Consider the following 72,089-nt stretch of genomic DNA (forward strand, 5'->3'; position numbering starts at 1 on the left):
TTGGTGGTTGTTTGGTTGGGAAAAACAAGAGAAGTAAACAACTCCATCCAGAAACCACACACTGTCAACTGTAAATCACTGGAATCTACTGCACTAATATGAGTACAGCACTATGGAATATGTTGCCGCTATATAAACAACAGAAAATAAATAATAGTAAAAAAAAAATCAAGACAGATCTGATCTAAATCTGCTAAACATTTAGCAAGAATGTCATTTACACAAGTCTATAGTCCTGTGTAGGAATCAGTTGTATACAGCAGCTTTACTAAATGAGCTCAGTGAGTTCTGACCTTACTGTTGGAAGACATTGAATGACATTGATACGTGATTCACCATCTCCTGTACCCCTTACCATAAATCTAATTGCTCAATAATATTATGCAGGGACAAGTCACCACGCTGTGAATGATGCTTCAGGGGACATAACTCAAATTATTGATCGAAATAGAATATTTATCAACAGCAATCTTCTTCTCCTTATTTATGGCAGATCAGGGTTTCAGTATTTGCTCAATTACTATAATTCAGCCTGAAATTCTGCATAACAGTAGGGGTGCTCATTACATATAGTGTAAATGAAATGTAGATAGATGCAAAAGAGTGCGGGCTAACAATCAGCATAATTGTAAATGCTGATTCATATTTCATGTGATGCCAACACTTTTTATTTATTTATTTGAATACAAATGTGAAATACAGTACATGGAAAATATTCTCTATTTATAGGCTTCAGTACGATTCTTATACCTTCCATTCTGATTATAGTCTAATTAAACAGTTGGGAGTTTCATCTGGAGCCACCAAATCTCACATTTAATCAATTCTTATGATAATTATATAGTGTAGGACAAATGGACCCTTTATTCGCACGTCATCAGAGACTATAGCTTATTCTGTCTGTTAAGTAAACAGAAATTAGCATGATTGCTTGTTTGTTTTTTACATTTTCTTTTATGGTGATTTAAGAGCGTGACAGAAAGATAACTTACTTTCTTACAAGGACCCTATCTGGGAAGGGTTTATTTATTGCTTAAACACTGTTGCCTACTCGGCTGTCTAACCACTCTTGTCCCAGACTACTAAAACGTAACTTTTACTTAATCTTGTTTAAAAAACAACCAAAATATTAAATTGTGAGGGTTAAAAACACTGTACCCCATGTGGCTTACTGTATATAAAGACTCACTGGGTGCATGAGTTGGCGGGAGTGCACTAACACCGCTCAGTCATGCAACATATTCCCAGTTGTATAAACAGATTCAAAAAATGCCTGATATCTGCTTAGCCCCCATGTCTGGGGAGTGACACACCAAAGTTGGATGAACTGAGAAGTATCATGTATTATGGTATCAGGCACACGATGCACACTGTAAGATCACAATAGGGTCAGCAAGTTAAAAAACCTAACATCCACCCCCCAACATGTTTCGCCAGCTAATCTGGCTTCATCAGGGGTATCGGGCAGACTTGAGTATCTGACGCTGGTGGAGGAATTTAACCTCTCAGCTCTCAGTTCCTGTGTGGGTAATGCACCAATCCGCAAACTGTTTGAATCATGTTAGTTACTTCTAACCTATCCTTGCACACATTGTTGCAAAGGCAGGTTTTGTGGCGTCACTTAGGAGGAGGGACCAGGATGACCCGATGTGCAGAGAAGACCGCCGCACACACTTACCCTTCCTGCAGGTCCCATCTGTCGTGCTGCGCATGCGTTAGAACTTAGGCAGAAAAACAGACAACTTCTCTGTACGCTGTGCCGTTCCCCGCATTAGCCTCTCTTGCGATCGTGCTGGTTTCTTGCGCATGCGCCAGAACTTGAGAAAAAAGAGGCACAGAATTCCTTAGATGCCTCTATCCTCGTAGCTATATTTGCGCAAAAGATAAATAAAAAACCAGGGAAGGGGATATAAATAGCAAACTTATACTCTGGGGACCTGGGTTGAATAGGGTACTACAGCTGCTCAGATACTACATTCCTATTGCCACAACATCATATCTATTTTCATTCAAAAAGGCCGGGACAAGATACTACCCTACCATAAATATTTATATTACCAGTGCACATATATATATTGCGAATACCGCTAAATACCCAGTATATAGAAATCCTGCTAAAAGAAGAAACAAGGTGGATTTACCGCCTGAATAGCCTTAGCCCAAATGGCTTAAACGAAGGCTTCACCTATACATCTTTTTTGTAAAATGAAGACAGCATACAAGCTAATATTATATCTTTTTTGAAATGAATAGACGTTTATGTGAGCAGATACAGACGCTGGTCTATTAAATCTGATAACAACAGTTCCAAAATTGGATACTAAACTTATGTGTAACATATAATCCCTCTCTTGTGATAAGTGGGAAACAGAGCCGGATATAGCCATTCCCAGATGGGCTAATGCCTTCTCACACCAATGGTCTGATAACAGTGACAATAGGAGCTACTAGTTATATAGCTAATAAACCTTACATTATATGGAGGTCACTCTTGAAAGTGATAAGCTGACTGTCAGGATGTTAGAATAAACAATATAACTAAAAGTAGCAGTGGAATAACCATCACCATAGGATAAAAAGTGTGGGATTTCTATATACTGGGTATTTAGCGGTATTCGCAATATATATATGTGCACTGGTAATATAAATATTTATGGTAGGGTAGTATCTTGTCCCGGCCTTTTTGAATGAAAATAGATATGATGTTGTGGCAATAGGAATGTAGTATCTGAGCAGCTGTAGTACCCTATTCAACCCAGGTCCCCAGAGTATAAGTTTGCTATTTATATCCCCTTCCCTGGTTTTTTATTTATCTTTTGCGCAAATATAGCTACGAGGATAGAGGCATCTAAGGAATTCTGTGCCTCTTTTTTCTCAAGTTCTGGCGCATGCGCAAGAAACCAGCACGATCGCAAGAGAGGCTAATGCGGGGAACGGCACAGCGTACAGAGAAGTTGTCTGTTTTTCTGCCTAAGTTCTAACGCATGCGCAGCACGACAGATGGGACCTGCAGGAAGGGTAAGTGTGTGCGGCGGTCTTCTCTGCACATCGGGTCATCCTGGTCCCTCCTCCTAAGTGACGCCACAAAACCTGCCTTTGCAACAATGTGTGCAAGGATAGGTTAGAAGTAACTAACATGATTCAAACAGTTTGCGGATTGGTGCATTACCCACACAGGAACTGAGAGCTGAGAGGTTAAATTCCTCCACCAGCGTCAGATACTCAAGTCTGCCCGATACCCCTGATGAAGCCAGATTAGCTGGCGAAACATGTTGGGGGGTGGATGTTAGGTTTTTTAACTTGCTGACCCTATTGTGATCTTACAGTGTGCATCGTGTGCCTGATACCATAATACATGATACTTCTCAGTTCATCCAACTTTGGTGTGTCACTCCCCAGACATGGGGGCTAAGCAGATATCAGGCATTTTTTGAATCTGTTTATACAACTGGGAATATGTTGCATGACTGAGCGGTGTTAGTGCACTCCCGCCAACTCATGCACCCAGTGAGTCTTTATATACAGTAAGCCACATGGGGTACAGTGTTTTTAACCCTATAGGTAGCTCACAATTTAATATTTTGGTTGTTTTTTAAACAAGATTAAGTAAAAGTTACGTTTTAGTAGTCTGGGACAAGAGTGGTTAGACAGCCGAGTAGGCAACAGTGTTTAAGAAAGATAACTTAAGGCACCTTCACACTGCTCAATTTAGGGTTCGTCACCTGCTCGTCAGTGAAGGAGACCTCTGCATTTACATGTAGCTATCTCCTCCACGGTATGGGGAGGAGGGATCGCTATGCCAGCACTCATCCCCATACAGAATCATTGTTTGCAAATGATGATTTAGGTGACCGCATAAAAGATCCAATTACCTGGATCAACGACCATTTTGGGTCATTGGCAGCATCTTTACACGGACAGTTTATCGTCCGCACACTCCAAATTACACGCTGCTGCCACCCATTGTTACAGCCAACAAGATGCTGATCCACAAGTACTGTACATACACACACTGCTTACAGGAATCAAAGTCTCTTTAAAAAGACTATGGATTATTAGAGCTACAATGACTAAGCATCAATGTGTTAATATAAAAAGGTAAAGTAATTCTAAAATATAAAACAATAATATGATATCTGGCCTCAGTTGTGTGAACTGATTTATGTTCCAGTCACGTTTTATACATTTGGACTTGCACTTAGTTCAGGTTTCAGAGCCACCTTTTGGATTAATTATCCAAACCCATGGTATGCGACTAGACAGTTAGTTAATAACTGGACAAGAATCATGAATATGGGGGAGTTCAGTGTACACCAGCAGAAGTCCATTTCCCAATCCTTTGAAGCTTGTACAAACAGGGCTTAAGTGTCACATCTATAGTACCACTTTGTACTGGCCAAAAGACAACCCCCCTCCTCCAGCTCTGGCCACATGGTCTAGCACACACAAAGGTTTATTGCCTTTCTCCAGAAATTAACCATTTGTTGCCAGTCATATACAGTAATGTCATCATTTCATTATAAAGTATATAGACTGAAAGTCACTATACACATAAAAAAAAATGCCAATTTGGACCATTGGCTTCATTTGAAGCTGGTGTAAAATATGATCCCACATGACACTGCACTCCTCACATGAGCCAGTGGCTAACATATAAACAGAGATGTCTATCCTGACTTCTGTGCGTTGAACTGTGTAATGTTCCAAGAACTGTACCAGTTTTGTGCCATTGTGAAATGACATCCGCTGCACTTATGACTTCAGAGGACACTGGAGGGCAAAAGCTTCCTTCCATACCCTGCGATAACCTATGTTGCTGTAAAATAGATGGACATGCATAGAGAGTGGGCAAGTCAAGTAAAATAGTATAATAGAAAAGTAGCATACAGTCTACCCTAATAAACAGTCTCTCATCTGTAATTATGCAGTGCATAAGTATGTTTCCAACTAAGCAAATACTCCCTCTATTGCCATTATGCCCCCCACAGTTATTATTGCTTACCACAACATAGAAGTGCGTCAATTCTTACAAGAAAAAAACATACTTAATGACATCAGTAATATCTCCATGGCAGCATAAGTTAAAGAAAAGTAAGAAGGAAAACAAGACAGATGTGATGGGCCCTCAATAATCAGAGATCTACAGACTGCAGAACATTGAGAGCATTGGAAATGCTCTAGCACTGAAGTTTAAAGGAGTTGTCAGAGATTTAAATATTTTTGACCTCTCCTTAGAATAGGTCATCAATATCCGACCGGTGGAGGTCTGACTCCCTGCCGATTAGCTATTGGAATGGGCTGTGACACTCTGTAGAGCACTGCAGACATGGTGGTAATATAACCTTCTAGTCATCTGCCTTCGGTTTTATAACAGTAAAGTAGTGATGTGGTGGTAAATACTGTTATATTGAGTAATACAGGGAGTGCAGAATTATTAGGCAAGTTGTATTTTTGAGGATTAATTTTATTATTGAACAACAACCATGTTCTCAATGAACCCAAAAAACTCATTAATATCAAAGCTGAATATTTTTGGAAGTAGTTTTTAGTTTGTTTTTCGTTTTAGCTATTTTAGGGGGATATCTGTGTGTGCAGGTGACTATTACTGTGCATAATTATTAGGCAACTTAACAAAGAACAAATATATACCCATTTCAATTATTTATTTTTACCAGTGAAACCAATATAACATCTCAACATTCACAAATATACATTTCTGACATTCAAAAACAAAACAAAAACAAATCAGTGACCAATATAGCCACCTTTCTTTGCAAGGACACTCAAAAGCCTGCCATCCATGGATTCTGTCAGTGTTTTGATCTGTTCACCATCAACATTGCGTGCAGCAGCAACCACAGCCTCCCAGACACTGTTCAGAGAGGTGTACTGTTTTCCCTCCTTGTAAATCTCACATTTGATGATGGACCACAGGTTCTCAATGGGGTTCAGATCAGGTGAACAAGGAGGCCATGTCATTAGATTTTCTTCTTTTATACCCTTTCTTGCCAGCCACGCTGTGGAGTACTTGGACGCGTGTGATGGAGCATTGTCCTGCATGAAAATCATGTTTTTCTTGAAGGATGCAGACTTCTTCCTGTACCACTGCTTGAAGAAGGTGTCTTCCAGAAACTGGCAGTAGGACTGGGAGTTGAGCTTGACTCCATCCTCAACCCGAAAAGGCCCCACAAGCTCATCTTTGATGATACCAGCCCAAACCAGTACTCCACCTCCACCTTGCTGGCGTCTGAGTCGGACTGGAGCTCTCTGCCCTTTACCAATCCAGCCACGGGCCCATCCATCTGGCCCATCAAGACTCACTCTCATTTCATCAGTCCATAAAACCTTAGAAAAATCAGTCTTGACGTTTCAGCTTGTGTGTCTTGTTCAGTGGTGGTCGTCTTTCAGCCTTTCTTACCTTGGCCATGTCTCTGAGTATTGCACACCTTGTGCTTTTGGGCACTCCAGTGATGTTGCAGCTCTGAAATATGGCCAAACTGGTGGCAAGTGGCATCTTGGCAGCTGCACGCTTGACTTTTCTCAGTTCATGGGCAGTTATTTTGCGCCTTGGTTTTTCCACACGCTTCTTGCGACCCTGTTGACTATTTTGAATGAAACGCTTGATTGTTCGATGATCACGCTTCTGAAGCTTTGCAATTTTAAGAGTGCTGCATCCCTCTGCAAGATATCTCACTATTTTTGACTTTTCTGAGCCTGTCAAGTCCTTCTTTTGACCCATTTTGCCAAAGGAAAGGAAGTTGCCTAATAATTATGCACACCTAATATAGGGTGTTGATGTCATTAGACCACACCCCTTCTCATTACAGAGATGCACATCACCTAATATGCTTAATTGGTAGTAGCCTTTCGAGCCTATACAGCTTGGAGTAAGACAACATGCATAAAGAGGATGATGTGGTCAAAATACTCATTTGCCTAATAATTCTGCACGCAGTGTATGATGTTCTAGCCAACTGTTTTGGGTATTTTAACAGTAAAGCAGTATGACCAGTTGGTATGGAACCACTTTGTCAACTAACCGGGTTGACTTTGGGTTAAACATAAGGGTGTTGTCCTGGCAGTCACCTGGTATTCAGCCTTTAACCTCTATATAGGATTTTGGACTTCACTGCAGAGGAGCCACCAGGCCCTTACCTCCTGGAGTAGTTGACAACTGACCTACGGGGGTAATAGACAACGATGCAGGGTACCGAGGGGTCAGGCAAACTTGTAGTCAGTAACAGGATGAGTTCAGGGCAGGCAGCATTCGTGCAAATCTGTGAAACAAGTCTAAAGGTCAGGGCAGAAATCACAGGGTCAGTAGGATGATTAGGCATGAGTCAGGTCAGGTAGCAGGCATTCAGAATCTCGGATTCAGGCAGAAGTCGGTACACAGGCAGACAAGCAGATTATGGTGCACCTTTTCAGGATCTTACAAGCTAGTAAACCTATTGCTAAAGAACCTTCTCACAGGGGAAAGTGCCTTAAATACCCTGGAGTAGCCATCTATAGGCTGGAGAAAAATTAGGGTGCATGCTGGCCCTTCAAGAGCCAGCAAACACACGTGTGCAGAGGCAGAGAGAGAGCAGGCAGGGCAAAGGAGCACAGGCTGTATCTGCAGCTAAAGAAGAAGGGCAAGACTACAACAATTGGGCCCACTGTGGAAGGGCAGAAGCGGGGCAGTGGGTCTGGACCGCTGGATCAGAGACAACACCAGTAGGGCGAGTGGAGTGGCACCCATGTTCACTCAGGAGAGCGTGATAGGGTCAGACACAAGCTGCTGTTGTAACAACTGCTATATTGAGTAATATGATATAGTAGCTATCCGTTTCAGATTTTATAACAGTAAAGTAGTGACGTGGTGGTAAATACTGTTGGCGTGCAGCACTCAGATCTTTGGCTCAACTCTGACCATTGCAACATCTACATGGAATTTGAAGAAACATGCTCAGATTGAGAGCATTAGATCGTGAGCCCTCTGAGGACAGGAACTGATGGGAGTCTTGATTTGTACTTTGTTGAGGAATAAGATGGCACTATGTCATTAAAGGATAATGGGGGATCATGTTACATCCTCCTTCCCACATGCCCTATCAGAACATATGGCTGTAGTAGAAGGGGAATAGCTCTCGTTCTGGAGTTTAATATGTTACGCAGATGGCCTGTTGCTCTCCATCACAATGCCTTTTACGCGCAGGAAAAGAACAAGGGTTTAATGCTACATTTAAAAAGTTAATCACAGGGCAGATTGTACAATATAATTTTAAGATATAAGGAATTTAAGAGGAAGAGATTCATGAGCAAGCATGATCCCATAGACCAAGAACAGTAAGTAAAGTGTAATAAGTGATACCTGGAAAAGGTCCAGACACCTGCCTGCAATGTTCAGAGCCAGGCTCACACACAAACACTGAAATCCTGGGGGGACTTTTGCTGTGGATTTTCTTGAAAGCATTGCATCCTTTCACTCTAATCAGCGCACTAGTCATAGCTTGTGATTACAGGGATGGCTGTTTACTATGTTATTTGCGATGTAATGACATAGTACAATGTAAATTAGTGTAATGGGTACATCATAATAAGTATATGTCAGTGATCCAGAACTGGAAATTTCCTACCATTCATCTGCATCCCATAAACATTAACATAAAGAATCATTTAGGGTTTTTTTTTTCCCAAGGAGAGTACATTGCATTGTATGGGGCACAAAGCTCCACCAAGCTTGTATGGCATAAGGAAAACTGTTCATAATCATCAAATAAATCATCAGTCATCAATAAGGAATCAATAAGGATCAAGGAATATCATTAACCATCTATTTATGATCTCAATCATGAACACTGATTATTGAAAATGTGGAAAAACTATATAATATATTAATAAAATTTATTCCAAAGGAATTTTCAAAGAAATGAGAAAAATATGCACAGCCCAATAAGGATAATCATGGACATTGATTTTTAATGAAATAATTTGAATCAAGTGACACCACCAACTTTTTATTGCATGATAATTATGAACATTGATCATTGCATGAATTATGAACAAACATTTACTAAATATCAGGATCAACTAGCATGATTATTATTACTTTTTCTGCTATTTTGCTTTGATATTTTTCTCAGATATTTTCAATCAATGAACAATTGGTATAGATATTAATTTTGTACATTTTTGTTTTTTTATTTTCCATTTTTATTCAATTATATTTTTTTACCTTTGGTATATTTCATAGTAAAAATCATGTTGCCATGGATTCGACTGCGGTATATGTTTAGATAAGACACCATCTAGATTGGGAAATCTGCTTAGATATATGATAACTGAATAATCATTCTTGCTGTGAGAACGCCCTGTTTTAAATTTTTTTTCCTTTTTATTGTTAAGGTATTGATTATTAAATGCATAAATTCCTAATACAGTTCCGGGTGATTGAGTGCCTGTTAACTCTCTTATTCTTGACATTTATTATATGAAGGCTGTGGGGTAAGCCTATAACAGTGCACCTGTAACCAGAAATCAAGACGGTTGAGCCGCTATATTACTTTCTTTATACATAGCATTTAGAGATATGCTTTACAGCAGCCACATGGGACATAGACACAATGGTCAGGAGGGGACCTCATTGACTTCTATGGCATGCTCTGACCTGTGCAGCGGTCAGGAGGGAGAAGATAAGCTGTGATATCACCTACTGTTAATGATGGATCCTGTGTTATCTGTCATTTTCTTTAAGCGGTTTTGCCATATTCGCCATATTCCTGCTGTTCTGCCCCTAGTCCACAGGATTATACGTGCAATCTGCATTCTTGGATAAAGTTAAGTCTGTCACCTCTTCTGAGATGATATGAAGAGAGATGGATATATATGGAAATATTACTAAATGCTAAAGAATAAACATTTTTAGGTGGTGTTTCAACTGCTTATTTTTCAGCTTTTAGGGTACGGCCATGTGTAGAGGGTCCACCGGGGAGTTAACATAAGCAGAAAATCCTCCGAATATCTTGCCAATATCCTCAGAAGCAAAATCTGCAGAAAATCATGTGGATTAGGGTGCCTTCACACGTGGCAGATTTTGTGGAAGAAGATTCCGCGACTGAAAATCAGTTACATTCATTTAAATGGGGCAGCAAACACATGGATTAAGGTGAATGGAATTGATTTTCAGTCTCTTTTCTGCCACAAAATCTTCCGTGTGTGAAGGCACCCTTATGGTGTGGAAATCTCTGCATCTCTCCCATATGTGCGGTCCAATGGTTTAGGTAGGTTTAGCGTAGGACCCGCCTGATCTGAGACAACCTTGGCGCTTGGTAGGTAGAGATGTCGCGAACATAAAATTTTCCTTTCGCGAACGGCGAACGCGAATTTACGCAAATGTTCGCGAACGAGCGAACCGCCATAGACTTCAATAGACAGGCGAATTTTAAAACCCACAGGGACTCTTTCTGGCCACAATAGTGATGAAAAAGTTGTTTCAAGGGGACTAACACCTGGACTGTGGCATGCCGGAGGGGGATCCATGGCAAAACTCCCATGGAGAATTACGTAATTGATGCAGAGTGTGGTAAGTTGAATTCGCAATGCAATTAATATAACCTGCATTAATCGCATTGCGAATTCAACTTAGAGCCAAGTTCCTAATGGTTGTATTGCTAGAATTGACGAATATAACGAGTATAGCACTATATTCTCAATCTTCGTTATATTCTAGCAATGCAACCATTAGGAACTCAGATCTCAGTTGTAATCGCAATGCGATTAATATAACCTGTATTAATCGCATTGCGATTACAACTTAGTCAAATTTGTGACACTGCAGCTTCAGAATGAATCTAAGATGGATGCTGTCCAGGAGGTGGGAGGGTCTGGGAGGGAGGGTATGCTGATTGGCTGGAATGTGTCTGCTGACTGTGAGGTACAGGGTCAAAGTTTGCTCAGTGATGATGTATAGGGGGTGGACCGAACATCGCATATGTTCACCCGCCGCGGCGAACAAGCTATGTTCGCCGGGAACTGTTCGCCGGCGAATAGTTCGGGACATCTCTATTGGTAGGCAGGCTCAGATGTGTTTTGATCAAAATATATTGGCTTAGTGTCTCAGATTTTATCATATCAGAGTGAGGACTTTGTCCATATATACCGTATTTTTCGCCCTATAAGACGCACCAGCCCATAAGACGCACCTAGGTTTTTGGGGAGGAAAATAAGAAAAATATATTTTTAACCAAAAGGTGTGCTTTTGGTGGGTTTGGAACTAATGGTGGTCTGTGGATGGCACTATTACTGGGGATCTGTGGATGGCACTGTTATGGGGGGATCTGTGAAGGACACTGTTATGGGGGGATCTGTGGATGACGGACACTGTTATGGGGGGATCTGTGGATGACGGACACTGTTATGGGGGGATCTGTGGATGACGGACACTGTTATGGGGGATCTGTGACGGACACTGTAATGGGGGATCTGTGGCTTGCACTGTTACAGGGAGGATCTGTGGCTGGCACTGTTACAGGAGGGGATCTGTGGCTGGCACTGTTATATATGTGCCATCCACAGACCCCCCACCCCATAACAGTGCCATCCACAGACCCCCCAGCCCATAACAGTGCATCCATAGACCCCCCACCCCTTTACTGTGCCATCCACGGATGTTCCCCATAAAACTGTCATCCACAGATCCCCCCCCCCCCCCCCCCGCCGCTCCAGTATACAAATATAAAATGTCTTATTCAATTAAAAGTGATTAAACATGCCCCCTCACTCCTAATATTACCGTACATCCTAACAGCTTCTGTACAATGCAGGCAGGCCGGGTGGCCAGCGCGTCACTCACTGACGTCACTTGCCTGCGCCGCCTGCTTCATTCATAAAGTAGGCGGCGCAGGCACGTGACATCAGGGAGTTACGCTACCGCCCGCCCGGCTTGCCTGCCTGCATTCTGCAGAAGCGGTTAGGATGTACGGTAATATTAGGAGTGGGGGGGCATGTTTAATCACTTTTAATTGAATAAGACATTTTATATTTGTATAGTGCAGCACTGGAGCTATTGCCAGCCGCCAGCGTCTTATGGGGTGAAAAATACGGTAATGCTTGCATCTACTTTACAAAGCGCATTATTCATTCTGGGGATCCATTGTACAGCTACATGCAAATATTATCTGCTTACACAGGCAGGCAGCAACAAGACACTACAGGATAATTGATTATGGGGTCCCCGCAGCGACATCAAAAAGGGGAGTCCCTGAAGAAAGAGGATCAGCCACTTGATGCATCTATATTAATAAACTGGGTAGTTAGTTAATTTTCTAAGTTTTATATGAGCATAGGCTGTTTGATATGCTGTATGTTACCTATTTGTATGTAGAGAAGTCAATCTACTGTATCATGTGCCACTTTTGCCCGGGGACTAGGGGCCCACTTGCTTAAGGGCCTACTGGGGATTCACCTGTACCCCTGTGGGCCAGTCCAAGCCTGCATGTAGTGCATTCAAAAACAGCTCTGTATGAACATAAAGGGGGACATTTATTACGACTGGTGTTTTCCGCCGCCCTTAAGCCACTCTGTTCTGGTGAATGAAGCACCAAAGTTATGGCGCATCTATATAATATCTACATAGGTTTGGCGCTTCCTCCAGCAGGCCGTGTGGCAGGCTTAAATCTACACCTTGCTTCCTTGCTGGTGTTGATTTAATACATTTTCTGGAGTGGAAAATGATAAATGAGCGATGCCTTCCCGGCCCGCCCACTTCCCCATTCACACCATGCCCCCTTTTTTTGGCACTCTAAAAAAGTGGTGTGAGTGGGGAAAATTCGCAGATTTTGCCGCACAAATTTTGCTGTGCAACAAAATCTGCGACTTTAATACGATAAAAAGTAAAGTAAAACTGATAATAAATGTCCCCCACAGTGTCTTGTGGATGTACGGAGGCCTCTTTAGATTAACATTACAGGTCTATTATGGCACCATACCACACATAACCATGGTCGTCTGTCTATGCCTTTTGTATTACAGAAATCAGCACCAGCTTAGGAACCATATAACTGACTGGTGACACCAGGTTATATTCATGTACTACCAGTGTGACAGGCGTGTGAAACTACAGACAGACCAGTCTACTTGTATCAGTCTAATATCAATATTTTCATATAAAATTTGCAGTTTGTACCTGAATGTAACATTTATCTGATCCGTGTTTTACAATATCTGTGACACATTTTCCCTTTCTCTAATATGTATGTGACTCGGTGCCACCAGTTATATAGTCGATTCGCATAAAACTAAGTTCTAATACTGTACGGAGCAGGAGCTCTGTAAAGTACTAGAATGTATTGGCTCAGATGAGCTAAAGTTATTGCTACGCGAAGTCTCACGAGACTTCGCGCAATAAATTCATAAATTAATTTATACTGTAAAAAAAACATTTCCCGTACTCGGGTTCGGTTCCAAGTGGTACTTTAGAACTGAACCCGAGTTCAGAAAATGTTTTTTTACAGTACAAATTAATTCATGAAGTTATTGTGCGAAGCTCCTGCTCCGTACAGTATTAGAACGAAGTTTTATGCGAATCGACTTCGGATGTTTTATCCGAAGACGATTTGCTCATCCCTAGAAAGCATCTTAAAATGCCCATATACAGCCCAATGTCCATTGATACTTACAGTATAAGACCTCATTAAGGGTGGGTTCACACATAGGTTTTTGTGCACTTTTGTGTTTTTAGAGGCGTTATTTGCACCTGCATTTTTTGGTTCATTTTCTCAGTAAAAACACCACCTCCAGATGTTAGGGCTTTGGTAAGTATGGAACGCAGGACACACAAGCATTTTTTTGCTATGGTCTTTTTTTGCTACGGTCATTGTTACTAATTAGATGGTGTATTTTAGTGTCTCTGTTGTCAAAGCTCTGGTATTTTTTTCTGCTATGGCATTTTGCACAAACATTCTGTGAGGTTTTATAGTTTACGGTAGGCATCCTCAAACTGCGGCCCTCCAGCTGTTGCAAAACTACAACTCCCAGAATGCCTGAACAGCCTACAGGTATCAGCCTACAGCAGGGCATTGTGGGAGTTGTAGTTTTACAACAGCTGGAGGGCCGCAGTTTGAGGATGCCTGGTTTACGCTGTTCTCGACACTTGTTTAAAAAGTGGGTACAGCTTAGGAGAAAGAGATGCACCATCACAGCATGACACATTTAATATAATTTATGCTGGAAAAGCTGACTTGAATCACAACTGGGACCTACACTAGCTCCTAGCTTGTTAGATTTCCTTTCCTGGCTCCTGGACATCAGAGCAGGGCCTCTTCTGCCATTAAACAAGATGAACATCTCACCTCAGGCAGCGGCCGAACTGCTTCTGATGGGGCAGCACTTTGCGGCGGGGCATGGGAACCTATGGTTCCTGTCCATGGTTCCTATCCCTACCATTCATCCTCATAGGCCTCAGGTAACTAGGTCTGAAGCTTATGAGGCAGCAGAACGGCAGAGGTCGCGATGACACCATCACAACCTCCTGTGCCAGATCTCGGGTGGCGCCATCACATGGGCATGAACACCTGCATCCTGACGCAGGCGTTCATGTCTAAATCATTGTGGCACCCAAGACCCAGTGAAGGGGGCGCAGAGATGTCATTACGACCGCCTGCGCAGGGAGATGGCAACTCAGGCCACAGCAGGGTTTTATCTATAAAACCCTTCAAAAAGTGGTCAGTATACTAACTGGGGGATTTATACTACAGGGGGTGAGAGCATTATACATACTAATACTATAGGGGAGGGCATAATAGTACAGGGTGACAACAGGGGTGTTGAGAGCATTATACATACTAGCACTAGAAGAGGGCATTATAAAAACGGTGGCACTACAGGGGGGAACATTATACATACTGGCACTACACGGGGGAAGTGGGGCATTATAACACAGGCGGAATCACCACAGCATTAAAATACAGGGGGCACTACAGGGAGTCATAACTACAGGGAACACTGCAGCTGGGCTTTATAAATACTGGGGCTACTGAAGGGGGCCTTATTAATACTGTGAGTTCTATAGGGGTGCCTTATAAATCGGCTTTATTACTACTGTGCGCTGTAAAGGGGTGCCTTATAGAGTGGCCTTGTTACCGCTGGGGCCACTATAGGTGGACCTTATTTCTACTGGGGGCATTATTACTACTAGTAGTACTGTGGGGGCAGTATTATTATAGGGCACAATATTGAGGGCATTACTACTAAAGGGAGCCGTTCTAGGGAGTATTCTTTCTTTTGGGGCACTGCAGGGGCACTATTACTAATGAAGACACTTTGGGAGAAATTACCATTGGTTGGACTTTATGGAGCACCTATTATGGGGAATTATCTGTATGGCACTATTAGTTTTGCAGTATAGTATTTGGTGCATTGGGGAGCACAGCGTGCACAGTATTGGGGTTAGCAGCAGGATAACAACTTGCGTGAAGAGAATGATACAAAAATGATGAATCTAAGCTTGTTTGGTAAACTCTGCAGCTACGAGATGTGGGTGAAAGAAGGCATCAAGGCGTTCTGCTCCAAAGGGAGGAGAAGAGGAAAGAGAATGTCTACATCAGAAAAGACATCACTGGATGTAAGAGCTATGTAGGTATAACAGTACATATGTATAACAGTAGGGTTGGGTGAAGAGGTTGAATTGAAAATTGAACACAGGGGCCACACAGTTTATGCCTCAGGCAGCTGAAAGGCTAGGTCCAGACACACTTATTAAGTGGTCTGCACCTCCTAATATATTGTTCAGATCCTTCACTAGGGGGCTTTTTACTAAGGTTGTGAAGCATATGAAAGAACAGTCTTTACTAAGTGACCCACAATGTGGGGGGGGGGGGGGGGGGGCTTAATGTATACTACAAAGGTTTCCTGCAGCAGGAAATACACTTTACAGAAAAATATACTTATTGACAAAAAATAATGCACCAAGGAGATGTTGGAATCAGATGAAATTTTCTATATGTGAATGTAATGATGATATATGGAAGTGGTTATTAGAGCAAAGGGATATGTTTATTGGGGAAAACTGTACAACTGAAAGGAGACTCTAGTCCCTGTTGGGCCACCTCTAGCCTGGATACAAGATGAAATATGGTTTGGCATGGAGGCATACAGGTTCCATATGGTTTCCACTGATGTTGCGGGTGGGCCTGTAGATCCTGCATACTCGTAGGTTGCCAAGCTGATCTCATAAATTTGTGATAAATCTGGTGACTAGGCAGGCCAAGGGAGTGTTGTAATCTGGTAGAGACATTCCAGGGAAACTCTTGATGTGTGTGGTAGAGCATTATCCTGCTGAAAAATGCCAGTTGGAAGCCCTACCATGACAGGCAACACATGTGGACGCTGGATGTCCTGCACATATCACTGAGCTATAGTGTTCCTGGTGTCACTACTAGGGGTGACCGTCGTATGTTAATAGTTTCCCACATAATCTCATCTGCAGTTGGAGCAGTGTGTTGCTCCATACCAAAGGCAGGATTGAAGCACTCACTAAGAGATCTCAACCTGGCCATCACCGGATCCCAGACAGAACCTAGTTTAGTTTCTATAGACAATGCAGTTTCAGACCATAGCAGCCCAGGTTTCTCGTTCACAACACCACTGTAAATCAAGGCATCAGTGGCTGGCAGTCAATGGCAGAACACATAATGGGTGCCATGACACCAAATTTCCTTGTGCTATGTGCCAAGAAATGGTCCAAGCAAAGACAAAGGTGTGTAATGAAGGTTGCAGCTGTGTCTGGATGGTGAACAACAAAACTGTGGGAGCTGCTTGTGCTTGTTGGTTGACAATCCTCTTGTCACCGCCAGTTCTGTGAGAAGGTCTGACAGACGTTCTTCTCTACCTCTTGTATGACGTTCTTTGTTTTGGTTTCACTTTGTCATCTCCTTTCCTTCTGTCAGGTGTCACTTATTTAGACTAATTGTCTTCCTTTATATTCCCTCCCATACTGCCTCACTTCACGGTTTATACTACTTCCTGGATGAAGGGTTCACTGCTGGAGGCTGCTGCTGCTGTTTGCTCAGATAAGTCTTTTCCTTTATTGTGTTTCCTTGCTGGCTTGATTCTAGGTGACCCTGACTCCGTCCGTATTAAGTGCAGGGAGCCGGTGGTCGTGTCCCCTCACTATTATAGGGTTTTCAGGTGTCACACAGTCTTAGGTACGTGGGCATGCAATCGTCTACCATTGAGACCCTTGCATGTGCTTAGCAGTCAGGGAGAGCTCTTAGGGTTTTATAGGGCTCACCTATATGCTCCTTAGTTTGGGATCAAGCCAGTCGGTCGTTTATTTATAAGTTCCAGCTATTTGCAACTTCACCCGTGACACCTCTCTACTGGTGGTCTGTCTGGGCTGTATGGATCCTGTTTGCTGTGTGTGTGCCCTAACATAACCACTACTCCCAACATCTAACAGCTAGGTCAGAATGGTCTAGAAGGTGAGCAATTCGTCAAAATGATCATTCTGCTTCTCTCAGTCCAGTGATGCGCACCCCCCTCCTCAAAGTCTGTCAACTGGGTAAAATATCTTTGAGTGCATTGTAGAGGCACGTGTAGCAGTCAACAATCTGTCACCAAGAGGTACAATAAGGAAAGGGAAGACATTGCTAATGGCATGTGCACTAATACCATAGTCTATAAGACCTCTTTGACACGAATGATACGGATTGTGTCAGGATGCGTTCAGTAAAATTCACACCATTTCACAAGCAAGTTCAGTTTTGTCTGCAATTGCGTTCAGTGTTTCAGATTTTTCCACACGGGTGCAATCAGTCTTGATGCGTTTTTCACACACATGAAAAAAAAACCTGAACATTTACAAACATCATCTCTTAGCAACCATTACTAAAAAAAAGGCATTGCATCCAGATTACAACCGGATGCAATGCGTTTTTCACTGAAGCCCCATTAACTTCTATGGGACCAGGGCTGCGTTAAAAACGCAGAATATAGATATGCTGCTATTCTCACGCAGAGCAGAAATGATGTGTGAAAAACAATGCTCATGTGCATAGACCCATTGAAATGAATGGGTCAGGATTCAGTGCGGGTGCTATGCGTTCACTTCACACATTGCACCCGCGCAGAAAAACTCGCTCATGTGAAAAAGGTCTTAGGCTGATAAGAACTGGGAACCAGTAATAGGCCACAGCAGACATTAGATATAACTCATATAGGTCATGAAATGTTATAAACTGTCACCAGCTTTTTGTACACTAAACCAGCAGCATGTGTTTACACTGCTGGAGAATAGCTTTCTCAACATGACCCTGTCAAAATGTTCTATAAGGCATAAAAACAATATTAAATTACAGGAGGAGAAGAGTCCAGAGAAGAGTCCAGCAGCATCCAGCCTATGTCCAGGGCTGCACCTAGCATTTCTGCTGCCTGAGGTGAAAACTGAAATGGCACCCCCCCCCCCCCCCCCCAATGCCAATTTCTTAACCTAACCCCTTTGCCACAATAAAAGCACTCATTGCCCATCACCCTTCTGCTGCCCCCCTCTTGCCCCTAATTGGTGCTGCCTGAGGCGATTGCCTCACCTGGCCTCATAGGTGGCGCACCCCTGCCTATACTCAGTATGCAGATGAAGCTGAGATTGGTATAAACCCCTTTACTGCTCATGCATCAGATGCCTCTGGTCTCTAGTAACTTACATACAGCATCTGCTTTGTTTTTATATCATATGCTACAATGGACACTTTTTGACTACAGTATGTCCAGTATACTAAACCCCAACAGTATAACATGCTAGTGGTTTAATGTACAATGTAATCCAACACAAACCAGAGTCTCCCAATGTATTTACAGTTAGGTCCATATATATTTGGACACTGACACAATTTTTATTTTTTTTACCTGTTTACTAAAACATATTCAAGTTATAGTTATACAATGGACATGGAAATAAAATCCAGACTTTTAGCTTTCATTTGAGGGTATCACATTAAAATTGGATGAAGGGTTTAGGAGTTTCAGCTCCTTTACATGTGGCATCCGGTTTTTAAAGGGACCGAAAGTAATTGGACAATCGACTCAAAGACTGTTTCATGGGCAGGTGTGGGCAATTCCTTCATTATTTAATTCTCAATTAAGCACATAAAAGGCCTGGAGTTGATTTAAGGTGTGGTGCTTGCATTTTAAAGTTTTTGCTGAGAAGTAAACATGCGGTCAAAAGAGCACTCCATGCAGGTGAAACAAGCCATCCTTCATCTGGGAAAACAGAAAAAACACATCCTGAAAAATTGCTACACTAGTAGGAGTGGCAAAATCTACAGTTTTGTATATCCTGAGAAAGAAAGAAAGAAAGAAAGAAAGAAAGAAAGAAAGAAAGAAAGAAAGAAAGAAAGAAAGAAAGCACTGGTGACCTCAACAATGCAAAAAGACCTGGATGCCCACGGAAGACAACAGTGGTGGATGATCGCAGAATAATTACCATGGTGAACAGAAACCCCTTCACAACAGCCAACCAAGTGAAAAACACTCTCCAGGATATAGGCGTATCACTATCCAAATCTACCATAAAGAGAAGACTGCATGAAAGTAAATACAGAGGGTTCACTGCACGGTGCAAGCCACTCATAAGCCTCAAGAATAAGAAGGCTAAAAAAACAACTTAAAAAAACAGCACACTTCTGGAAGAACATTTTTTGGACAGATGAAACCTAGATCAACCTCTACTAGAATGATGGAAAGAAAAAAGTACGGCAAAAGTATGGTACAGCTTATGATCCAAAGCATTCCACATCATCTGTAAAACACGGCGGAGGCAGTGTGATGGCTTGGGCAGGCATGGCTGCAAGTGGCACTGGCTCCCTAGTGTTTATTGATGACAGAAGCAACCGGATGAATTCTGGGATTTTCAGACAGAAAGGCCCACAAACAAACAGCAACTGAAAACCGCTTCAGTAAAGGCCTGGCATTAAAAAGGAGGAAACACAGCATCTGGTGATGTCTATGAGTTCAAGACTTCAGGCAGTCATTGCCAACAAAGGGTTTTCAACCAAGTATTAGAAATAATTTTTTTATTTACAATTATTAGTGTGCTATGTTCGGCACATCGCGGAATTCAGCCGAACACCACGTGTGCTCGAGCACGATGCTCGAGTCAGTGTATTTAAATCTAATTTAGCCTCTATCTCTATGCAGAAGATCGCTGTACAGTGAGGGAATCCCTCAGTGTGAGTCTGCGGCTTAGGAGTCCCTGCTCTGACTTCATATATAGCTATGTCCATATATGGAGTCAGTGCTTGGGGACACCCCAGTGTATTTAAATATAATTTAGCCTGTATTTCAGAAAAGTTTCTGCCAGGATTTAAACTCACAACCTTTTGCATTAGAGGCAAGGCACTTAACCACTCAGCTATAATAGCTGCACAGGCAACAAAAAACAAAATGAGACTTCTACTGTACTGTACTTCTACTGAAACCTATACAGTAGAAGTCTCATATTTTATTTTTTGTTGCAGTGGTGGATATACATAGATGACGTCTTCCTCATATGGACTGCGGGTGAGGTTGAACTTCAGGATTTTCTAACTTTTCTGAATGGTATTTACAGTGCACTGCAATTTCCAATACAGAAGTGCAATTCCTAGACACCAGGGTGTTTTTTTCTGATGGTAAACTCCATACTCAATTATACACTAAACCTACTGATAGGAATACCATCCTATCCTACAATAGTTGCCATCCAAGTAAGATGGTAAAACATCTTTCGTACTCGCAATTCCTTAGGGCAAGACGTATAGTGTCTGAGCATAGCAGGCTGGACAGCACATTAAACATCATGGTAGAATTTTTTTTAGAAAGGGGCTACCCACATGAGTTCCTTCAGGAACACAAAAACGCAGTTTGCAAATTAGATAGAAAAACTATCTTGGCTAATCAGAAATCTAAATTGAAACATGCCAGAATCCCATTCATCTCTACTTACACTGAACGTAGTAATGAAATTAGTAAAATCATTTGGCGGCATTGGAACATCTTGGGTGGATGTCTCAGGGATGTACCTGAGTTCAGGTCACCTCCACTATTTTCGTATCGGAAATCCAAATGTCTGCATGAACAATTGGTTAGGGCAGACATAGGGCCTAGGATAGCCATCAGACAGTCCACACTGACGCAACCAGGACTGGGTTGTTTTCCCTGCCTTAGTTGCATGAATTGCCGGAATATTCGTAAGGGCAGTCTTTTTGTACATCCAGTCTCAGGGATTTCAGATCATATTCATTTCCATTTAACATGCGACTCTGATTATGTCATTTATGTTTTATCATGCCCATGCAATTTGCTGTATGTGAGTGAAACATCAACAGATTTAAAAACTCGTCTTAACAACCATTGTAATACTATTAGAAAAAACTTCTTGACTTACCTGTCTCTAAACATTTCTCTGACTTCAAACACACGGAGAGGGATCTAAGGTGCTGGATTATTGACCACATCCCCATGTCCAGAAGAGGAGGGAATAGATTAAATCTTCTTAAGAAGAAAGAATTACAATGGATACATACCCTTAATTTAGGCCATATGGCCTGAATGTGGATTATAAAATTTGGAATGTATTGTGATATGGTGGTTTGCCCTCGGTCCCTGCAGGTGCGATAGCGACTTCTCTTGCTTATTTGGTAGTTATTTTAGGGCAAAAATATATATTCAATATTATATATATTTTATTATTATTATTTCACCAACACAATTTCTTTTCTTTTTTATAGATTATATACTGATGGAGGACAAGAGGAAGGATGGATGTGTGCTGCACTGGCCGGAGACATCTGCGACCCCTTAGTTTTTATAACTTTTATTTTCTATGATACCCAGGTTGCGCCATTACAAAAAGAAATGTTTATATTTTTGTGATGTTACGTTTTGAGGAGAACCCTCGTGGACTTATGGATTGGATCCACAGGGATGATGGAGGTGAAGCCCGCAGTGATATGTGGAATTCCGCCTGTTATTTCCCTGGTGAAGAAAGGCTGATGCCCGCTTGACAGGTGGACATTCATCCAACTCTGTGGTCTGTTCTTCCTATTGCCCTGGTATTTAGTTACATTGTACCATTACTATGGCTGCCCGGCCGGTGTGGAATTAGACATTTGGATATCCATGGTGTTCGGCGCATGCGCAAGGACTCATGTGATCCTTTGCCTTTTCCAATATGGCCGTGGGAGGCGAGAAGTATACAGTGCGCAAACTCCACAGACGCTCATGCGTCTTGACAAACATGTACACAACCTTAGGCATGTGCAGTGTAGTTATAGACACACCGTTTGGCGTCCATTATGCATGAGGTCGCGAAGCTCCTGGTTGGTGTATCCACGTTCACCCCTAACTGTTCCCCTTTAGTTAATTTTTTGCACATGGCACTTTATTAATTACTTATCTGCTCATCATATGTATATTAACTTGTCATGATTACATTTGGAATTTTCTACACAATTGTTTTGCACATCATCCACTTGTATTTATTCATACATCTTAATCATGGTTGATATGTCGTTTTTATGCACTGTTTTAATCAGGTTTTACAGGAATAATAAAATATTTTGGTTTGATATTGATTGATTAATTGATCACATGATGTAAGTATTTAATTGCACAGTTGCTGGTTTCCTGATGTATATATACTGGTCACTTTGTCCTGTATCTTTGCTTGAGAAAGGCTCAGGAATTGAGCCGAAACATTGCCTTACCACATGGGTGAATAAAGTTTGAGTTCACTATTTTACAAACTGGAGTGCTGCCCACTTTTTGTCTTTATTTATATATATATATATATATATATACCTATATATATATATATATATATATATATATATATATGGAGAGAGAGAGAGAGATAAAATCATACTTCTGAATTATATGAATGCATAATATGTGGAAAACTACTACTGATGTTTAAGCCATAATATATTATATATTCTAAATATATAATAATATGTGTAAATATATTATGGCTAAAAAAAAAAAAATATATATATATATATATATATATGTTTAAATTACGTTTAACCTCTATTTCTAAAAAAGTTTATGACAGCATTTGAACTCACAGCTTCTGCATCACAGCCCAGAACTTTAACCACTACACTTTATAGCGGCACAGCCAGTCATTAAAAAAAATAAAATATGAAACTTCTACTGTATAGGAATACTTACTAGTAGTAAGTATTCCTCTACAGTAGAAGTCTCATACATTTTTTATCCTTTTTAGCAAAAGGTTATTCAGCTATATAGTGTAGTGGTTAAAGTTCTAGGCTGTGATGCAAAAGCTGTGAGTTCAAATCCTGTCACAAACTTTTTCAGAAATAGAGGTTAAATTAGATTTATATATTTTATATATTTTTTTATTAATTGTAAAAAATGTATGGCACAAAATAAATGTGTAATTACTAATATATATATATACAGGGAGTGCAGAATTATTAGGCAAGTTGTATTTTTGAGGATTCATTTTATTATTGAACAACAACCATGTTCTCAATGAACCCAAAAAACTCATTAATATCAAAGCTGAATATTTTTGGAAGTAGTTTTTAGTTTGTTTTTAGTTTTAGCTATTTTAGGGGGATATCTGTGTGTGCAGGTGACTATTACTGTGCAAAATTATTAGGCAACTTAACAAAAAACAAATATATACCCATTTCACTTATTTATTTTTACCAGTGAAACCAATATAACATCTCAACATTCACAAATATACATTTCTGACATTCAAAAACAAAACAAAAACAAATCAGTGACCAATATAGCCACCTTTCTTTGCAAGGACACTCAAAAGCCTGCCATCCATGGATTCTGTCAGTGTTTTGATCTGTTCACCATCAACATTGCGTGCAGCAGCAACCACAGCCTCCCAGACACTGTTCAGAGAGGTGTACTGTTTTCCCTCACATTTGATGATGGACCACAGGTTCTCAATGGGGTTCAGATCAGGTGAACAAGGAGGCCATGTCATTAGATTTTCTTCTTTTATACCCTTTCTTGCCAGCCACGCTGTGGAGTACTTGGACGCGTGTGATGGAGCATTGTCCTGCATGAAAATCATGTTTTTCTTGAAGGATGCAGACTTCTTCCTGTACCACTGCTTGAGGAAGGTGTCTTCCAGAAACTGGCAGTAGGACTGGGAGTTGAGCTTGACTCCATCCTCAACCCGAAAAGGCCCCACAAGCTCATCTTTGATGATACCAGCCCAAACCAGTACTCCACCTCCACCTTGCTGGCGTCTGAGTAGGACTGGAGCTCTCTGCCCTTTACCAATCCAGCCACGGGCCCATCCATCTGGCCCATCAAGACTCACTCTCATTTCATCAGTCCATAAAACCTTAGAAAAATCAGTCTTGAGATATTTCTTGGCCCAGTCTTGACGTTTCAGCTTGTGTGTCTTGTTCAGTGGTGGTCGTCTTTCAGCCTTTCTTACCTTGGCCATGTCTCTGAGTATTGCACACCTTGTGCTTTTGGGCACTCCAGTGATGTTGCAGCTCTGAAATATGGCCAAACTGGTGGCAAGTGGCATCTTGGCAGCTGCACGCTTGACTTTTCTCAGTTCATGGGCAGTTACTTTGCGCCTTGGTTTTTCCACACGCTTCTTGCGACCCTGTTGACTATTTTGAATGAAACGCTTGATTGTTCGATGATCACGCTTCAGAAACTTTGCAATTTTAAGAGTGCTGCATCCCTCTGCAAGATATCTCACTATTTTTGACTTTTCTGAGCCTGTCAAGTCCTTCTTTTGACCCATTTTGCCAAAGGAAAGGAAGTTGCCTAATAATTATGCACACCTAATATAGGGTGTTGATGTCATTAGACCACACCCCTTCTCATTACAGAGATGCACATCACCTAATATGCTTAATTGGTAGTAGGCTTTCGAGCCTATACAGCTTGGAGTAAGACAACATGCATAAAGAGGATGATGTGGTCAAAATACTCATTTGCCTAATAATTCTGCACTCACTGTATATATATATATATATATATATATATAATCATACTTCTGATATATATGAATGCATAATATGTGGAAAACTACTACTGATGTTTAAGCCAAAATATATTATAATATATTATATATTCTAAATCTATAATAATATGTGTAAATATATTATGGCTAAAAACTATATATATGTTTAAATTAAGTTTAGCCTCTATTTCTGAAAAAGCTTGTGACAGGATTTGAACTCACAGCTTCTGCATCACAGCCAGAACTTCAACCACAACACCATATAGCTGCATAGCCAGTCACTTAAAAAAAAATTAAAAAAAATGAGACTTCTACTGTATAGGTCTCAGTAGAAGTACAGTACAGTAGAAATCTTATTTATTTCTTTAAGTAACTGGCTATAAAGCTTTTCTGAAATACAGGCTAAAGTAGATTTAAATACACTTGGGTGTGTCCCCCCCTCCCCCACTGACTCCATATATGGACATAGCAATATTGTCACGCCGGTGACAGGTTTGAGAAGGTCTGAAAGAATATCTGCACATTAGTTATCTGACAGCCTCTTTTGGTTTCACTTTGTCTGTGTGTTGCTGGTATGTCCACACCCCCTGTTCAGGTGTGGATCATGTGACCTTCACCTCCCCCTATTTAGTCTGACTTTACCCATCACTCCTTGCTCTGGATAGCTTAAATAGGTTTTTGGAAGAGCTGGAGTGTGGTTCGTGGTCAAGTCCTGTTCGTCCATCATCCATCAGCCTCAGAAGTTAAGTGTTCCGCTTGTTGTGTTTTGTATTCCCCCCACCTTTGTTGTTTACTAGGCCTCAGCGAGACGCTGGTTCCTTCACCAGGGAAGGAGCGGGTTGTCTCTGCCCGGTCATTACTATTAGGGCAACTGAGGGCCACCAGGGTTTTCTAGGTTCCTGTGTATGGGCATCTCTACCATCGAGAGGTGCCCATACGGATAGGAGTTAGGGCCAGGAGCAGGGTTTTATAGGTGGTGACTCTTTTCCTTCCCTAGCCGTGAGGCCTAGTGTCTTTTCCCTTCCTTCTTGTTGCCCTTTGGTGTTCTCCCCTACAACATCCTTGACATTATCCAGAGCCCATCCTGATAAGGTTGGTCCTGGGTGCCCGGAGGTCACCCGTAGAAGAGGGGGGGGGGTACTGTCACGCCGGTGACAGGTTTGAGAAGGTCTGAAAGAATATCTGCACATTACTCCTTGCTCTGGATAGCTTCATTTGGTTTTTGGAAGAGCTGGAGTGTGGTTTGTGGTGAAGTCCTGTTCGTCCATCATCCATCAGCCTCAGAAGTTAAGTGTTCCGCTTATTGTGTTTTGTATTCCCCCCCACCTTTGTTGTTTAATAGGCCTCAGCGAGACGCTGGTTCCTTCACCAGGGAAGGAGCGGGTTGTCTCTGCCCGGTCATTACTATTTGGCAACTGAGGGCCACCAGGGTTTTCTAGGTTCCTGTGTATGGGCATCTCTACCATCGAAAGGTGCCCATACGGATAGGAGTTAGGGCCAGGAGCAGGGTTTTATAGGTGGTGACCATTTTCCTTCCCTAGCCGTGAGGCCTAGTGTCTTTTCCCTTCCTTCTTGTTGCCCTTTGCTGTTCTCCCCTACAACATCCTTGACATATATATGGAGTGAAAGCAGTAGTGGATGAAATTTTTGAGTATACCTTCTTTTATCACTTTAAGAGAATTGCTGGCTTGGGGGAAAAATTTTAATAAGTCAGAGAACTCCTTTAATAACACAGTACAGTGTAAATCAAACATTGCAGTAAATAACACTGTGTTACGTATGTTGGAATTTTTAGAATCTGAAGATGCAAAGTCTGAGATTTATATACATAGACATCGGTCATTAAATATAAAGATTTTCACCACTAGATCAATACTACTACATTTAGTGAAATTAATTACATTCACTCACAAGTCTTGTATTCAGAAAACAGGAGCATTATTAAATGCATGCATTTTTTTAGGATGCTGCAACTCATAGTTTTGTGCTGTGCATTTTTTATTTTTTTTTGCCAAAATAAAAAAAATTTAAAAGGAAAAATACCTGATTGGTAAGGTGTTTGGTTTTGAGGTGTTTCTGCCCATATAGTATGTTTTACCACTTGGTCTTTTTCAATGGAAACTATGTACCCACTGTAATATTTCCTCTGTAGATCCAATGTTACAAAAATCGCCAATGAAAAACACACACTAGTACTTGCGTTTTTTTAAGAAAAAAGGGGGAAAAATAATGGATGTCTATGGTATAACAATAGCAGGCAATGAGGGAAATAATGCCAGACCCAGAGCATTTCAAAACGATACCACTGACCCCAACAATGCACTTTAAGGCTGCATGCACATGACCGTATGTGTTTTGCGTTCCGCAAATAAAAAACGGATGCCATCAGTTTTTTTGGGGGGATCCATTGTAACAATGCCTAATATGGACAAGAATAGGACATATTCTATTTTTTTTTGCGGGGCTACGGAATGGACATACTGATGCGGACAGCACATGTTGTGCTGTCCGCATTTTTTGCGGACCCGTTGAAACGAATGGGTCCGCATCCTATCCACAAAAAAAACTGAACGGACACGGAAACTAAAAACGTTTGTGTGCATTTAGCCTAAGGGCTTGTTCACACGAACGTATGGGTTCCATTTCGTTCTTTGGGGCCGCAAAAAGATAGGACATGTTCTATCTTTGTGCGGAACGGAAGTACGGAACCCCACAGAAGCACTTCATAGTGCTTCCGTGGGTTTCCGTTCCGTGCTTCCATTCTGCACCGCTCCACATCTCCGTATTTGCGTACCCATTCAAGTGAATGGGTCCGCATCAGTGATGCGGAATGCACACTGAACGGTGTCCGTTTATTGCAGATCCGCATTTGCGGTCCGCAATACGGCAACGGAACCCGTACGTTCGTGTGAACAAGCCCTGAGGCTGAAAAAACGCCTATTTGTCCTGCGTTTAAGAAATCCCACAGACTTCCATGCAACATGTTACGTCTAAAAACACAGAAAAAACATATACAAAAAAACGCAAAACCCTCAAATAAGTGTGACACTAGCCTTAGAACTGTTTTGCTACTTTGCATTTTTTTTTTGCTACTTTTGCACTTTTTTTTTTAACCCTCGTGCAGTTTTTAAACATTTCCATTTTGCACTTAGTTTTTATGCTCTGCTCCTTTGATCGCTCTTCCTCAGCCAGTGTTCCTTCTTATCAGGATCATTTCCTCTGCCTTAGCGTGCAGAGTAATATTTTACAGAGCTAATACGTAAAACATGTAATGTACTTTCCCCATGTTGTCAGTGAGATAAGACTCCAGCCAAGTGAATGAGAGGTTTTTTTTCCCTCTTTCCTAACATGACATTTCTACCAGATTTAAAATGAAATATCAGATTTTTGTCGGATTTGGTGTTCTTGCATCTTGTCAAGACAATTTTTTTTCTGGCAGGGTAACCCATGGTTACTGAGTTTTAATCAGTCAGAGGACTGTGTTCCTTCCCCTTCAATTCTCTATATAAAGGGGTCTGTCAAAGAAACCCCTCAAGCTCCTCCTAGTATCAACACAGACAGGAAAGAATTGAAGCAAATACACACACAGCCAAGAGTGCGTCTGCAGAATGACTCCCCTTTCCAGGCTTCATTGGCATGTGCTGCTCATCCTCCTGGCAGCTCTTAGGGGACACTGCAGGTACATACAGGTGAGGTGACCCCTGTAGTGAAGACCTACCTAAAGCAGAACTTCAGGTGTTTCATTCAGGACTTAGTAGTATGTTACGACTCAAAAGTGCCCAAAGTGGACCAAAAATGGAGATACTGAATTGTGTGATATTTCTTTCTTTTTACAGGTGAGAGATGCCGCAGAAGACGCCCTGGTGCTTTTGAACACGGATATTAAGCGAGAGTTGGCTCAGGAACAGATGTATAGGAGGTCACTCAGTAAGTACTTGATGTGACATTGGCAGAACAGAAACATATGCTCATTTTTTTTTGGTCATTTAGTATTGTACTATATTCTAGATTTATAGTATATTTCATTTCAAGTGTGTTTACTACATTAGGAATGATAAAATGTACCGTATATATACTTTATACAGTTTTGCTACTTTATACATTTTTTACAGAACATCTAACAAAATATAACTAGAGATTAGAAATGAAGATGAATTACGCTATGCATGTTTTAATTTTGGAATTCATTTAATATTGATTTATTAATATTTATTGCTATTATTATAACCTAAATCTAATATAGTTGTATCTATAATCGAATTAACTTTTTGCATTTCACATTTCCGTGAAGTCCCTAATTATGCCTGCCATTCAGTAGATGATGGCTGAGTGATGACAATCTCTGTACAGCGCAGCGCCGTATGTAGGTGCTATTTAAAGAACACAAAGTAAACTCCTATCTCTCATGTCTCATCAGGATGCATTGATATGCTGAGTATAGATGGACAGTTCACTTTCGTAGCAGAACAGCCTCAGCTCCACTGTGCCCTGTTCCTCATTGGAGACCCAGAGGAGTACATTACCATAGAATATAACTTGGTAAATATAGACTGCCTGGGAGGCGACATCCTGAAGGTAAGGCTACATTGTCCAGATCTGATATAGTTCAATGGAAATGTCAAATATTGGTGATCAGTTAGGCTCTGGCTGCTGCAGAACTGCTTGCCCATGCAAGGTCTCTTTAGTATGAGTTAGCAGCGTAGGCAGGGACTTGCAGGGAGTGCAATAGTAATTGGAATAAAGTTGCAGCAAATTTTTAAAACTATTATTATGGAGGATATTCCTTTTTAACTGTCAATTCACATTACTCTGACTAGGCTGACAAAAAATTGCAAATAATAGCATCTTGAAGTGATTATATATTAATATACAACATTTGATATCAGAGGCTAGGTGATATTACAATGTCCATAGGGCTCAAGATGCCCAGAATGGGCATACTATATATCTTTAGGGCTCATGCACATGAACGTATTTTCTTTCCGTGTCCATAAAAAAAAATTGCGGACCATATACGGAACCATTCATTTCAATGGTCCGCAAAGAAGTTACTCCGTGTCCTATTATTATCCACATTAGGATAGTACTGTTCTATTAGGGGCCAGCTGTTCCGTTCTACAAAATACAGAATGCACACAGACATCGTCCGTATTTTTGCAGATCCATGTTTTGCAGACCGCAAAATACATACAGTCGTGTGCATGAGCCCTTAGTGTTCAACTCCCTCTTCTACTGCTCTGCAGTGGCATGTGGCAATATGAACTGCAGCATTACATTCATGAATAAGGAAGCTTCGGTTGAGCAATCGCGTTCTGGAAGGCGTTGCAGGACGTAGAATGATAGGAAGGAAATTAAAATGTGAATTAAAAACATGCAATTTCAATATAAAATTTATAGGTACTCAATACACCAAAGAAATGTCACTCTTCAATCTCCTGAAATCGCTCTTTGATTTACCGAAAATGGTTTTTCTAAATTAAAAGGAGATGTAATGGTTATTTCCCTGTTGTTAGTAGATTCAATTTGAGCTTTTGAAAGTGGAGATTGAATATAATTTCTGAAGAGCACTACAGAAGTAATCTGTGTAATAAATGAATACGTTGCTCATGTGCACCACATGCAATCAAGGAAGATCAATGAGCACAGTGACCTACTGCCTCCCCACCACCACAAGTAACTGCCTAGAGTCATGGAGTCCACCACGCAGAATGTTTGCTTTGGGCAAGGTTTAGCTCTCTATAGTAGGTGGAAGCATCCGGTGATTCCTATGTTTATGGCTGAAGATGCTAACATGGTTGATCCCTAAAAATGTAGAGTAAAAAAGTAGAGTAAATAGTAAAACTTTTAAAGAATGAAAGATGATTTGTGGTTCAGGAGGATGTTCTTTCACATTTACAATAGTATATAGTGTATGGGAATGAATTATCTCAACTAAAATAGTTAACCCCATACATATTCACTGTTTGTCATCAGCCGGGCGTTCACAGGAAACGGCATTCGTAAGAGGCTATCACCAATCCCTTTGCCTCCTTATGTTTTGAGGTTGTAGACATAGACTTCCCCATGTACACCATTACTATTTCTATGAAACTCATTCATCTTGGTGATCAAACTGGCATCCACCTTATAGATAAACTCCAGCAGTCAGACAACTAGTCCATTGGTGGATCACCCCAATGCCCACTTCATCCGAGGAGCATTAAGGTAGGCTCACATGCTGCAGATTGTTTCAGAAATTTCCACAACAATGGTCCTTGGGTTAGGTGCACCATGTGGCTCTTGGGTCCCCTGCACGTGGCTTTCCAACTACTGGTAGCTGCACATAGTTTTGTGGATTGGTGGCATGAGAGATGCCATAGCATTACTAGATCATTGTACTAGGGTTAAAATTAAATCACTAGCCATTAATACCAGGGTATATTGTAAGTAAACCTTACCAATTACTCATATATATTTTTCTTTTTTTAATACTCGGTGTGGCTCAGTACTACCTGTCATATTTCCTTGTGGTTTTTTACATTCTAAATATTGGGAACCTTTGCCCTAATAAACCCAAAATAATCTATGACTGATATCACAATATCTTCTCTCGGTGAATCCTTTTTTTATCCAGAAACCAGGAATTATAAAGCAGATCAATAGTTACTGGTGGATCATATTAACAGAGTATAACATTTTTTGGCTGTGAGAATGTGTAAAGTCTTTGCCGGTGGTGCCCTGACAGGAGATAAACTGCAGGCATATTACTGTAAGGCAGACATGCCACCCGCTGTGCCAACACGATTAGAACTTTTATCCTTACTGCATCATCCCTTCTGGGCACATGTTATTTAAAGAATCAGTTTATGTGCAATAAAGTAGACGTCTTCTAGGGAAAGGGGGGATCGGCTTGTATTCTGTATGTCGTTCCACACCGGCTAGAGGGGCAAACATTGCAGTAAGCTGATGATATTTTAGAACCAGGATAAGGCACGATACCAGTCCTCTGTGTCTAAAGAGAAATAATATAAAATATCATCAAAGAGTAAGGTTTAATGAAATTAAAAGCCTGCCTGTAGCTGAGGGGCTGCATAACTATTATATATTGCTTATATCATGGTACTTACATGGTTCTACGATCGCACAGAAGTTATGTGACCCCCTAATGCAGGCATGACCAACCTGCGGTTCTCCAGCTGTTGTAAAACTACAGCTCCCACCATGCCCTGCTGTAGGCTAATAGCTGTAGGCTGTCTGGGCATGCTGGGAGTTGTAGTTTTGCAACAGCTGGAGAGCCCCAGGTTGACCATCCCTGCCCTAATGTGTCAGGATTAGTTTGCTGTTTGAGTCCAGGAATTAATTGGTGGATAGATATTCTGCTGATTGTGCATAGGCACATTGCACAATGATACAACAATGCTCATTTTCCCCCAAATTACACATCATCTATAGTAGATATGTTCCTATGAGGCATTGAGATCTTGGGGACCATTCAGGCTCCAGGGTTCATGTGTGACTGTAAGCTCTGTACCCCCTACATTTACTCCACTGCATCCAACAGCCCAAATATATCAGTACTTTCATATCAGTCAGCCTAACGTTGCATCTTTACTTAGCATGTAATTATGCAAGTTACATGCTAATTAAAGGAACTACTGCATTACTTAATTCCAGGGCGATGTACATATGAAAAGGTAATATTAATATACATAATAAAATACAAAAACCAGTACATAAAACATAAACTGAGTCACAGAATGGCCCAAAAGGAGAAGACCCTGCCCATGAGGGCTTTCAATGGACAAGGGAAGGAGCAAGGGTAAGAGATAGTAGGTGAGGGTAGAAACTCCTCATATGGCTGTGTAGAGGCAGAAGGGTCATTGTAAGATGTAGGCTTTCATGAAGAAATGGGGTTTGAGGTGCTCTTAAAGGTTTGGATGGTCGGAGGGAGTCTGGTGTGCTGGGCTAGTGAGTTCTAGAGTATGGGGGATGCACATTAGAGATGTGAGGAGAAGACACGGGGAAAGCAAAGAAGGACGTCTTGCAAGGATCGAAGATTACATGTGAAGAGGTGTTGGAGAATTAGGTTAGAGATGTTGTTAATATTTTGAACTGAAGTTGTAGGGCAATGGGGAGCTAATAATGTTAGGATTAACTGGATGAATTGGAGGGGCATAAGAATATTGAATAGGGGCCACAAAGGAAAATCTTGCAGTAGTCAAGGCGGGAAATGATGAGGGCATGCACTACCATTTTAGCTGACTCAGGGATGAGGAAAGAGTGGATACGAGAACTGTTTTTGAGTTGGAAGTGGCTAGAAGTGGTAACATCTAGGACAGGAATCAGCAACCTTCGGCACTCCAGCTACTGTGAACCTACAGCTCCCAGCATGCACACTTCACTCGGCTTTTCTTGTAAATCCCATGAAAGGAGGATTCTGGGAATAATAGTTTCAGAACAGCTGGAGTGCCGGAGGTTGCTGATCCCTGATCTAGGATGTGTGATTTGAAGGACAAGATGGAATCAAAAGTTATATCAAGGCAGAAGACTTGTGAGACTGGGGAAAGTGTGGCACCGTTAACTGTGATTGATAAGTCTAGTGATTGGCTTGATAATAGCGCTCATCTGCTGAATGTATATTACTACATCTATTGATTATTTAAAGGGATATTGATCAATGCTTTTATACTGTATGTTGATATCGTGTTGATATTTCTTCATGCAGTTACAATTTCTGTAACTGGGACATACTATATAGAATGAGTACATTGATTAGGGATTATAATGCATTATAATTGACCATTTCATATTAGTGACAAGTTTCTTAAAGGGGTTTTACCACTTTACACACAGGAGGTGCCACAAATATCCGATAGGTAGAGTTCCTATCTTTGACAGCCATTGCTAAACTACAGGGTTCCACTTACTCATATTTAGCAAGCTAGAAGGACACATGTTTGCTAAGTGATACCAAATGGAGAGTTCATTAGGCAAGTGCATCATTATCTCTTAAAATCTGTCAAAGCTACAAATAAAGCTGAGCAAGCTTTTTCACAGCCACTTTTCCACTTTACTCCTGAATGTTGCTGCCACCAGACACCATGGCTTAGACGCAGTCATGCTCAACCTGCGGCCCTCCAGCTGTTGTAAAACTACAACTCCCACAATGCCCTGCTGTAGGATGATAGCTGTAGGCTGTTCGGGCATGCTGGGAGTTGTAGTTTTGCAACAGCTGGAGGGCCGCAGGTTGAGCATGCCTGGGCCTTAGAGGGCAGTGACTCCTGTTCTCCCAATAGGTGATGGTCTCAAAGATGTCACCTCCACCTATAAGAAATTTATACTGATGACTTATCCTCTGTATAGGTCATCAGTATCTGATCGATGAGGATCCGACACCTGAAAACAGGTGCAAATGAAGATGAATGTGGAAGACCAGCTAGGTCCACTCACTACTCACCCTTGCCACTCCCCCTTTTCAGGAAGTGGTGAGGGAGGCGCAGAAACGCCACTTGCGATATAATATGTCGCCAATAGCATTTAAAACCTACAAACATGGGGAGATGATAAATTTCTCCCTTTGTAACAATTTAATACATACCCTTACTGACAGGCCCCACCCCCATCAGATGAGTAGAAAAAAAATTCTAAAACATTTAGTAAATGTGTTGCTAGTTTTTTTTTAACCAAATGAAAGGGGTTGTCCCACGAAAAAATATTCTACATTTGTCAAACCAGCTCCTGGATCTAAAGACTTTTGTAATTGCCTGTAATTAAAAATTTCTAATGGCCATGGAGCTATTCATTGAAGTATATCTATATAGCGCCACCTGCTGTTTGCCCTTTTTTCAAAATTCTCTGTCTAGCTCACTGAGGTGGACACACATGCTCAGTTCCATCCTTCAACTGCCACCAGCTGCAGTAGACAGAACACCCCTGAGCTCCCAGCTTGAAATAAATCTAGCAGAACAATTGCAGCAATGAATGAAGAGATCTATGGATCCATGTGAGGTGCAGGGCTGGTTCTAAGTTTGTTGGAAAGAAACTGTCATGTCCTATATGATGTCTGATTTTAATTTTTTACCTTAAAGGGACTCTGTCACCACTTTCTAACCCCCCCTTTTCAAAGTATTGTTATCTGCATGGCGCCCCTGTGATTATAAATGTGTTGTTAGAAGTTAAATTCGCCGTCTCCTTTTGATAAAAAGAGCTTTTATCTAACCTGTCAATCTTCTTGATAAGGTGCCAGGGCGTTTCTTTTCGTCTCAATCTGCGCCCGCGCCGCCACGTTGGTGCCCAGCTCCTCCCCTCATGCTTTCAGCGCCGCCTGATGTAATCAAATACGCCTCGGCTCTCTCTCAGTGCCCCTCCTCCTTTTCAAAGATCCCGAGCGTGCGCACAGGGCTGTGCCTGATGCGCCCCCGGTGCGGACATTTACAATCAGCCTCATTGAGCGAAGTGCGCATGCGCGCACTTCGCTCAACCTCCTCATCAGACGAGCACTGCAGCCGGCTGGCTGCAGTGCTCGTCTGATGAGGAGGTTGAGCGAAGTGCGCGCATGCGCACTTCGCTCAATGAGGCTGATTGTAAATGTCCGCACGGGCGCATCAGGCACAGCCCTGTGCGCACGCGCGGGATCTTTGAAAAGGAGGAGGGGGCACTGAGAGAGAGCCGGAGGCGTATTTGATTACATTCAGGCGGCGCTGAAAGCATGAGGGGAGGAGCTGGGCACCAACGGTGGCGGCGGCGGGCGGCAGATTGAGACGAAAAGAAACGCCCTGGGCACCTTATCAAGAAGATTGACAGGTTAGATAAAAGCTCTTTTTATCAAAAGGAGACGGCGAATTTAACTTCTAACAACACATTTATAATCACAGGGGCGCCATGCAGATAACAATACTTTGAAAAGGGGGGGTTAGAAAGTGGTGACAGAGTCCCTTTAAAGGGGTTGTTTCACTTCAGAAAATACCATTTATTATGTAGAGGAAGTTAATACAAGCCACTAACAAATGTATTGTGATTACCCATGTTGTTTCCTTTGCTGGCTGGATTCATTTTTCTATCACATTATACACTGGTCGTTTCCATGGTTATGACCACCCTGCAATCCATCAGTGGTGGCCGTGCTTGCACACTATCGGAAAAAGGGTTAGCCTCTCTGGTGGCCGAGACTGCAGGAGCGCTCATTAGGCTAGTGCTTTTTCCTATATGCAAGCACGACCACCACTGATGGATTGCAGGGTGGTCTGTAACCATGGAAACGAGCAGTGTATAATGTGATGGAAAAATGAATCCAGCCAGCAAAGGAGGCAATATGGACAATCACAATACATTAGTAAGTGCCTGGTATTAACTTGCTCTACATAATAAATGCTATTTGCTGAAGTGAGACAACCCCTTTAATCATGAGATAACTCCTTTAAGACAGAATTCTGGCACATTTTGATTCGTAAATCTCTCCTATTGCCAGAGTATATTTTCATCAAACCTACTGCATTGTTACCAGGATTCTCTCACTTACGAAAGTTGTTGATCTCTACATTCTATATGGGACTTGCTAGTTATGCCATTTGCTAACATAATCTATCCCTTCTGTGTGAAAGCCCAGCATGAAGCAGATTGCTGATCTTTTTGATCCATATGCTGTTTATCCAGAAGAAGTTTTCTCTTGTGATGACTTTCCCTTTTTTTTTTTCTCTTAAAATCTTAGGTTTTTGATGGATGGATAATTAAAGGAGAGAAGTTTCCAGGTTCTTCAGATCATCCCCTCTCCACCAGTGAACGGTACACTGATATATGTGAAGACGGTAACGCTCAAAGCATCACACGGTCGTCTCAAAATGTGGCAATGATATTCTTCAGAGTTCACAAACCGGGCCACGGCTTCACACTGACCGTCCGCAAGACTCCTAATCTGTTCCGTAAGTTGGTTCCTTTTATAAGAGCAATAATTTTACTGAGCTAAAATCGTACATCTCGCCAAGGGAGCGAAATAATGAAATGAATGCTAGAACAATCTGATAAATGTCCAGCCAGAAATTGCTATTGATTTTTCAGGCTCGGCGCTCACTGCATAGCCTCAAATAATATATATTTTGCACAACTTATAAATATCATGTAGTGCTGGCCGGCTTGATGGCTTTTATAATGCAGGCAGGCTAAACAATTATTGTTGATTGTCATTACTTACCTTTCACAACTGACAAAGTAATGGAAATGCAAAAAGAAATGGGGATAGATTCGAGGAACTACTGCTATAATTCCAGATGTAGCAGAGCAGAGTTTGACAGTGCTGCAGCTGTGCATTACACATGCACCTGGGAACAGCATTATATAATTGTCACTAGATTTTAGGGCACTGATCCCCCAGCATTATATCGTAATAATAATCCTAACATTTGTATAGCGCTTTTCTCCTGTCGGACTCAAAGAGCTCCAGCCACTAAGGGCGCGCTCAAGGGGCCACCCTGCAGTGTTAGGAAGTCTTGCCCAAGGACTTCCTACTGAATCGGTACTGACCCTACCTAGCCAGGATTCAAACCCTGGTCTCCTATGTCAAAGGCAGAGCCCTTAACCAGTACAATATCCAGCCACTATCACACTGCTGTGGTTTCCAGGGGCGTAGCTAAAGGCTCACGGGCCCTGGTGCAAGAGTTCAGCTTGGGCCCCCCTTCCCTCAGTGCTTTGTGGCCAGGGGCAGGGAAGCACATAGCCTTTGTGCTGCCTGAGGCAAAAATTTAAATGGCAGCCCCCCCCCCCCCCCTACCAAATTCTAGACCTAACCCCTTCCCTCCAGCCAGAGGTGTAACTTGACCAGCATGCACTTTCTATAACACTGGTGTTTTCTTATGTGTCAGAAGGGTCTTTGGGCCCCCTCAGGCTCCTGGGCCGGGAGCGACTGTTACCTCTGTACCCCCTATAGCTACATCTCTGGGTTTAGCATTCTAGACATGCCCCTCCAAAAAATGTTTGTTCCAGCATTTTGGCCGCTCTATGTGAATTACCTGAGAAGAGTCCAGTGCCATATACTGCAGTGCAATAAGTCAGTGCCAGTGCACTTTTGCTTCACTGCGCATGCGCTGGATGCTGCTACACTCTTTTTATGACTCTTCTACAGTAATTTACATACAGGGCACACTGTATTATAACTTCTCTTTAGATGAAATGTTAAGACAGCTCCTACAGCTATACGGGTGATCCTGGGACGATAAAATAAGGCTTAATCATCATACAATGAAAAGTTCTAAAACTTTCTAATACATTATTAATAATTATGTCTAATCTTTTTAAAGATTCATGTTTACATCCAGACCCCCCAGTCTAGTCTGTATCCAGTCTAGGTAATCATCTATGAGCTAAACATCAGGAACTTCATGGATAGATGTAACCTTCATAGATGCATTGTCACAAACTACCAGCACAGGAGAAAGAGATTGCCTAGACCGGATACGAAATCATTATATTACGACAGTTTTTTAAAGGTTTTGTCCAGTTTGTACATAAATTTAAAAAATGCTATACACTAGTGTATAATTGAATAATAACCAGCAAAATCACCTCCAGACTTGAAGGGGTTGTCTGGTTTCCAATATTGATGACCTATCCTCAGGATATCAGACTGGGGGGGGGAAGACTCAGAGGACCCCAGCGGATCAGCTGTTTGAAGAAAAGGCAGCGCTCATATAAGAGCTGCGTTCTCTTCACTGTCTACCTGCTCGCCTTTGACACTGCAGTGGTGAGCAGGTGTAATTACAACTCCTACATCCCTTTCACTTTAATGGGAAGGTGGTGCATTTTGGACAGTGCAGGGTCACTAGTGATACAATGATCACTGGGTGTCCTACTACAGTAATCACTGCAAGTGACACCTCAGGGTAAGTGAAGCACTGAAATAAGCTGGCTGGATGTAATACATGCATGTGCTGACCGCTCCACAGAGAATGATGTTCTTTGTAACTGGCTAAGGCTACTTTCACACTAGCGTTCGGGTGTCCGCTCGTGCGCTCCGTTTGAAGGGGCTCACGAGCGGCCCCGAACGCATCCGTCTGGCCCCAATGCATTCTCAGTGGAGGCGGATCCACTGAGAATGCATCCGCCTGCCAGCGCTCAGCCTCCGCTCCGCTCAGTGAGCGGACACCTGAATGCTGCTTGCAGCGTTCGGCTGTCCGCCTGGCCGTGCGGAGGCGAGCGGATCCGTCCAGACTTACAATGTAAGTCAATGGGGACGGATCCGTTTGAAGATGACACTATATGGCTCAATCTTCAAACGGATCCGTCCCCCATTGACTTACAATGTAAAGTCTGAACGGATCCACTCAGGCTACTTTCATACAGGGAGTGCAGAATTATTAGGCAAGTTGTATTTTTGAGGATTCATTTTATTATTGAACAACAACCATGTTCTCAATGAACCCAAAAAACTCATTAATATCAAAGCTGAATATTTTTGGAAGTAGTTTTTAGTTTGTTTTTAGTTTTAGCTATTTTAGGGGGATATCTGTGTGTGCAGGTGACTATTAATGTGCATAATTATTAGGCAACTTAACAAAAAACAAATATATACCCATTTCAATTATTTATTTTTACCAGTGAAACCAATATAACATCTCAACATTCACAAATATACATTTCTGACATTCAAAAACAAAACAAAAACAAATCAGTGACCAATATAGCCACCTTTCTTTGCAAGGACACTCAAAAGCCTGCCATCCATGGATTCTGTCAGTGTTTTGATCTGTTCACCATCAACATTGCGTGCAGCAGCAACCACAGCCTCCCAGACACTGTTCAGAGAGGTGTACTGTTTTCCCTCCTTGTAAATCTCACATTTGATGATGGACCACAGGTTCTCAATGGGGTTCAGATCAGGTGAACAAGGAGGCCATGTCATTAGATTTTCTTCTTTTATACCCTTTCTTGCCAGCCACGCTATGGAGTACTTGGACGCGTGTGATGGAGCATTGTCCTGCATGAAAATCATGTTTTTCTTGAAGGATGCAGACTTCTTCCTGTACCACTGCTTGAAGAAGGTGTCTTCCAGAAACTGGCAGTAGGACTGGGAGTTGAGCTTGACTCCATCCTCAACCCGAAAAGGCCCCACAAGCTCATCTTTGATGATACCAGCCCAAACCAGTACTCCACCTCCACCTTGCTGGCGTCTGAGTCGGACTGGAGCTCTCTGCCCTTTACCAATTCAGCCACGGGCCCATCCATCTGGCCCATCAAGACTCACTCTCATTTCATCAGTCCATAAAACCTTAGAAAAATCAGTCTTGACATATTTCTTGGCCCAGTCTTGACGTTTCAGCTTGTGTGTCGTGTTCAGCGGTGGTCGTCTTTCAGCCTTTCTTACCTTGGCCATGTCTCTGAGTATTGCACACCTTGTGCTCACAGTCACACCCCTAGAAACCATCACCTCATCATACCAACAGTTATGCCGGAAGGAAATGTTCTGGATATTTACACTAAACACCCTATCCCCTTTCGGTTTGAATGAATGTCTAGAATATTCTAACTATTAAAAGAGTACCACTATCCCAACCCTGTATTTTTCACCTATGACACAATCACAGCATCATCCATACGTCCCTATCCGTATACGCATTTAAAACATGATATCTATGTATCTATCTATACAGATATTTTTTATCTAAAATAAAAATAAAAAATTTCTTTTATATATATATATATTTTTTTTATTTTTAATTTTATTTTTTTATTTTTATTTTTATTTTTTATTTTTAATTTTATTATTTTTTATTTTTAATATTACTTTTATTTTTATTTTTAATACTATTTATTTTTATATATATATTATGTTTATATATATATATATATATATTATTTTCTTATTTAGTTATATATATTTTTTATGATACATATTTTTTACAAGTTATATATATATATATGAGTTGTTTCTAGATATGATCCATTGATCAATGTATATATTTATCATCAATATCACCCCTGTCAATTAATCAAGATCTTTCCACTATCACCTGTTGGATTACTATTGATACCTGCTGCAGTCCCCCTTGTATTATCTAAAATATCGCCCCTTATTAGAACCCTTCCCCCAAACCCCAATCACATGACAATGGATAAAATGACTCCACCCACACTAATTGACACCATTGTGCAAAAACCTATATGTATTAATATCCCGAGACTCAGTATGAATCTATTCGTAAGGACCCCCCCCCTTTGTTTTTTCTTTCTCTTTTTGTTTTGTTTTCAAACCCCTTGACGATATAACATACACACCCCCGTCTGGAGGCGCGGTTCCGGTTCTGGTGCGTTCCACGATGGGACACACCGGAAGTCGGGTATGCGTTCCACCACGAACATTACATAAGACTTTGCACAGACCCATAGTAGCACCCGGGACTTCCGTTTCCGGTGCGCTCCACGGTGGAATATACCGGAAGTCCGGTTTGCGTTCCACCATGGCGCAGTGAAGAAAGGGGGACACACACTATCTTTCACATTCAAAGGAGGGTGTAGGTTACCCCTACTAACCCCATATGTTTTTTAAATGGCCCCACTGTATTTTAGATTGATTTTACCTATCGAACCAATGCTTTTGAAATGTAGAGGTCGTCACTTCCGATGCGTTCCACAGTGGAACGCATGCAGAAACCGGAAGTGACACAATTTGATGCCGTTCCTGGCGGTCTTTTTGGCTTTTTCACATACCATTTAAACCCCATCTTATTGTATATTGTATATTGAATGTATCTGTACTTTAGATCGATTTTACCTATCAAACCAATTCTTTTGAGATGTAGAGGTCGTCACTTCCGATGCGTTCCACAGTGGAACGCATGCAGAAACCGGAAGTGACACAATTTGATGCCGTTTTTGGCGGTCTTTTTGGTTATTCCACATGCTATTTAAACCCCATCTTACTGTACATTGAATGTCTATGCTCCTGATGAAGGGGACCCATTAAGAGGCCCCGAAACGCGTTGAGCTGCTCCTTCCCCCAACCCTGGCTCTTGGAATAAAAAGAATAAAAGAAAGAACAAGGACTCGAGAGTGGTCTTTGTCCATTTCTAAGACTCTACTGGCGATCCAGGCGCAGGAGGTGTAGTGTGGGTGTCTTGAGCTTTATCCCACATTACCCTCCTGGGTGAAGTGAGTCACTTAAATTTTGATTTTATATTTCAATTTTATACTTGTCAATTTATAATTGTCCTAACCATATGTTTTTATCTTAATTAGCGACATAATACTTTTATCTCAATTAGCGACATAATAAGTGCTATCTTTTATGGGTTATATACCCCCACAAATTTAGATATTAGGGATTTTGGCGCCGCTCCCGTGGTCCTTTTTTAGCGTCTCCACGCTACCCCACTCCCAATCTTCAAATCACCCACCGAGAGTCCTTTAGGTGGGTTGAGACCATTTGGCTGCCTGCCCTTATCTGCCCCACCACTTTTACCGTACACGGAAATTAAAAGATACTCATTCTGTCCTACCTTTGGCGCCCTGCGCAGTTAACCCTGGACCATCGTTTTGAAGGCCCAGTGACTAACCCTCTCTTTTTTCCTTATCCTGTCTCTGACCTTCATTTGTTCGGCCGATGGGTGACCAACGACCGACCAGAGGAGCAGTGGCTGACATAGGTTCGGCATACCTAAATAGGGATATACACGGTATTATGACGAGAATCCTGAAGGAAATCAGAAGATTACCCACCACCACGGAACTTAGACTACCTCCTCCCAACACAATCAGTGGAACTTGGCAGTCCATTAGAGAACTACCCTACTCAACACCTGACAATTGGAAAGAAAATACCGATGAAGAGGACTTTGACGTATTGGACACCATCAAGAACTTTGTAAAGAACGAAATTGACTGGTACTTTCTTTTTATTTATGAATACTTGGGGATTATCCCCCGTGGCCTGAGACTATCCGTAAAACCATCATTTACGAACGACCCCGAATTTGTTAGAAATTGGCTTAGTACAAGTGATAAGTGTTCACAACAATTCATGAGGCTTTTAATCGCTAAAAGAAAAGCCACATGTATGCACCTGGGGCAAAAACTTAATACATGGTTTCTTAAAAAATCGAAATACGAGGCCGATGAGAGAAATCCCCTTTGGGATCCTCTCAGACGCTTTGAATATAACGAGGCACTTAGAAAATGTAACAAACTTTTAAGGGACATCAGAGACTATGACCTTAATAAGACCAGGTCCTGGGAAAGAAAACACTCTTTTCCCCCCCCTTCTAATAACGCACACACCAATTCCAATTTTTCGTATACTAGACCTACCCATCTGGACCTCCAACACAGACCCACTTCAACACAATCCAGGTCGCAGAACAGAGTTTTTTACAACAGCAAGACACAGGGAATATTAAGATCCCAAAAAAACCGTACGCCCTACCCCAAACCCGTCCGAGCCCACGAAACAACAGCCAGAATAGTAATCCCCCCAAAGACACATTGGGGTACCGTACAGACACAAGATCCCCCCTGTGGGCCGAAACACATTGGCCCACCCAATAGGGGAGACACCACATTAGTCTCCACAGCAGTTAGGAGTCCCCCTCATCCCACTGTCCTGCACAACAAAAGCCCCACTCCACCGAAGCAACAAACAAAATTAGTGTGCTCTAGCCCCAGTCCAACACAATCCATCTCCTCTCCGAACCAATCCCCTTCCTCCCCGAATAAATCCCATACATCCCCCATCCTTACAGGATCCAACATTTCAACACACTCAGTATCTACCACACAATCTGAACTTTTTTTAGCACTACCCTCCAATCTCTCCGAAAGCCCTTTTTTAGGGAGAATCTCACCTACAACAAACAACCTCACCCCTCCGGCCAGACAGATAATCTCCAGCCTACAAGTCCTGAGCCCCTTCTTCACTCCAACAGGCCCGATTCCCTTCACGCCCACCCTCAATCCCCAAAACCTCAAGATTACTCATTTTTTCAGTCCCGTTCCTCCATCCCGAAAAAGGGTAAAAAACGATTCAGGGGATGTAGAGGGGGAAGAACCAAACACTCCAAAAAAGAGAAAACTCAAACCACTCATTACACCAACGAACACAACCGCAGACCCGATACCTCAGTCCCCATCACACTAGAAGAAAACGCGAAAAATGACACACCACAAGACACCAAAGGAATATTCAACTTATCAAAATACAAACTCAAAACAGATGAATTTAGTGTGCTCAGTAAAGGACTTTCTTTTTGTCCCACAAACACATCCGATCCCTTCGAATTATTTGTCGACATAAACCAATGGATACGAAAATTAACACTCAAAAGACATTTTGCCATAAAAGAAATTATCTCAGGAGAAAAAGAAAACCCACTACCAGGAGTCGACACGAACAATATTAATAACATCATTTCCAGTGTCCGGTCCCTGCCCACCACTCAAGAAATAGTACCATCTGCCCAAAATGAAGATCAAACACATACCCCCATCCCATCAGGTCTAAAGAACAAATCTTCCTTTTATCCACTACAAAGCAGAGGCCCCCATCTAGAGAGCTTTCTTAATATAGTTTTAGACGACCTAAAAACCCTGAAAGAAGCCCGAATCTCTGACACTCCAAATAATCTCAATAATCGAGAAAAAAGAGCTTTGACAGATCTTAAGAAAAACAAAAACATCGTAATAAAAAATGCAGACAAAGGAGGTGGGGTCGTAATCATGGACCTCGCCTACTATATACAGGAATCCACTAGAATCCTGTCCGACCAAACATACTATAAAGTCCTTATAGATGACCCAACGGCCATCTTCAAAAAAACATTGATAGAACTTATAGATTCTGGTTATAACCAAAACACCCTTAACAAAAAAGAAAAAACTTTCCTCACGCCCAATCACCCCACCACTGCTCGCTTCTACTTCCTACCCAAAATCCACAAAACCCTCACCAACCCACCCGGTAGACCAATCATTTCCGGCATAAACTCACTTACATCTAACCTCTCAGCGTATGTCGACACGTTCCTACAGAAATATGTACAGAAACTCCCTTCCCACCTAAGAGATTCCGCAGACCTGATTAACACCCTCAGCAATATAGTTTGGAAGGATCACTACTTTTGGGTCACACTTGACGTGGCATCCCTCTACAGCAACATCCGGCATGATTTAGGATTACGTGCAGTCAAACATTATCTGGAACGGGACCAAGAAATGTCCTCCCCTCAGAAGGAATTCATTCTAAACGCAATACAATTCATTCTAGAACACAATTTTTTCACCTTTAACGATACCTTTTACATACAAACAAGGGGTACCGCTATGGGTACGAAATTCGCACCCTCTTACGCAAACTTGTTCGTAGGCCTTTTTGAAGAGTCTCTAGGTCTCCAATCCCATAAGGATGTGCTTTTTTACCGCCGATATATCGATGACATTATCTTCATCTGGGGGGGCAACGCTGAGGACATAACTCCATTCATATCGATGTTAAATCAGAACGACTGGGGCCTCCAATTTACATATGAATCCGACTCCAAGAGCTCAACATTTTTAGATTTACAGATCGAAATCATCAACAACAAGATTACCACCAGCACTCATTTTAAAAAAGTAGACGCCAACAGCTATTTAGAATACTCCAGCTGCCACCACACCAAATGGAAGAAAAATATACCTTACGGGCAAATGAAAAGAGTACGGAGAAACTGTTCCAACGAAAAGACCCTCAAAACACAACTAGGAATTCTTAAAGATCGTTTTCTGGAAAAAGGCTACCCCAAAAGTCTAATCAAGGCGTCGACCCAGAGGATCCTAAAAATAGATCAAAAAGAAGCGTTGAAACCACCACTCCCAAAAACTACGGACGAGAAAGGATACCAATACAACCTTATCACCAGATACAACAGAGACCACCAAAACATCAGAAAAGTAGTAATGAAACACTGGAATATCCTGCTGAAAGATCCCATCCTAAAAAATATACTACCCCAATTGCCGTCCATAACTTTTAGAAGGGCACAAACCATCAAAAACATCATCGCCCCATCCTGTCCCAAACTCAAAGCCCCTACGAATACAATCGTTCCACTACCCATGAAAAAAGGATGTTTTAAATGTGGCAGTAAAAAGTGCAAATGCTGCGCAATGATTGCACACGGCACTAAGACCATCGAAACAGGGGGTCCCTCGGGTCCCTCGGGTCCCTGGACTATAAAACAAGATTTAAACTGCGGAACCAGAAACGTCATCTATCTCCTAAAATGTCCCTGCGGTTCAAAATACGTCGGTAGGACCACACAAACTCTCAGAGAAAGAATGTGTGAGCACAGGTCCAACATTAAACGTAAAGTCCTAACACACAGCGTATCACGACATTTCTCCGAAAGGCATGAGGGATCCATAATCGGTCTCACAGTCACACCCCTAGAAACCATCACCTCATCATACCAACAGTTATGCCGGAAGGAAATGTTCTGGATATTTACACTAAACACCCTATCCCCTTTCGGTTTGAATGAATGTCTAGAATATTCTAACTATTAAAAGAGTACCACTATCCCAACCCTGTATTTTTCACCTATGACACAATCACAGCATCATCCATACGTCCCTATCCGTATACGCATTTAAAACATGATATCTATGTATCTATCTATACAGATATTTTTTATCTAAAATAAAAATAAAAAATTTCTTTTATATATATATATATTTTTTTTATTTTTAATTTTATTTTTTTATTTTTATTTTTATTTTTTATTTTTAATTTTATTATTTTTTATTTTTAATATTACTTTTATTTTTATTTTTATTTTTAATACTATTTATTTTTATATATATATTATGTTTATATATATATATATATATATTATTTTCTTATTTAGTTATATATATTTTTTATGATACATATTTTTTACAAGTTATATATATATATATGAGTTGTTTCTAGATATGATCCATTGATCAATGTATATATTTATCATCAATATCACCCCTGTCAATTAATCAAGATCTTTCCACTATCACCTGTTGGATTACTATTGATACCTGCTGCAGTCCCCCTTGTATTATCTAAAATATCGCCCCTTATTAGAACCCTTCCCCCAAACCCCAATCACATGACAATGGATAAAATGACTCCACCCACACTAATTGACACCATTGTGCAAAAACCTATATGTATTAATATCCCGAGACTCAGTATGAATCTATTCGTAAGGACCCCCCCCCCCTTTGTTTTTTCTTTCTCTTTTTGTTTTGTTTTCAAACCCCTTGACGATATAACATACACACCCCCGTCTGGAGGCGCGGTTCCGGTTCTGGTGCGTTCCACGATGGGACACACCGGAAGTCGGGTATGCGTTCCACCACGAACATTACATAAGACTTTGCACAGACCCATAGTAGCACCCGGGACTTCCGTTTCCGGTGCGCTCCACGGTGGAATATACCGGAAGTCCGGTTTGCGTTCCACCATGGCGCAGTGAAGAAAGGGGGACACACACTATCTTTCACATTCAAAGGAGGGTGTAGGTTACCCCTACTAACCCCATATGTTTTTTAAATGGCCCCACTGTATTTTAGATTGATTTTACCTATCGAACCAATGCTTTTGAAATGTAGAGGTCGTCACTTCCGATGCGTTCCACAGTGGAACGCATGCAGAAACCGGAAGTGACACAATTTGATGCCGTTCCTGGCGGTCTTTTTGGCTTTTTCACATACCATTTAAACCCCATCTTATTGTATATTGTATATTGAATGTATCTGTACTTTAGATAGATTTTACCTATCAAACCAATTCTTTTGAGATGTAGAGGTCGTCACTTCCGATGCGTTCCACAGTGGAACGCATGCAGAAACCGGAAGTGACACAATTTGATGCCGTTTTTGGCGGTCTTTTTGGTTATTCCACATGCTATTTAAACCCCATCTTACTGTACATTGAATGTCTATGCTCCTGATGAAGGGGACCCATTAAGAGGCCCCGAAACGCGTTGAGCTGCTCCTTCCCCCAACCCTGGCTCTTGGAATAAAAAGAATAAAAGAAAGAACAAGGACTCGAGAGTGGTCTTTGTCCATTTCTAAGACTCTACTGGCGATCCAGGCGCAGGAGGTGTAGTGTGGGTGTCTTGAGCTTTATCCCACATTACCCTCCTGGGTGAAGTGAGTCACTTAAATTTTGATTTTATATTTCAATTTTATACTTGTCAATTTATAATTGTCCTAACCATATGTTTTTATCTTAATTAGCGACATAATACTTTTATCTCAATTAGCGACATAATAAGTGCTATCTTTTATGGGTTATATACCCCCACAAATTTAGATATTAGGGATTTTGGCGCCGCTCCCGTGGTCCTTTTTTAGCGTCTCCACGCTACCCCACTCCCAATCTTCAAATCACCCACCGAGAGTCCTTTAGGTGGGTTGAGACCATTTGGCTGCCTGCCCTTATCTGCCCCACCACTTTTACCGTACACGGAAATTAAAAGATACTCATTCTGTCCTACCTTTGGCGCCCTGCGCAGTTAACCCTGGACCATCGTTTTGAAGGCCCAGTGACTAACCCTCTCTTTTTTCCTTATCCTGTCTCTGACCTGCTTTTGGGCACTCCAGTGATGTTGCAGCTCTGAAATATGGCCAAACTGGTGGCAAGTGGCATCTTGGCAGCTGCACGCTTGACTTTTCTCAGTTCATGGGCAGTTATTTTGCGCCTTGGTTTTTCCACACGCTTCTTGCGACCCTGTTGACTATTTTGAATGAAACGCTTGATTGTTCGATGATCACGCTTCAGAAGCTTTGCAATTTTAAGAGTGCTGCATCCCTCTGCAAGATATCTCACTATTTTTGACTTTTCTGAGCCTGTCAAGTCCTTCTTTTGACCCATTTTGCCAAAGGAAAGGAAGTTGCCTAATAATTATGCACACCTGATATAGGGTGTTGATGTCATTAGACCACACCCCTTCTCATTACAGAGATGCACATCACCTAATATGCTTAATTGGTAGTAGGCTTTCGAGCCTATACAGCTTGGATTAAGACAACATGCATAAAGAGGATATGTGGTCAAAATACTCATTTGCCTAATAATTCTGCACGCAGTGTACTTAGAAAATTTTCTAAGTTATAATGCAGATCGGATCCGTTCTGAAACGGATGCGAACGTCTGCATTATCGGAGCGGATCCGTCTGATGAAACATCAGACGGATCCGCTCCGAACTCTAGTTGAAAGTAGGCCTAATACACCATGGGTCTTAACTGAACCCCCCTCCCCACTCAATAACCTCAGAATTTCTAAAGATATGTTGAAAATGGTTTTCTGAACTGATTATCCCTCAAAGAAGTAGGCTGACGATATAATGCCGCACTATGGCAGCACACAGAGGCCATATGGTTCCCAGTACAGAGATGCACCATGTGCTGCCATACAGGCTTTGTTGGAGTACGATGGAGCATGCTTCAATTTTTTTTCTGTCAAATCATAGGCAATCAGACGAATCTGTCACTTATACTTATACTTGTTTTAATTGTCTCATGTTATTACTTAAAGGGATTCTGTCACCAGATTTAACCCTATTAGCTAGCTGACATTAGCGATGTGCTAATGTCAGCTAAACCTAACTAGCCTATTCCTACTTTTATCTCTGCCCCCGTTACACCAGAAATCTAACTTTTATAATATGCTAATTAGCCTCTAGGAGCGGGGGGGGGGGGGGGGCGTTGTTCCTGCTCCTAGAGCTCCGTTCTCCCACCTTTGTCGCCTCCCTCCAAGTCCTGATTGACAGGGCCAGGTAGCGCTCGCGCCGTTCAGCATTCGCCGCAGACGCAGTGAGGGAAAGACGCTTGCAGGCTGCCAGCTTCCTCACCGCGCCTGCGCCGAATACTGAATGGCGCGAGATTTCACCAGAGATTTCACAGGGTTGGCAGACAGATGTGAGCGCTGCTGGCCCTGTCAATCAGGACTTGGAGGAGGCGACAAAGGTTTTGTATTTCATATCGGTAGTGTCCTGGACTAGTAAAGGGGTTCTCTCACTTCAGCACATGGCATTTATCATGTAGATAAAGTTAATACAAAGCACTTACTAATGTATGTGATTGTCCTTATTCACTCCTTTGCTGGCTTGACTCATTTTTCCCACCACATATACATTGTTCATTTCCAGGAGTTATGACTAGAAATGAGCGAATTTCTTAAAAGTTCAATTCGGCTGATTTGCCGAATTTCACAAAAAAATTCGTCACGAAGCACATTTTTTTGTAAGTAGCGGGTGCAATAACAGGGAGGCTGTGATAGCGCCGCCCCCGTTATTGTACCCCTCAGATGCCGCATTCATACATGATCGCGGCATCTGAGTGTAAATTGAACAATACATTATTTTTTTTGTCAAACTTACCCGCTCCATTTGATTGCAACGGGCCGCCCGCCACCATCTTGCTTGAAGATCTTGACCGAAATCCTGTGCAGCGCGGATACGTCATCACGCCGCTGTGATGTATCTCGCGCCGCATGGGATTTTGACCGAGATCTTCAAGCAAGATGGAGGCTGGCGGCCCATTACGATGTAAATGGAGGAGGTAAGTTTGCATTTTTTGTTTTTATACTATTTCAGGTTAAATCGATTCGCTCACACGAAGCACGAGGAAATTCGGCTTCAAGGCAATTCAAATTTATCATGAAATTCGGATCGAATTCCACTTTATGGATTCGATTCGTCATCTCTAGTTTTGACCACCCTGTAATCCAGCAGCGGTGGCCATACTTGCAGACAATAGGGAAAAGACCAGGCCTATGTATCCTCTCATGGTCCTGCACATGTCTTGTGTGTGTAACACATGACGTTATGAACAGCTGCAGTCCAGGGTTACAGACACACAGTACAAACACTGCCCCTATCCTGTCCCTAATGATACAACTCACTTTCTACCTAGTAATTCAATCTAACCTAACAAAATAAATCTTCTTCACAATCCCTACACAGTCCCGACAAGACCCGAAATTGGTGGGTTTGGTGTCTGTTAATTGGTCTTTGTCAGAGACACAGCAGACTCGTCCTATCACATCAGTGGGCTGAGCTCACAATGGCGGCTGTGCTCAGATCTAGCATAGAACCTGATAGACCTGATTGACTCTCAGGCAGACTGCAAAGTATTGTGTGCAAGCTGTAGCGCTGGCCAATCGCAGTCTCAGCTCATAGCCTGGGAGAAAAAAACCTCTCAGGTTATGAGCTGAGCGCTGCGATTGGCCAGCGCTACAGCCTGGGAGAGGAGACGCCTCGGAGAACAAGAGCAGGCTCCTCCCAGTTGAGCCGATAATCTGAAGATACTGGAGCCTATTACCGGGAGAACGGAGCGGCGCCCAGGGATAATAGTAAGTGCAGGGAGATCCCTGGCGCCGCTCTCCATGTCTGTATACTTAGTTTAGATTTATTATCGTAGTGAAAGGTCTTCTTTAGTAACCAGTTCACCGCTCATCCGACAAACAAGTAAATGTTTGTTTGTCGGCTTATCGAATCTTTTATGTGGGCATAGAAATGCTGTCGGCAGGCACATCTCCCCATGCAAACACCAAACGCGCTGCCGACAATATGCAAACTGAATGGGGACAAGCAATTGTATTATCCATTACTCATCCCCCTTTCACTTTGCATCTGCTGGTGTGAAGGTCCTTTAAGTGAGCACCAATTGACCTCTTATACCAGGCATCCTCAAACTGCAGCCCTCCAATTGTTGCAAAACTACAACTCCCAGCATGCCCGAACAGCCTACAGGTATCAGTCTACAGCAGGGGCATTGTGGGAGTGTAGTTTTACAAACAGATGAGGGGCCGCAGTTTGAGGATGCCTGTCTTATACCTTCAGTCTGTACTTCTTTAGGGCCTAGGCATTACACCTCAATGTGAATTGACTTCTAAATAGGAAATGATAAAGAAGCTCACAGTCCATGTGCTGCACATATGTATAAGGCCTATTTCACACTGCTTGGATTAGTTAAAGGAGAGAACAGCTGGCTGGAGCTCTCTGGATCCAGCATTGCCAGATGTTACCTGAATTCTCGCTGACCCCATTGACTATGCACGCAACAGTATTTGTCAGGCCGAATCCCAGCATATTTGCCAAGTAGTGGCCGGATCTCCACCGAACCCCGTTATAGTCAATGTGGCCGGCGGGCATCCCAGTAACATCAGGCAGTGCCAGATCCAATGAATTCCAGCAGGCTGTTCTCTCCCGGAAAGTCCATGCACTGTTATGAGTGGACAACATAGTCTGAACATGGCACAAGTGCTTTGTTATCATTCCTGATTTCAATGCTGTCATGATATCTTGTAATTCATGAAAAAGTAACATTTCTTATTTTATTATATTTAATTCTATAGCCTGCAATGTGATTTCACAGTCACCTAGTGGGAAATTCACAATGATTATTCCGCATCAACATAGAAACTGCAGTTTTTCTATAATATACCCGGTGGTGATCAGAATATCTGACCTAACGTTGGGCCACTTCAATGAGCTGCAGTTAAAGGTATGATGGGTATTGCTATGGCTCTGTAACCTGATTTATGTCTAATAGCAAGCTAGAACACGACAAATACTTGTCTCTTGTCGATTTTATGTATATAGTAATAGCCCTAACATCATCCCTAACAGTCCCTACAATACCAAAGCACTGCCATGCAGGAAAGATAAACTACGATGGCTAGCAACAGTCTGCATGACGAATGGAGCCACACAAGGCACAAGGAGCAAGTCCTAAAACATCTTTAAAATTCAACAGTCACAAATATAACAAGGCTATTGCCCTGGGATTAATGTGCTGCAAATCAATCTCTTACAATTATGGTCACCACCAACCTTAAAGGTATGTCAGCAGTTCCGCCCATACAAAAATACAATTTCTATAGCTTTTCTAATCAGTAGTGGGAATATGATGTTTTATTCTGCCAGGTTCTGCTTTTGCAAGTGTAGCGGAGGTGGAGCTTCACTGTGAAGTGCTCTATGCTTTAAGCTGCTTCACAGTCCCTCCCCTCTGCTGTAAGTGACAGCTGCAGCATCCAACCAGGAGACATGGGGAGGAGCTGTGAAGCAGCTCAATGCAGACAGCACTTCACAGTGACCTCTGCCTCCTGGGCACTGGCAAGAGCAGATTATGGCAGAATAAAAGTTCATATTTACACTACTCCTGATGGGAAAGCTCCACAAATGGTATGTTTGTACTGCTCTCCCCAGTTTGTACTGCTCCTCAAAACTGCTGACAGACTCCCTCTAAAGGGGTTTTCAGTAATAATGATTTTTAAGCAAGTGCTCGCAGCCTGCCCTCTGAAATAGAAGATTTATACTTATCTGCTCCACATCACCCCAGTCCTTCTCATTTCCCCCATCTTCTGGTCCCCACACTGTTTACATCCAATGACTGGCTTCAATCGGTGCATGCTGCTTGTGGACAAATTGTGGGAAACCCCTTTACTTTACAGGGGAAAAATGGAATGTAGGATGGATGTTATCATCGAGGTTCTTAAAATATCATCTGTCCCCATATACAATGTATTCCCTCTGCAGAGATGCTTTTAGGCAGGTTGTAAATCCAATTCACATCAAATATCTTAATCCCATGTAGTAGCCTCGGAGAATGCATTAGTGACTCTTGAGTTTCATAGACCTCTAATCTGCTCATACACTCTTTCAGTACTGCTCACTGAACAAAACACACCATTGCCATCAAATATATGAGCCCCCATTCAAATATTTAGAGCCCTTCCACATTTCTCCTTCTCTATCTTGAAGTCTAGTGAATAATTTTGGTGTCCACTTTTAGTGGACATCTGGGAAAAATAACAATTCCTTGCCATCTTAAGCATTGTCCCCCTCCAGCACACAGTCAGTAACTCGTGCATTTTGTATGGATCTGTAAGGCCCAAATATATATTTAGTGAGGACAGGTCTTTTAGGACTGTCTCCCTGACAGCAGTACCACTGTATGGAAGCCCTAATAACAGATCTGATAAGAGGTCTACCGGAGATCAGTGAGTTATACCTTGTTGCTCTCTGACCTCTTCCCAAATAGAAGGTCCTATTTATGCTGTGGGTGAGGGTTTTCGGTAATCCTAATCTCAGCAATTTAGATGCTGTCATGATTGTATACCTGCACTCTGCTACAACAGTGTACATCCTGTATGTAGATTTTCATCTATTGTTCTAATTATTCTCTTTATATCAATATATTTTGCAAATAGAAAAATACATTGATGTGCATCTGTGTCTGCAGAGCCACCACAAAAGGATGTGGCGGAGCTGGAGACTTTGTGGAACTCTTAGGAGGTGCCGGATTAGATCCATCAAATATGTTTCCCTTGGCTGATCTCTGTCACTCGTTTCATGGCTCTGGTAAGAGATAGTTTGCACTATTTCATAAATACTCTATAGACGGTTAAAGGGGGTGTTCCGGGTCTCAAAGGGTTATATCCCCATTTTTTACCCAGGCAGCCTCCGTTTATGAGCATTTCATGCTCCAATGCTCTCTCTTTCTCTGGGCTGATTTGCGCGGACAAAGGCTTTTTATGGAGATCCTGTGAAGTACCGGGCTCTCCATAGGGTAAGCTAGGCAGAGGCTTCCATCTAGCAGTGAGCCCCGTGACGTCACCAGCACTGATGGGCAGGATTTAGCGCTGTCATAGCCTGTAAAACGGCTAGAGCAGCGCTAAAGCCCGCCCATAAGTGACGGTGACGTCACTGGCAACACTGCTAGGCGAAAGCCTCTGCCTAGCAGTGTAAAAAATATAAACAAACAAGCCTTGCCCTGCGCAATCCAGCGCAGGGCAAGGGAGAGCATGAGAGGATGAAATGCTCTGCCCCTCATGTTAGTGGGCCAAAGGGGTGAAAATGTGGATATGTCCGGGTTCAGCTCAGAACCCGGACAACCCCTTTAAATATGATGGCCTATCTCACGGATAGGTCAACAGACCACCACCAAACTGATCCTGGGGATAAGCCATCAATATCTAAGTACCAAAAAACCTCTTCAATGTGAAAAGTACCTTATGGTTATAGAACTCTTCTCGATTGTTGGTACTAAATGTCTTCAAGATAATTTTCCAAAACATTTCAGTTGGTAAAGTAGAATAAATAGGACTATATGGCATCAACCTGTTATTGTTAGGTTATGTCCGCATCATGTTTAGCATGTATGTCTGGAACGCTCCTGACATACATACTAAACATGTCCATAGGTATTACCTGCCTGAAAAAGGCCAAAAGAGTGTCTATTAGATCTCTGCCTAGTCCATATATGATAGCATACTCAAAAAAAAAACACTGCATGGAATGTCATAGTAGACTATATACAGTAACAGTAAAAAAAAAGGACATGTTAAACGATACCTTTCTTTTTAAAAATCGGACGCTCTGGGCGTCTGTCAGAGGCATGCGTTCAGCCTTTCCATTCTCCTGCTCCGTTATAGGAGCAGGAGAACGGAAAGGACGGATTCAGCACATAACTGAGCCGAAGAGGAGACAAAAGTCTGTGCCCAAACTTTTGTCTCCGCGTAAAAAAATTCCTCTGAGAGGAAATCTAATGGACCCCATTATAATTTATGGGGTCCTTGGGCTCCGTTCGGCTCAGTTATGTGCCAAATTCATCCTTTTTGTTCTACTGCTCCTAAAACGGAAAGGCTGAATGCTGATGTGATCTCAGACTAACAGATATATCTTGCCATGTACATTGAATGGAGGCCATAAATGTGATGTGAACAGAACCGAAGACAGACTTGAATTCTCTATGTAGCCATCTCTAGTTCTAGATATCTTAGCTAAAGGAACATGGCTTATTTGTGTCCCTATGGTATTCAGTACCCAGGGCACATGTCCTTACAACATCCCATCTCTAAACTTACAATAGATTGTTTGACTGTCTGAATCTGTCCCTTATGTGCAAATGCATTCAGCCAAAATCTTAAAGGAGTTTTCCGTGAGTTCAATGTTGATGGCCTGTCCTCTGGAAAGTCATCAATGTCTTATAAGTGGAGGTCCAACTCCCGACATCCGAACCTATCATCTGTATGAAGAGGTTGCAGCCCTCTGGTGAGCATCATGTCCTCTTCACAGGCTAGTGACGTCACCTTTATTGGTCACGAGGCCTATTTGCAGCTCTGTCGCATTCAATTAATGAATGCAATATAAAGCACAGCCACTATATAATGTACGGCACTGTGCTTGGTATGCTATGAGGAAGCCGCAGTGCACACTGGGGCGCCGCAGGCTCCTAAAACAGCTGGTGGGCGGGGGTGCCGGGAGTCAGATCCTCATGATCAGATATTGATGACCTATCCTGAGGACACTGTAAAACAAAACATGCAATGCAACAGCTTTCTGCAAACCAAATAAAGTAAAAAATTGCATAATAATTGCAAGTGCTATACTAATAAGTTAGAGATGCCTGGCAAATCATTTTGTACAAAATTATTTGAACCCGTCTGCCGCACGTCAAGGCGATATCTGTAAGACGGGTTCCTAACAGTAAATTCTACCTGTTATGTGCCATGACAGCTACCATACAATTCAGCAAGTGTAGGTACCACATGCATGCTGGGCCTGCTTTAATTTCTGTCATTTTTGGTGCCAATATGGCCTCCATTATATCCAAGGAATGCAGGTACCAACATGCATGCCGGGCCCACTCCACACCACTCCTGGTGCCAAATGGCCACCAAAGACTGCAATGAGAGTCCACAAACTATCTCTCTCCTGGTGCCAAATGGCTTCCAGTGAGTGAGGGAGAGCAGGCCAAGCTATATACTCATACTAATTAAAATCAGCCTATGGGGTAGACGAGCTGGTCAGGAGTGCACGACTAAGGAGGCAGCCACACCTCCAGTACAAACTGCAAAGAAAAAGGGGGTCAGTCAGCACATCCCAATGCGCAGGGGCACGTTGCTATGGCTGAGAACAACACTGTAAGACAAAACATGCAATGCAACAGCTCTCTGCAAACCAAATAAAGTACAAAATTGCATAATAATTGCAAGTGCTATACTAATAAGCTATAGATGCCCAGCAAATCATTTTGTACAAAATTATTTGAGCCCGTCTGCCGCACGTCAAGGCGATCTCTGTAAGACGGGTTCCTAACACTAAATTCTACCTGTTATGTGCCATGACGACTACCATACAATTCAGCGAGTGTAGGTTCCACATGCATGCTGGGCCTGGGATGCTGCGCTTTGGGATGTGCTGACTGACCCCCTTTTCTTTGCAGTTTGTACTGGAGGTGTGGCTGCCTCCTTAGTCGTGCACTCCTGACCAGCTCGTCTGCCCCATAGGCTGATTTTAATTAGTGTGAGTATATAGCTTGGCCTGCTCTCCTCACTCACTGGAAGCCATTTGGCACCAGGAGAGAGATAGTTTGTGACTCTTATTGCAGTCTTTGGTGGCCATTTGGCACCAGGAGTGGTGTGGAGTGGGCCCGGCATGCATGTTGGTACCTGCATTCCTTGGATATAATGGAGGCCATATTGGCACCATAAATGACATAAATTAAAGCAGGCCCAGCATGCATGTGGAACCTACACTTGCTGAATTGTATGGTAGCCGTCATGGCACATAACAGGTAGAATTTAGTGTTAGGAACCCGTCTTACAGAGATCGCCTTGGCGTGCGGCAGACGGGCTCAAATAATTTTGTACAAAATGATTTGCCGGGCATCTCTAGCTTATTAGTATAGCACTTGCAATTATTATGCAATTTTGTACTTTATTTGGTTTGCAGAGAGCTGTTGCATTGCATGTTTTGTTTTACAGTGTTGTTCTCAGCCATAGCAACGTGCCCCTGCGCTTTGGGATGTGCTGACTGACCCCCTTTTTCTATCCTGAGGACAGACCATCAATATTGAACTCATGGCTCCACCACAGTATGGCATATCAGTAGGATATTCTTATTTACCAAACACTACGTAGATCCATATCCCCATGCTTAGGATAGCTTCTTCCCCTTTAGATTTGTATCTGTACAGGAGCTGAACAGCCCATGGACAGGAGCGACACAATGCAGAACAAATATGCACTTTACTAGTGTAGTGGTCCCCATGTTACAGGGACTGATTGTCAGATCCCAACCAATCAATACTGTAAATGGTGTAAGCAATATGCCACTCTTTTTTGGTCACCATCACCTGTGAGCTGTAGATGGTCGCGTTGCTGACTTCTGCTTCTTACCTCTGCAGCACAAATGAAGATTGGCTGTGACAACAGTGTTCTGCGGATGGTGTCAAGTGGTAAATTCATCAACAGGGTAACATTCGAGTATAGTCAACTTGACAGGCAGATGGAAAGACAGCAAGGCAACAGCGTGGAAGAAGTCTGCTCACCACTCAATTGATCCGGTCGCTTTTTTTTCTCTATTAAGTGAGAGTGTTATTTTCCAATAAATGAATTACTCATGAACTATTCACTTATAACATCCTATTTCACTTTATGCTGTTTCCAAACCAGAGTTCAAAATAATATGTGTATAATTTTATAGGTTATTTTTATAACATTGCCCCCAATTCTATATCTTAAAAAGAGATTTTAATGTTCCAAATCCAACGAACAGATTTACAAGGTTATTATTGTTCTGGAACCACAGCTCATATCCATTCACATAGCCCATGAGCAAGAGTGGAGATGTTTCTGGAGTAAAGCACATTATTTTCTAATCGTACGACCTTCTTTATATGTGTTTCCCTAATTTAAAAATGCATTTCTTTTTGAAGTGCCACATTTTTCACTCATGGGGTTTAAACAAAGAATGCCCATCCAAATATTAGCTCAATTGTGAAAAATGTTGATTTGGCCAAATTTCTAAATGGACATAATCAGTTACTCTCTATCAAATAAGTCTTCTCTATTTAGAAAAAAGCAAGGATCCATCCAGCCAGTTCTATGCTAGTAAGAAGAAAACCTAAAAAAATATGAGTTATTATACAGTATTTCTAAAATAAAGCTAAAAGTCTTGGTAACATCAGAAATATGTTTACTATGAGTAGGGTTGAGCGAATCGAAGTTAACAAAGTGGACTTCTATCCAGATTTGAGGAAAAATTTGATTCCTTATGAAGCCGAATTTCCTCACGCTTCGTGGTAACGACGAGTAAAAAACAAAAAAATACATGCCTCATTCATATGCTCGTGGAGAGGCCGCCGCGGTCATCTTGATCGAAGAAAACGCACCAAATCTCGAGTGAGCTAATGTGATAACATCACCACATCATCACGCTGGCCGCTTTTTTGTTTTTAACCCCTGAAAAGCCTCAATGCGACTGTCAGATGCCGCGATCAGCATTGAACATGGCATCTGAGGGGCTCAATGACAGGGGGCGGCGCAATCGCCGTTCCCTGTCATTGCGCCTGCCACATCCAATGGAATGTCATTCATGACAAAGTCATTAGTTATGAATCGAATTTCTTTGTGAACTTCGGCAAAGCAGTCGAATCGAATTTTTGATAACTTCGCTCATCTCTAACTATGGCCATTCAAAATTTTGTGACTGTGTGCAACCCAATGTGCAATGCAACCAAGACGTAGGTCTTACAAGATCAGTAGGTCAGGTAGCTTAAAGAGGACCTGTCACTTCTCCTGACATGTCTGTTTTAGTAATTACTCGTATTTCCTATGTAACAACAATTCTGGAGCATCACAGAGAATGCAAGTAGTTACTAAAACCGACATGTCAGGAGAGTTGACGGGTCCTCTTTAAGGACGAATTCACAGGTTGCAGATTTCTTGCAGAAATTTCTACAACTGCACCATTCATGTGAATAGGGCTTGTAGAAATCCAGGTACTTGTCTCCAAAACGGGTTCCATTCAAATGAACGGAACTGAAGTTCCTTCACAAAAATTTATGCAAAAAACATGCTGCCGAAAGTAGAAGATGTCCAAGATCAAAAGGTAAAAAACTTTGAATTCCCCACAAACCCCCTACAAATCAAATAGTCAGCAGCCCAAGACACAGGTCAAAAACTGCTTAGAGGAAGTCAAAGCTGGAAGTCATTATGGGCGAAACCTGGGGTGCCAGTCAGTCAGAATCTATGGCCTGTATAACCACAGAGAGATCAGCAATGTAGCCAATCCGTAAAGAAATGATCAATAAAGAATGTAACTGTCCAACAGAAAAGACAGCACAGGAAATTCTATGTATTCTGCTGGTAAAAGCCTTTATCAATGTATCAATGTAGATATGTTACGTTATGTATAATACAGATAATTATAGGCTATTTATTTGCAATTATATGTTTGTAATAAAAACAATTTAAACATGAATAAATATACACAGAAATGTAGCATCCAAGGGGTTTCATTTCTCTGATTTCTGTATACATGCAAATCTTATGAAACAAATGCAAAGAAACATTCATTCTGGTGTCTAGGAACAAAAAAATAAAAAGGACAGAAAATCATACAACAGAAACCAATGGCATCCAACAGACCCCACTGACTATATTAAGGTCTGTTGAGTATCTGCCAGGGATCCCAGCATTTGATCGATAAAGACCTTCTGCATGATGCTCTATTCTGTTCAGGTTTTTTTTAAAATGCAATCTGTGATGAAGGCCACTAATGAAGCCTCCAAAAAAAAGTCCTAAGATGGTTCGCCTCTCTCAGATGTAATCTATGGGGGAACCTAGAAGCAAGTGTTCAATTTTTTTGGACCTTCATCAAAGACAATAGTTAATCCAAGTAATATATTGATGTGCTGGGACTCCTATTGAGGGGGTGACACTTTTTGTGAAGGCAATGAGCATTGCATGGCCAGCATTCTTTAATCTTTTCTGTGCTCCCTCAAATAGTCTTTTATTTGTATTTTTTTTTAAAGGCACTCCTTCTGATGTCTTCCAGGGCTTAAAAGTTTACAGTATGCAATAAGAAGCCCACCACCACTACACACATGCAATCAGTAAGTGACTGGAAGACCCTCACCAACCTTTAGACTAAAAGGAGCGCCAATATTAAAGGGGTATTAAAGTAATTTCAAGTTACCCCTTATCCACAGGATTATTAGTGGTAGGACCCTACCAATCTAATACTTATCCCTTATCCTGTGCAGAACCAAAGGGAAGAAGAAAAGCTAAAAGGCCCTCTGTCCATATGTTCTCTGGATCCGCAAGGATTTTCTCAGCCGCTCCCCATATGCCATAACATTCAGTAATGGGAATACTTCTTTAATGTGCCGGCTGCCATGATCTGTCAGACCAGCAGGGGGAGTACCTAGTACCTGACTGTTATACTCGCTGTAATAATAAATAATTATGCAAGTCTTACTTTTGGGTGCATGTGATCAGGCTCGCACTGGCCCACAGGGCTACAGGTGAATCCCCCGGTGGGCCCCTGAGCAAAGTGGGTCCCTAGCCCCCTGCACAAGTAGCACATGACACAGTAGACTGACTGCACTACATATCGGCAACATACAGCATCTCAACCAGCCTATGATAGTATAAAAGCCTGGGAAGATTATTTTACAGTTTGTTATTTTAGATGCATCTAGTAGCTGAGATGACTTCTAGACACCAAGGCAAGCCATCGAGTATACTTGTTTCCTAGGCACCCACCATCTTGAAATCGCTGAAGTGACCCCTATTAATATTTACCTCATAGCTTCTTGCTGCTGTCTGCTACTGTGTGAACGGGTAACATATCTATATATCTGTTTAGTGGGCCCCCTGACTGAATTTTACTGGTGGGCCCTAGGCACTCCAGTCCGACACTGCATGTGATGCTCCATCATGAGTTGAGGTTCAACACGTTGCACACTCCTAAAGGCAGCTCTGATTATATTATCTGTGAGCAAAATTTGCAGTGGTCTCTGGCTATTTAATTTTTTTTTTCCAGAAATGATATGGTTGGAAAAAAGCCACTCATATTCAGTGTTTTAGTAGAAATGTCTTGAGAAACATGGACAAAAAGCATATTTTCACAAAAGGGCTCTCAAGTTAGAATGCTGATGGAGCTTCATTTTTGGTCTTGTTTTAAAGCTTCTTGGCTGAATTGATCCGTTAGCTGCATTCTAGCCTGAATGAGAGCAGGCTGAAGTCAGAGCTGCACTCACTGTATATGCAGCTCTCACTTTACCTGTGTGGCGGAGGACAAGCTGGCATCAGGTAGGGAAAGGAGGAAGATCATAGATCTTCCTCCTGTCCCTGTATTGGTTTAGAATAGATTATCCCAGGGATAAGGATAACATTAATTCTTCATATTATCTCCTCCATTATAAATCAGAAAGCATATTTGATCTCTGATTATCACATATGAAGGGATGGGTTTTTTATGAAAAGGAGTGAGAAGAAAAACACTTGCTCATAAAAATTTTTTAAAAATTACTTTTCTCCCTGTTACGATCATTGGGTGTGAAAATACTGTGTTAACTGGTTTGACTTTGGGATAAAGCTAAGGGCATTATCCTGGCATTCAATCTTTACAACCTATACAGGGATCTGGACTTCACTGCAGGGTATCCAACAGCTACCGCTACCTCTTGTAGTCCCAGTGTGGTTGACAGCTGACCCACTGGGTCAGAGACATTGGTGTGGGGCACGAAGAGATCAGGTAAAACTCAAAGTCAGTAACAGGTCAAGGTCAGGCCAGGGCAGAGTTTGTGTGAATCTGTGAAATAAGTCAAATAAGGTCAGGGCAAGCAACACAAGGTTATTACCGTGATCAGGCATAGGTCAAGACAGGCAGCAGAGAGTCAGAATCCGAGAATAAGGCAGAATTGGTACACAGGCAAACAGATACAGCACACCTTTGCAGAAAGTGGCACACTAGGAACCTATTGCTCAGGCAAACTGTGAGAAAAACAGCACAGCATATATAGCAGAGCAGGATGAGGTGAGATTTAATGATTATTATCCAAAATAGACACACAGGACACCGGCGCCAGGGCCTGCTGCCAGAGGGCTGGAACTGTGACAGAACTGGAACTGCCCACCCTGAAGCAGCGGCAGAGAATAAGAGAATAATAAAAAGATATGCTGCACTTGTAACTACCTATACTATAAACTTAGTACACTACATATTTGTCACAATAAACCCAGTTTAAAAGAGAAAATCAGAAACCCAAACCAAAATTCCTTTTTTTCTATTCATCTGATCTACTATCAACAGAATAAGAAGCAATCAGAAATGGTACCAATAAACACTACAAATAGACCCACAAAAAACAAGCTCTCACATAGGGTTTAAAATGCACTCAAAACAGTATTCCAGGATTTTAATAATGATGGCTTACCGATGAGCTGTTTTAGAATAGCACTGCTCCCATTGAAGTGATTAGGAGCAATGCTGCAGTAACCAGTTCTGTCCACTACACAACTACTGCAGAACAGCCAATTGGTGGTGATGTGGCATGTCAGACCTACACCAATTAAACAGTGATGGCATATCCTAAGGATAAGCCATTACTTGTAAAATCCTGGAGTACCACTTTAACTCTTTGGATTCCACAGGTTTTTTTCGTTTTATGTTTATGAATGAAGCACATAATGCCCCGACTTGTGCTGTCTCCTGCTCAGCGGGCACAATGATGGTACTGCATCGTGACTCTGGTTGGTATGCAGTAGAGCTGGCTAATCCAAAAGCAAGGCTGGACAAGTGTGAAGTGTGTTGGACTCTATATGCACAGTATACATCACGTAGTCTGAGAAGTGGTGCAGTCATCTTGAATGGCAGAAGAGGAGCCTGGAAACTGGTGGAACTGCAGCTGAAAAGATGAAAAAGAAGGCACCATGTAAGTGTTCCGTTCATTCCCCAGTTAATGTTATCTTTATTTCTTGAATTGGAGGGCTACTTTTATGGACGAATAAATAAATAAATAAAATAGTCTCTAGTACGATGCCTTTTTCCGCGTCGCAGGTCCCAATCGTGAAGTGGGTACAATTCACATAAATCTCAATGCTTTTCAAGTTGGACCGCGCTGCTCCAGAAGGCAGGAAAAACACCACTTTAGACTCCTTCCAATAATCCGGGGAAATAGGGAAGCAATAAGGCCACAGAAAGCAGCAGAGCCTCCACTAATTCGCCTCTGTCAGAGACCAAAGGATAGCCACAATAGTGAAGCACCATCACATTAACGGAATAAATAGTATTTATTATACTCACAAAGGTGAATAAAATACAAGCAGTATAAAATTTCCAATTGCATACACCCGACCCAGGTTTCGCTCCGAAAAGATTTGTCATTCCAGGGCGGACTATTTAAATCACAGGAGGGCGTATACTCAACCTCTCAAATCCACAATAAATATATAAAAAATTACAAATAAATCCAATACATACATAAAACAGGTTATTCCACATTACATAATAAGCCATGACAATAAAATAAGATCATAATATTATACTGAAAACTCTGTAATGATATTTCATTCCTATAAAGATCCACTCCCATAAAACGTCACAACCAATCATAGACCGATGGGGAAGGAAACATCATGCCAAACCCCAAAAAAAGCAGGGGAACCTGATGAGGATATTTAATTTGAGTTCTTATGTCCTCACTGAGCCTGAGAAAGAGGTTCTGGGGAGGGGCCTGAAATTTGCTCCTACCCATGGTATCAACAAGTTTGAGGCTTTTCTTGATGTTCAGAAATTTGTGCGCAGGCTGAATATCGCCAAATATTTCCTGAGCAATCAGGCCCCTTTGAGAAATGTAGGAGATGGGGGGGATGCTTTTGTTCATTCACAATTAAAAGAGAAATCCTGTTTTTTTTTTCTGAAAAACAAGGACAATGATTGTTTGGAAGCCTTCAAGAGAGGGGTGTTGAAGGAGATAGAAAAATTGGATCTAAACCAGGTAAACAAAATCTAACACCAGAAGAGAGGATCGCTTTAAGAAACCGGCCGATAAGGGGGGGGGGGAGGTTGTAGTTATGGACCTTGAAAAATATGAAGCAGAGATGTTCAGGCTATTGGCAGATGGAGAGACATATCAATTATTGAGAAATAATCCCACTTTAGAATATAGAGGAAAATTAGAATTACTTTTGAAGAGAGGATTGAAAGATGGTATTTTATGTAAAAAAGAGTTTGACTATCTCAACAACAAGTTTCCAGTTACCCCGGTAATATATATTTTGCCCAAGATACATAAAAGCCTGACGAACCCCCCGGGAGACCTATAGTGTCAGGGATAAATTCTCTGACGAGTAGGTTGGGTGAATATTTAGATCTCCAGAAATACGTTCCCTTGATTCCCTCCTTCCTCAAAGATTCTAGAAGTGTTGTGGAATTATCTGGCAACTTCAAAAATTGCCCTGCTGATATGTGGCTAGCCACGATTGATGTGGCATCGCCGTATACCATTATTTCCAAATAGCTGGGACTTAAGGCCATTAATGAGGAGTTAGGGAATGATCCTGGGATGACTGTTGAGCAAGCTAAATTTATCCTAGATTGTGTCCATTTCTGTCTTGGTCATAACTATTTCTGGTATAAGGAGAATCATTATCTCCATCGAAATGGGACGGCGATGGGGGGCGAAATTCGCCCCCAGTTTCGCCATTATATTCATGGGGTACTGGGAGCGTCTAACCATTGAGTCCGTCCTTGGAAAACTTACTTCGTTTGGTGAGCTTTTAAGTTGGAAGAGATATATCGACAACTGTTTGATTATCTGGAGAGGAGAGAAACAAGGACTTTTGGACTTCATTGATCAGCGTAACATGAATCAGTGGAACCTTTCATTTACCAGTACGGTCAACGATGTCTCTATCAACTTTTTAGATTTGACTATTTTTGTGGAGGACCATCAGCTCAGAACGAGGACCTTCTTCAAGGAGACGGACGTCAATGGTTATATAGACACTTCTAGTTGTCACTATACCCCTTGGATCAGAAATATACCGAAGGGACAAATAAAAAGGATTTTCCAGAATTGTTAAAAAATTTAAGATTTTAGAATACAGAGTGAAGTCATCAAGGGACGTTTTTTGGAGAAAGGCTATAGTAAGGAAGATTTAGATAGGTTTGAGAAAGAAATAGAGGAACAGGGGAGTCGAGTAGTAGATCCTAAAACGCCCCAGACACATAATAGAGATCCTCGTTTCTCTTTTATCACCCAGTTTAATGCACATGCCGGCATGATTAAGAATGTGATTAAGAAAAATTGGGCTGTCCTGAAGAACGATCATGTGCTTGGACTGGAAATTCCAGAACAGCCACAGATGATTTTCAGGAAAGCCGCCAATTTGCGTACCAAATTGGTCCACAGTTTTGTCAATCAAGAACCTCAGAAAGCTGGAAACAAGTTTACCTGGTGTCGTTTTTGTTTGCCTTGTAGGAATAGGACGAAAGACAATAGAAGGAGGCACACACTTAGTGTGCATTGGAATCAGAGAGATTTAGATTGCAAGGTTAAAGGTTCTATGTCCTGTGAAAGTGTGGGGGTTGTGTACATGTTGGAGTGCCCTTGTGGCCTCCAATATGTGGGACCAACTCTGAGGAAACTTAAGGTAAGGATTCAGGAACATGTGAGAAATATTTAAAAGGGTCTGGAAACTCATAGTGTTTCGATGCACTTTAAGATAGAGCACAATAAGGATCCCAGGGGTCTACAGTGTGTAGGTGTCGAACTTCTCAAGCCACATTGGCGATGAGGAAATAATATCAAACATATCAACCAAAAGGAGGTTGAGTGGATTTACAGGTTGGACACACTACAACCGAGAGGTATGAATGTTGATTTTGACCTTAAACCATGCCTCGTATGAATTCAGGAGTTTGCTCTAGGACCTTTGAGAGTAGGATGGAAAGGAGTGTTCATGACTGGCTGGGAGGGGTCATGTGGTCTGTGATGTAATCGAAGTTCTTAATGAAAGGGGGTGGGACCTGTGGGTTAGCGGACTATGATTGGTTGTCATGTTTTATGGGAGTGGATCTATATATGAATGAAATATCATTACAGAGTTTTTAGTATAATATGATCTTATTTTATTGTCATGGCTTATTATGTAATGTGGAATAACCTGTTTTATGTATGTATTGGATTTATTTGTAATTTTTTATATATTTATTGTGGATTTGAGAGGCGGAGTATACGCCCTCCTGTGATTTAACCTCCTCAGGACCGCCGTACGCAGGATTGCGTCTTTGCGGCGGCCCTGCTCTTCTGGGTGGACGCGCGGTGCGTCCTCTCGCGAGACGCGAGATTTCCTGTGAACGCGCACACACAGGCGCGCGCGTTCACAGGATCGGAAGGTAAGAGAGTGGATCTCCAGCCTGCCAGCGGCGATCGTTCGCTGGCAGGCTGGAGATGTGATTTTTTTAACCCCTAACAGGTATATTAGACGCTGTTTTGATAACAGCGTCTAATATACCTGCTACCTGGTCCTCTGGTGGTCCCTTTTGTTTGGATCGACCACCAGAGGACACAGATAGCTCAGCAATATGTAGCACCAAGCAGCACACTACACCCCCCCCCTGTCACTTATTAACCCCTTATTTGCCCCTGATCACCCCATATAGACTCCCTGATCACCCCCCTGTCATTGATTACCCCCCTGTCATTGATCACCCCCCTGTAAAGCTCCATTCAGACGTCCGCATGATTTTTACGGATCCACTGATAGATGGATCGGATCCGCAAAACGCATACGGACGTCTGAATGGAGCCTTACAGGGGCGTGATCAATGATGGTGGTGATCACCCCATATGGACTCCCTGATCACCCCCTGTCAATGATTACCCCCCTGTCATTGATCACCCCCCTGTAAAGCTCCATTCAGATGTCCGCATGATTTTTACGGATCCACTGATAGATGGATCGGATCCGCAAAACGCATACGGACGTCTGAATGGAGCCTTACAGGGGCGTGATCAATGACGGTGGTGATCACCCCATATAGACTCCCTGATCACCCCCCTGTCATTGATTACCCCCCTGTCATTGATCACCCCCCCTGTAAAGCTCCATTCAGACGTCCGCATGATTTTTACGGATCCACTGATAGATGGATCGGATCCGCAAAACGCATACGGACGTCTGAATGGAGCCTTACAGGGGCGTGATCAATGACTGTGGTGATCACCCCATATAGACTCCCTGATCACCCCCCCCGTCATTGATTACCCCCCTGTCATTGATCACCCCCCTTATAAGGCTCCATTCTGACGTCCGCATGATTTTTACGGATCCACTGATAGATGGATCGGATCCGCAAAACGCATACGGATGTCTGAATGGAGCCTTACAGGGGCGTGATCAATGACTGTGGTGATCACCCCATATAGACTCCCTGATCACCCCCCTGTCATTGATTACCCCCCTGTCATTGATCACCTCCCTGTAAAGCTCCATTCAGACGTCCGCATGATTTTTATGGATCCACTGATAGATGGATCGGATCCGCAAAACACATACAGGCGTCTCCCTGGAGCCCTCCAGGGGGGGTGATCACCCCATATAGACTCCCTGATCACCCCCCTGTCATTGATCCCCCCCCCCCCCCTGTCATTGATCACCCCCCCTGTCAGGCTGCATTCAGATGTCCATATGATTTTTACGGATACATGGATCGGATCCGCAAAACACATACGGACATCTGAATGGAGCCTTATAGGGGGGTGATCAATGACAGGGGGGTGATCACCCCATATAGACTCCCTGATCACCCCCCTGTCATTGATCACCCCCCTTATAAGGCTCCATTCAGACATTTTTTTGGCCCAAGTTAACGGAAATTATTATTTTTTTCTTACAAAGTCTCATATTCCACTAACTTGTGTCAAAAAATTAAATCTCACATGAACTCACCATACCCCTCACGGAATCCAAATGCGTAAAATTTTTTAGACATTTATATTCCAGACTTCTTCTCACGCTTTAGGGCCCCTAGAATGCCAGGACAGTATAAATACCCTACATGTGACCCCATTTCGGAAATAAGACACCCCCAGGTATTCCGTGAGGGGCATATTGAGTCCATGAAAGATTGAAATTTTTGTCCCAAGTTAGTGGAAAGGGAGACTTTGTGAGAAAAAAAAAAATAAAATCAATTTCCGCTAACTTGTGGCAAAAAAAAAAAAAATTCTATGAACTCGCCATGCCCTTCATTGAATACCTTGGGGTGTCTTCTTTCCAAAATGGGGTCACATGTTGGGTATTTATACTGCCCTGGCATTTTAGGGGCCCTAAAGCGTGAGAAGAAGTCTGGGATCCAAATGTCTAAAAATGCCCTCATAAAAGGAATGTGGGCCCCTTTGCGCATCTAGGCTGCAAAAAAGTGTCACACATCTTGTATCGCCGTACTCAGGAGAAGTTGGGCAATGTGTTTTGGGGTGTCATTTTACATATACCCATGCTGGGTGAGATAAATATCTTGGTCAAATGCCAACTTTGTATAAAAAAATGGGAAAAGTTGTCTTTTGCTGAGATATTTCTCTCACCCAGCATGAGTATATGTAAAAAGACACCCCAAAACACATTGCCCAACTTCTCCTGAATACGGCGATACCACATGTGTGACACTTTTTTGCAGCCTAGGTGGGCAAAGGGGCCCACATTCCAAAGAGCACCTTTAGGATTTCACAGGTCATTTACCTACTTACCACACATTAGGGCCCCTGGAAAATGCCAGGGCAGTATAACTACCCCACAAGTGACCCCATTTTTGAAAGAAGACACCCCAAGGTATTCCGTGAGGGGCATGGCGAGTACCTAGAATTTTATATTTTTTGTCACAAGTTAGCGGAAAATGATTTATTATTATTTATTTTTTTCCTTACAAAGTCTCATATTCCACTAACTTGTGACAAAAAATAAAAACTTCCATGAACTCACTATGCCCATCACGAAATACCTTGGCAGTGGCGTAGGGATCGCCATAGCAACCATAGCAGTGGCTATGGGACCCTACGCCACTGGGGGCCCGTCCGACTGCATTCAGTTTTTTTTTTTTTTAATTAACAACAGTAGCGTAGCTATAGGGGCCGCAGCGGTCACAATTGCGACCGGGCCCCTAAGTCAGGGGGGCCCACGGGGCCCCCGCCTCAATCCAGGAGAACGCGGCCCGCAGGCGCAGCTGATAACTGCCTGAAATCAGATTCACAGGACAGGGGGCGGAGCGGAGGCTGAGAGCCGAGCCCTGCGTGACGCGCACTGTGCAGGGCAGGGCCAGGCGAAGTGAGGAGGGGAAGCGGCTTCAGCCTTCAGTTGCGGTCGGAAAAGGAAGCTGCTGTGTGCAGCGCGCGGTGCTGCAAACTTGCGAGACAAGTGAGTGACTCACTGACTGTAGAGTCAGTGAGTGACTGTCCCTGAGTGAGTCCGGGCCCCCCTGACCCGCCTACGGTCTAATTCTCCAGGTTTGCCATTCAGGGGATTGGGCAGGCAGTTACAGTGGTCATACTGGGATAAGGTGTAACCAGAAGCTCCATGGCCCCAGTGCAAAATCTGTATCTGGGGCCCCATCTACAATGTGCCACTTCTATTACTGGTGTCTGTTAGTTGTCAGGAGGCTTCTGGGCCCCCACGTCCCCGGAAAGCATAGATAAGTTAGACAGTAGGGAACATATGCTACTTTTGAGCTGGCCTGTGGCCCTAATGCCTGCAGGGAAAGAAGACACCCCAAGGTATTCCGTGAGGGGCATGGCGAGTTCCTAGAATTTTATATTTTTTGTCACAAGTTAGTGGAAAATGATAATTCTTTTTTTTTTTCCTTACAAAGTCTCATATTCCACTAACTTGTGACAAAAAATAAAAACTTCCATGAACTCACTATGCCCATCACGAAATACCTGGGGGTGTCTTCTTTCCAAAATGGGGTCACTTGTGGGGTAGTTATACTGCCCTGGCATTCTAGGGGCCCAAATGTGTGGTAAGAAGTTTAAAATCAAAATGTGTAAAAAATGACTGGTGAAATCCAAAAGGTGCTCTTTGGAATATGGGCCCCTTTGCCCACCTAGGCTGCAAAAAAGTGTCACACATGTGGCATCTCCGTATTCAGGAGAAGTTGGGGAATGTGTTTTGGGGTGTCATTTTACATATACCCATGCTGGGTGAGAGAAATATCTTGGCAAAAGACAACTTTTCCCATTTTTTTATACAAAGTTGGCATTTGACCAAGATATTTCTCTCACCCAGCATGGGTATATGTAAAATGACACCCCAAAACACATTGCCCAACTTCTCCTGAGTACGGAGATACCACATGTGTGACACTTTTTTGCAGCCTAGGTGGGCAAAGGGGCCCACATTCCAAAGAGCACCTTTTGGATTTCACCGGTCATTTTTTACACATTTTGATTTCAAACTACTTACCACACATTTGGGCCCCTAGAATGCCAGGGCAGTATAACTACCCCACAAGTGACCCCATTTTGGAAAGAAGACACCCCAAGGTATTCGCTGATGGGCATAGTGAGTTCATAGAACTTTTTATTTTTTGTCACAAGTTAGTGGAATATGAGACTTTGTAAGAAAAAAAAAAAAAAAAAATCATCATTTTCCACTAACTTGTGACAAAAAATAAAAAGTTCTATGAACTCACTATGCCCATCAGCGAATACCTTAGGGTGTCTACTTTCCGAAATGGGGTCATTTGTGGGGTGTTTGTACTGTCTGGCCATTGTAGGACCTCAGGAAACATGACAGGTGCTCAAGTCAGAGCTGCTTCAAAAAGCGGAAATTCACATTTTTGTACCATAGTTTGTAAACGCTATAACTTTTACACAAACCATTTTTTTTTTTTACCCAAACATTTTTTTTTTATCAAAGACATGTAGAACAATAAATTTAGAGCAAAATTTATATATGGATGTCGTTTTTTTTGCAAAATTTTACAACTGAAAGTGAAAAATGTCATTTTTTTGCAAAAAAATCATTAAATTTCGATTAATAACAAAAAAAGTAAAAATGCCAGCAGCAATGAAATACCACCAAATGAAAGCTCTATTAGTGAGAAGAAAAGGAGGTAAAATTCATTTGGGTGGTAAGTTGCATGACCGAGCAATAAACGGTGAAAGTAGGGTAGGTCAGAAGTGTAAAAAGTGGCCTGGTCTTTAAGGGTGTTTAAGCTATAGGGGCTGAGGTGGTTAAATAGACCGCCCTGGAGTGGGCGGATCAGATGCCTCTGACGAAGCTTTTCGAAGGGAAACCCAGGTCGGGTGTATGCAATTGGAAATTTT

At 42.2% G+C, this 72,089-nt stretch overlaps 1 protein-coding gene across 2 annotated transcripts; it reads left to right on the top strand.

The window, feature by feature from the left end:
* Window positions 1-28,538: 28,538 nt before the first annotated feature.
* On the top strand, window positions 28,539-60,261 carry LOC120991354 (corticotropin releasing hormone binding protein). 2 transcript variants are annotated; one of them, XM_040420184.1, is made up of 7 exons: window positions 28,539-28,677; window positions 28,825-28,915; window positions 29,406-29,563; window positions 36,675-36,885; window positions 52,324-52,477; window positions 54,219-54,331; window positions 58,161-60,261. In XM_040420184.1, the coding sequence occupies exons 1-7, from the start codon at window positions 28,597-28,599 to the stop codon at window positions 58,313-58,315; spliced, it is 963 nt and encodes a 320-aa protein (XP_040276118.1). In that variant the 5' UTR covers window positions 28,539-28,596; the 3' UTR covers window positions 58,316-60,261. The 2 variants fall into 2 exon arrangements, with proteins under 2 accessions (XP_040276118.1, XP_040276116.1); XM_040420182.1 differs by having other exon boundaries at window positions 52,324-52,472; window positions 54,213-54,331.
* Window positions 60,262-72,089: the final 11,828 nt, after the last annotated feature.

Source organism: Bufo bufo, chromosome 2 (assembly GCF_905171765.1).
Source record: "Bufo bufo chromosome 2, aBufBuf1.1, whole genome shotgun sequence".
Classification (NCBI taxonomy): Eukaryota; Metazoa; Chordata; class Amphibia; order Anura; family Bufonidae; genus Bufo; species Bufo bufo.

What these genes read in the sequence shown, in the direction of transcription:
- LOC120991354 (XM_040420184.1), top strand. Translation starts at nt 28,597, where the DNA reads ATGACTCCCCTTTCCAGGCTTCATTGGCATGTGCTGCTCATCCTCCTG. An exon ending in GACACTGCAGGTACATACAG is followed by an intron (nt 28,678 to 28,824) that starts GTGAGGTGACCC and finishes TTCTTTTTACAG; the next exon opens with GTGAGAGATGCCGCAGAAGA. An exon ending in GAGCTGCAGTTAAAGGTATG is followed by an intron (nt 52,478 to 54,218) that starts ATGGGTATTGCT and finishes CTGCAGAGCCAC; the next exon opens with CACAAAAGGATGTGGCGGAG.